This window comes from Castor canadensis, chromosome 1 (assembly GCF_047511655.1).
Source record: "Castor canadensis chromosome 1, mCasCan1.hap1v2, whole genome shotgun sequence".
NCBI lineage: Eukaryota > Metazoa > Chordata > Mammalia > Rodentia > Castoridae > Castor > Castor canadensis.
The window spans coordinates 190,185,588-190,257,676 of NC_133386.1; the positions used below are offsets into that span (position 1 = coordinate 190,185,588).

General features: G+C 36.6%; 1 protein-coding gene and 3 pseudogenes across 1 annotated transcript; 2 read left to right on the forward strand and 2 right to left on the reverse strand.

The window, feature by feature from the left end:
• Positions 1 to 7,544: 7,544 nt before the first annotated feature.
• Positions 7,545 to 8,441, forward strand: LOC109678888 (olfactory receptor 4A5-like; annotated as a pseudogene).
• Positions 8,442 to 18,733: 10,292 nt separating this feature from the next.
• On the forward strand, positions 18,734 to 19,666 carry LOC109678887 (olfactory receptor 4B1-like; annotated as a pseudogene).
• Positions 19,667 to 27,538: 7,872 nt separating this feature from the next.
• LOC109678882 (olfactory receptor 4B13-like) lies at positions 27,539 to 28,708 on the reverse strand. The gene has a single exon (XM_020154284.2). The coding sequence runs from the start codon at positions 28,706 to 28,708 to the stop codon at positions 27,776 to 27,778; it is 933 nt and encodes a 310-aa protein (XP_020009873.1). The 3' UTR covers positions 27,539 to 27,775.
• Positions 28,709 to 38,465: 9,757 nt separating this feature from the next.
• On the reverse strand, positions 38,466 to 39,379 carry LOC109678884 (olfactory receptor 4B13-like; annotated as a pseudogene).
• Between the last annotated feature and the right edge of the window lie 32,710 nt (positions 39,380 to 72,089).

Sequence of the window (72,089 nt, forward strand, 5' to 3'; positions counted from 1 at the left end):
TTAAAGACCCAAAAAACTCTACTCAGAAGCTTCTAGACATCATCAATAGCTATAGCAAGGTAGCAGGATATAAAATCAACATAGAAAAATCATTAGCATTTCTATACACTAACAATGAGCAAACGGAAAAAGAATGTATGAAAACAATTCCATTTACAATAGCCTCAAAAAAAATCAAATACCTAGGTGTAAACCTAACAAAAGATGTGAAAGACCTCTACAAGGAAAACTATACACTTCTGAAGAAAGAGATTGAGGAAGACTATAGAAAGTGGAGAGATCTCCCATGCTCATGGATTGGTAGAATCAACAGAGTAAAAATGTCAATACTCCCCAAAGTAATCTGCATGTTTAATGCAATTCCCATCAAAATTCCAATGACATTCATTAAAGAGATTGAAAAATCTACTGTTAAATTTATATGGAAACACAAGAGGCCACGAATAGCCAAGGCAATACTCAGTCAAAAGAACAATGCAGGAGGTATCACAATACCTGACTTCAAACTATATTACAAAGCAATAACAATAAAAACAGCATGGTACTGGCACAAAAACAGACATGAAGACCAGTGGAACAGAATAGAGCATCCAGATATGAAGCCACACAACTATGAGCAACTTATCTTTGACAAAGGAGCTAAAAATATACAATGGAGAAATAGCAGCCTCTTCAACAAAAACTGCTGGGAAAACTGGTTAGCAGTCTGCAAAAAACTGAAACTAGATCCATGTATATCACCCTATACCAAGATTAACTCAAAATGGATCAAGGATCTTAATATCAGACCCCAAACTCTTAAGTTGATACAAGAAAGAGTAGGAAATACTCTGGAGTTAGTAGGTATAGGTAAGAACTTTCTCAATGAAACCCAGCAGCACAGGAACTAAGATATACCATAGATAAATGGGACCTCATAAAACTAAAAAGCTTCTGTTGACCAAAAGAAATGGTCTCTAAACTGAAGAGAACACCCACAGAGTGGGAGAAAATATTTGCCAATTATACATCAGACAAAGGACTGATAACCAGAATATACAGGGAACTTAAAAAACTAAATTCTCCAAAAACTAATGAACCAATAAAGAAATGGGCATGTGAACTAAACAGAACTTTCTCAAAAGAAGAAATTCAAATGGCCAGAAAACACATGAAAAAATGCTCACCATCTCTAGCAATAAAGGAAATGCAAATTAAAACCACACTAAGATTCCACCTCACCCCTGTTAGAATAGCCATCATCAGCAACACCACCAACAACAGGTGTTGGCGAGGATGCGGGGAAAAAGGAACCCCCTTACACTGTTGGTGGGAATGTAGACTAGTACAACCACTCTGGAAAAAAATTTGGAGGCTACTTAAAAAGCTAGACATCGATCTACCATTTGATCCAGCAATACCACTCTTGGGGATATACCCAAAAGACTTTTACTCCAGAGGCACCTGCACATCCATGTTTATTGTGGCACTATTCACAATAGCCAAGTTATGGAGACAGCCAAGATGCCCCACCACTGATGAATGGATTAAGAAAATGTGGTATCTATACACAATGGAATTTTATGCAGCCATGAAGAAGAACGAAATGTTATCATTGGCTGGTAAATGGATGGAATTGGAGAACATCATTCTGAGTGAGGTTAGCCTGGCTCAAAAAACCAAAAAGCGTATGTTCTCCCTCATATGTGGACATTAGATGAAGGGCAAACACAACAAGGGGATTGGACTATGAGCACATGATAAAAGCGAGAGCACACAAGGGAGGGGTGAGGATAGGTAAGACACCTAAAAAACTAGCTAGCATTTGTTGCCCTGAACACAGAGAAACTAAAGCAGATACCTTAAAGCAACTGAGGCCAATAGGAAAAGGGGAACAAGTACTAGAGAAAAGGTTAGATCAAAAAGAATTAACCTAGAAGGTAACACCCACGCACAGGAAATCAATGTGAGTCAATGCCCTGTATAGCTATCCTTATCTCAACCAGGAAAACCCCTTGTTCCTTCCTATTATTGCTTATACTCTCTCTACAACAAAATTAGAAATAAGGGCAAAATAGTTTCTGCTGGGTATTGAGGGGGGGGGAGCAGGAGGGGGCGGAGTGGGTGGTAAGGGAGGGGTTGGGGGCAGGGGGGAGAAATGAACCAAGCCTTGTATGCACATATGAATAATAAAAGAAAAATGAAAAAAAAATAAAAAAAAAAAGTGCAGAACTGTGATTGTCTATTCAAATAGTAGAAAATCAACTACAATAGTCACACCAGGTCCAAGTTTTCTGCCTCAGATCTTCTTGGGCATTGTCTCTCGCATGTTTGGGATGTCTTTTCCTGTGATGTGGTTAAGTAAGGGGATGAGAGCTGCTCTGTCTGCCTGGTGCATTTAGGTATTAGTTCGGTTACTTAAATATTTTGTAATTTGCAACTCATTGTTTGTTACTCATTTTATTTTTGAATTTCTCTTTTCACATTGTGGTTTTTTCATATCACTAGGCATTCAGCAATTCATTCTTGCAGGATTCATAGCTGTAACTTCTAGAGATTGTTTAAGGCAAGAAAACAGTTAAAGAGAGAATACTTCATTTGAATTTATTCCAAATATTCTAACAAGCTAATTCATTAAAACCTAGTGATGATGTAAATATATCATGGAGTTTCAGAATACAAAAATGGAGGAATTGTTATCCTAATAAATGAGCCAAAAATTTCTGACAAACTCATATATTGCCCAAGCTTCAATATGTCTTAAGCTGGTACTTAGTGCTTAGTGTGTCGTGTTTTCTCAGTGTATTCATTACTTATAAAAGTATGTGAGAGGTCTCAGTGTCATGGAGTAAGATTGGAGAGATTTAAGGGACATGTTTTTCATTAGGAATGAAGAAGTCTTATGTAGGAACATGCTATTTGAATGGCTGAAAGACTGAAGATTTCAGTTTCTAATTGTTAGAAACATTCATCCTCATCTTTTCTAGAATTGAATCCCTGTTTTGTCATGGAAAAGGTACAATGTTTAATGTCTATACATATGAATTCATTACATGTACTTAAAGCAAAGCCCTTATTATGGTTTCATCTCAACTGATTGAATATAGAAAAAACACAATAGTAAATATTATTATTAATATTTTTGTTTCCTTGTATCATTAAATAATGGGTTTGTCCTATTTAATTTCTGCTAGTTACATCAATTTTTACATAGACATTAAAATGTACCATCTAAGTTTTTCTATGAATACATTTTCTTAGCAGATGAGAATATTCAAGCACCTTTTAAAGAAGACATTGACATCATATTTACTTATTTTATTTTTTAAATTCATTTATTCACATGTGCATGCATTGTTTGGGCCATTTCTCCCTCCTGCCTCCCACCCCTTGCCTCTTCCCCCACCTCCTCTTGCTTCCAGGCAGACCTGTTTTGCTCTTATCTATAATTTTGTTGAAGAGAAAACATAGGCAATAGTAAGAAAGACAAAGCGTTTTTGCTAGTAGAGATAATGATAGCTATACAGAGAGATTCCTAGCATTGCTTCCATGTACTAACGTGTTACAACCTAAGTTGATTCATCTCTAACCGAACTTTTCACTAGTTCCTGTCCCCTTCTCATATTGACCTCTGTCACTTTAATGTTTCTGTATTAGTTCTTCTTCAGTGGGGACATCAAACACTTTCATGTTTTGGGTTTCCCACCTATCCCCATACCTCCCGTATATGCTCTCCCCTTATCATGTGACCCAAGTCCAACAACATTGCTGTATTTGTGCTAGATCTACAGTCTGCATATGAGGGAGAACATATGATTTTTGGTCTTCTGAGCCTGGCTAATGTCACTCAGAAAGATGTTCTCCAGTTCCATCCATTTATTTGCAAATGATAAGATTTCATTCTTCTTCATGACTGAGTAAAATTCCATTGTGCATAAATACCACATTTTCTTAATCCATTCATCAGTAGTGGGGCATCTTGGCTGTTCCCATAACTTGGCAATTGTGAATAGCACTGCATGGGTGTGCATATGGCTCTGGAGATATTTAAATGTCTTTATATTTTAGTTATTCACTTGGATAGTCTTAATGCTTCTCTGAAAGACTGAGATAATAGGAAGCCCATGTGGACATATGATTCTTTTAGCAACTTGCCACAACTTCTAGGTCTGCTGATCAGCCATATGTTACCAGGTGTTCTATGAAGACTCATGGGAATATGAGCTACCAATAGTCACACTCAGTAACAGAAACATTAATTTTCTGTAATAGGATATAATTGAAACAATGAGTGTGAAACAAGAGAGAAGGTATATTAGTTGAATAATCCTTGAAATACTGAAATACAGCTAATAAATAAAGGTCATGTTGTCTCCTCCACAGTATCTGAACTTGGAAACTTTGTTGACAAATCCCAGAATTTCATTAGAATATGCAAATTATATTTTTAGTACTATAACTTGATAGTATTTATTCCATTTCTCCAAATAACAAATGATAAATATAATATGAATAACAAGTAAGCCAATGGATTTATTTATTTATTTAATGAGATAGTATCTTTTACATGATATGTTAACAAAGAAATATAATTAGTTTTATGTATATTATAATTAGTAAATTTATAATTACATATTATCCCAAGTTTCTCACAGTGTAAAAGGGCAAAGAAAGGTTGATATGGCTTTTATGTGTGTACCCTTAAAATTACCCCAGGAAACACCTAAGGAAATCTATCATCAAGGAAGCAACTTTTTCAGTCTTCTTAGTTTTATTATTTTCATATTATAAAGTACTTCATTGGTAATTTTGAAATTATAGACTAATGTTTTAAAAACCAGGTTCTTAAAACCTGTATTAGCTTATATTCTAGAAAAAGGCTGGCTTAATAGTTTAAGTGGAACATGACATTAGTGAGGTTTTATAGCATCAATTCTTTGATAAATTACAGTAGAGTTTACATTAGTGTGGCGTAGTATAAGTAATCTATTTTTACTCTATTTTGTAAATTATTAAAATGACAAATAGAAGACTTGTCCTGATGAAAACTAGAATTGAGGACTGATGAGAATAAAGGCATTACATATGCAAAAATAAGACAGGAAAGAGACAGAATTTGATACAAAATATTTTATATTGTTCTGTTCTACAAAATTGTGGAGTGAATAAGTCTATAGCTTCAAGAATGAAAACTACAAATCTTCTGAGTCAGATCAAATCATTTCTGCAAATGAGACAGGTAGATGTCTTATCTTAACTAGCCTCCCAGGAAAGCTCAGGCTCTCTGCACATGTCCTTCTCTACCATCAAGTTCATATGAATGGTTTATTATTACTTGCTTCGAGGCAAAATACATCCCTTCACTGGTAAACATTACTAGTCATTAACAAAATAAATTAAATTAAATAATTAGTAAAACATATAATTTTATATTATGTATAAAGAGGTGTTCATCACTGATAGATAAAATACTTTTTGTATCCTGGATTAATTTTCCAGTTATTACTGCATTGACAGTGATCCTCATGATTGGTTCTGATCAATGCTAAGGTGAGTCACATAAGAAGGTTAATAACAGCTATCATTTGTTTGCATTTCATAAAATGTCAAGTAGTGTTATATAAAGTATACATGCCACAACAACAAAATAGCCGTAAGAGGTAGATGATGTAGATTGTCATCATGATAAAGATGATGACATGGAGGTACCAGAAAGTTTACTAAGATGGTCAAGGTCATATTGATAACATGGGAATAAAACTTTGATTGCACAGAAGCCATGTGGTTCCAGAGCTCACATTGTTCACTCCTGTACCACCCTCAAGTATGCCTAGGATCCAATCTAGGTTCACACTGAATGAAAAACTGAGAGTCATTATTTGGCTGCAGTAGTTACAACATTTCCTTTACCACTGGACAGCACCTTTCAAGAAACAGTAATAAACTGGGAAAGTGTTGTTTGATAATGCAAGTGTGAAAAAAGAAAAAAATGTTAACAAAAAAGAAAGAGATAGGGCTGCATTTATAGTGTTGCAGATAGTTGGACTGAAAAGGATTTTAAAGTAATCTGGTTTACTACTATAATCTACAATGTGAATACTTAGACTTATCTGTAATTACACTTAGAAAATGACTCAAATTCATGTTTTCTCATGCTGAGTGTGGTCATCTCCCTTGAAAGTGTTTCTTTTGAGATCTGGACACTAAAGTTCTGTGCTGAGCATTCCCCGTACCTAGCAAGTGTTACATACAAAATTATCTAGCATTGTTCTCTACTTCTTTTTCAGCCTTCTATTTTATCTCATTCACTGCATAGCTTACCTAAGAGTTCCAAAAAGTACACTAACTGCTTATGCTACAGTTGGAGAGAGTCATGGGTTATTTCAGATTAGTTAAAATGTTTGCTAAAAATAATGATAGTGAATCTAAATGTGTTGTATTGGCTAGGATGGAATGGACAGAATTATGTCTCCTGAAAATCCTGAAAATGCTGATAGTCAGAGTTAAATGCAGTATTTGGTATGGTCACAAATGTGCTAAATAACATTGGAGTTATTTGATGCAGGTCAAAATCTAAGATTTTGAGATTTCATGAAAGATATATAAAGATTGCAAATCCATTGAGACCTGGAAAACAGACCTCTAATAATGTAATATCACAGCACTGAAATTGGTGATCCTGGACAGATGCTATTTTGTGATTACAAGATGATAGCTCCTGGGCAGTGCTGTTTTATGATTAATCTCCTCAAATACACCAACTTGTAAGACTGTCTCTATGTCAGTTGAGATATTTAGGGTTTATTGACAAAAACATATAATAGATTTCATAAAAAGAGAAACCATGTCCTTATGTTTGCTGAAGTCTGGGCCAAAAATTATATTTTAAACAAGTAGTTTAAATGTATGAATTACTGAGATGCCTCTGTTGCTCTTCTTTATAAAGATCCACTGAGAAGCCAGGTGCCAGTGGCTCACACCTGTAATCCTAGCCACTCAGGAGGAAGAGATCAGAAGGATTGCAACTCAAGCCAGCCTGCAAAATAGTTTGTGAGACCTTTTCTCAAAAACACCTTGCACAAAAAGGGTTCGCAGAGTGGTTCAAGTAGTAGAGTGCCCGTGTTCAAATCCCATTACCCCCTCCCAAAGACAGACCCACTGATGTTTAGAATGAATCTTGCACTTTTAGGCTAAAGGAATCATACAATTAAAAAAAGAATTCAAGGAAGAAGTTGAATAACAAAGACTAATTGAGGATGAAAATTTGATCAAACTACATTATATGCACATATGGAAATATCATGATGAAATACCTTTTGTGTAATTAATACATGCTAATAAAAGAACCATCCCATAGGAAATAGAATTTTCCACAAATGGGTCTATGGCTCATTGCAAGAACTCAGTAGATGTTGACTTAATGTTCACTGTGGGTGCACAATGCAGGAGATATAATAAAGGTGTTATCCATGACATAAGGTATGATAGTCCAGTTCACAGTTTCATGGCAAGACTTGTTATCCTCAGTTCTCATGTGTGAGAAAAGCCTTATAGAAGAGCAGATGATGACACAGAGTAACAATGCCACAGAATTTATCTTGCTGGGCCTCACTCAGGATTATCACGTGCGAAAAGCATTATTCTTTTTATTTTTACTTACCTACATTGTAACGCTGGTAGGTAACCTGGTCATTGTGGTGACTGTCATAGCCAGCCCCTCCTTGGGCTCTCCAATGTACTCTTTCCTTGCCTCTCTTTTACTTTTGGATACTATTTATTCCACTGTTATCTCACTCAAGTTGATTATAGACTTGCTCTATAATAAAAAGACTATTTCTTTCCTAAAATGCATGGGCCAGCTATTTATAGCACACTTTTTTGGTAGTTCTGAGGTGTTCCTTCTGGTGGCAATGGCCTATGATCGTTTTGTGACCATCTGTAAGCCACTGTACTATGTGACCATCATGAATAGATGAGTTTCTATCCTTTGGTTGTTGGTGGCCTGTGCTGGTTGTTTTATACACTCTTTTGTTCCAATTGTCTTTGTGTACAGTCTGCCTAACTGTAGTCACAATGTCACTGACCACTTCTTCTGTGACATGTACCCATTGCTGGAACTTGCATGCATAGACACCTACTTCATTGGCCTTACTGTGATTGGCAATGGTGGACTAATCTACTTGGTGGTCTTTGTCATTCTCCTAATCTATGGAATTATCCTAAAGTCTCTTAAAACTCATAGTCAGGAAGGGAGGCACAAATCCCTGTCAACCTGCAGCTCACACATCACAGTGGTTGTCTGCTTTTTTGCTCCCTGTATTTTCATGCATTTTAGACCTGTTTCCAACTTGCCTATTGATAAATATGTGACTGTTTTTTATACAGCTGTTACTCCCTTGTTAAATCCTTTAATATAAACCTTGAGAAACTCAGAGATGAAAAACTCTGGTATAATTTATTAACTGCAGTTAGAATACCTCGCTGAACAGAATAATAATTCTAAAGCAACAAAAGAAGGTAGAAATTCTAACCAGAAATGATGTAGACTCCTCAATGTATTTGGTTAGGATGCTTCTCTCTATTCAAGGAAATCAGAGGAGGAGAAAAGCAGTCATAGTTTTAGATGAGAATCACTCTAATAGAGAATTTTTGGAAAATAAATAGCAGGCATTGGGTTTTGTCCTATTACAACTACAGATGGAATTAAGCTTGCCTTGTAAGTTTCTCTTTCTTGTTTAAAATTGAGATGAAATTTGAAAAAAGTGGTTTATTCTTTCCAACTGAAGTAAAACAGAACAATTCTTTAAAAATGTTATTAGGATCAATTCACCCTAAACCCCCTCCTGGCCCAACATTAAGCAATTGCAAGATGTTTAATTATTCTAAGTCATATAGGTATATGAAGTTTATCAGCCAAATTCCTTCACATTAAACTCCTTTCACCCTTCCCTCTCCCACAAATTACCCCCTCCACACACATTACCAGTTTTATAGCCCTGTCCTCTGTTATTAATTTATAAGTAAATGTTCAAAGGAGTTTCCCGATGTGTTCCTGCTGTAATTATACTTCACTCTGTCTTATTCAACCCTTACATTATTCTCCCTTACCCATTCCCTTCACACCCCCCTTTTACAACAGTTTTCAATACATATCATAATATCTTTGACCTTCACATATGTTATATTTTACAATATTTTTGATGCTGCTTTTCTTTTCCATTGTGTGTATAATATTCATCATAAAGATCTTTCACATTTTTGGTTTTAGTTTATATTTTGTTTTTTGGGCTAATTAATTATATACTTTTGATGTCATATTTTTCAAATAATTGTGGTTTAGTACTCATGTATGTTCAAACCTGAACTTAACTCCCTTAGTTAATGTGAGAGACTTTCAGTTAACTCTTGGATTTGCTGAATTAAATAACATCATCTTCATCAAAGTATTGTTTGTAATAATTAATTTCTAATATTTTGTGACATATATCTACTTGTTATATTATAATATTATTTAAAATTGGAAAACATGAAATAATAATTGGACACAGGAACACTAATTTATTCTTACCTTTCATGGGGATGCCTGTGGTATTTCCCTACAAAAATGTGTTCCTCAAAAATAGTCATCTCAACCTGCATGTCAGTGTCATGACAAGAAACCAGCACCTTTCAAAGGGACAATCAAAAAATATTTCCATTTCCCTATTGAGCAATCACTATCACTGAGTGTATTTATAAAATTATTGCTTCTATGTTGATGCCTTTAAGCTATACTATGAGAAATTTAGAGATTGCACATGCCAAGAAGAAGCTCTGCCACTGAAAACTCATAAATATTAAGTAAGTGAATCACCCACAGTGAGAAGAGTCATTTGGCCATTGGGCACAGGTCATTTGCACCAGGAAATCTTCTCAAATCTGAATGCTATCATCCCTTCATTTCAACACTTTGTTAAGTATGAATGAAATACCAACTATAATGTTTGTACGGTTACTTACAGCTTCTCTTCTATAACGTAAGCTCTATTACATACTGTTCATTGTTACAGCTAGAAAAGTGCAGTGTATGGATGGTATAGAGTCAATAAATAATATGTAATAAATTATTGAATGAAATTGTACCTAAATTGACTTAAAATATTTTATTTTTTAAATTGTTTGAGTTTATTAGATTTAAGGTTAATTTTAATAAGAATTTGAGGTAAATTATTTAAATTGATGCATTTATTTTTATTGCTTACTTTGACTTTCTTTTAAATATTATATTCATTATCAAAACTTTTAATTTTTGTATTACACTAGTTAAATATGTCCTACTTTGTAGGTTATTGCTTCTATTTTATTACAGCTGCATTACTTAGGAACTTTTAGTATATTATTCTTACATTTCAGATTACAAAATAAAAAGTATGTTGATGAAAACAGAATCCATACAAAATGGTAAAATTATAGGAAAAAGTCTTCTTGTGCCTCACCACAGTCTCCCAGTCATATACCAGATGCAGATGCCTATTACATTTCTAATATTCATCAGGCATTTATTCCTGACCAACACAAGCATACTTCTATGCACCTGAGTGGCTATATTTCTTATTTTAATTCATTTATTCATATATGCATACATTGTTTGGGCCATTTCTCTCCCCTGCTCCCAGCCCCCTCCTTCTATCCCCTACCCTTTGCTTCCAGGCAGAACCTATTCTGCCCTTTTTTCCAATTTTGTTGAAGAGAAGACAAAGCATTTTTGCTAGTTGAGAAAAGGATGGCTATATGGAGAGATTCCTAGCACTGCTTCCATGTACAAATGTGTTGCAACTCAAATTGATTCATCTCTACCTGATCTTTTCTCTAGTTCTTGATCACCTTCCCATATTGACCTCTGTCATTTTAAGGTCTCTGTATTAGCTCCTCTGCAGTGGGGACATCAAACACTTTCCTGTTTTGAGTTTCCTACCTGTCCCCATACTTCCCGTATGTGCTCTCCTCTTAGAGTGTGACCCAAGTCCAAAAGCACTGCTGTATTTGCCCTAGATCTAAAGTCTGCATATGAGGGAGAACATAGGATTTCTGGTTTTCTGAGCCTGGCTAACCTCAGTCAGGATGATGTTCTCCAGTTCCATCCATTTACTTATGAATGACAAGATTTCATCCTTCTTCATGGCTGAGTAAAACTCCATTGTGTGTAAGTGCCACATTTTCTTAATCCATTCATCAGTAGTGGGGCATCTTGGGTATTTCCATAACTTGGCTATTGTGAATATAGCCAATAAACATGGGTGTGCAGGTGCCTCTGGAGTAACTTGAGTTGCATTCCTTTGGGTATATCCCCAGGAGAGGGATTGTTGGATCATATGGCAGATCTATGTTTAGATTTTTAAGAAGCCTCCATATTGTTTTCCAGAGTGGTTGCACTAGCTTGCATTCCCACCAGCAGTGTACAAGGGTTCCTTTTCCCCCAGATCCTCGCCAACACCTATTGTTGGTGGTGTTTTTTGATGATAGCTATTTTAACATGGGTGAGGTAGAATCTTAGTGTGGTTTTGATTTGTATTTTTTTATGCCTAGAGATGGTGAGCATTTTTTCATGTGTTTTTTTGCCATTTGAATTTCTTCTTTTGAGAAAGTTTTGTTGAATTCAGTTGCACATTTCTTCTTTATTGGTTCATTGATTTTGGAAGAGTTTAGTTTTTGAAGTGCCCTGTATATTCTGGTTATCAGTCCTTTGTCTGATGTATATCTGGCAAATATTTTCTCCCATTCTGTGGGTGGTCTCTACAGTTTTGAGACCATTTCTTTTATTGTGCAGAAGCTTTTTAATTTTATTTAGTCCCATTTGTCCATCCTTTTTCTTAGTTGCTGAGCTGCTGGGGTTCTATTGAGGAAGTCCTTCCTTATAACTATTACTTCCAGAGTATTTTCTGCTCTTTCCTGTACTAACTTCAGAGTTTCAGGTCTGATATTAAGGTCCTTGATTCAGTTTGAGTTGATACTAGCATAGGGTGATAAACATAGATCTAGTTTCAGTTTTCTGCAGATGGATGAGTGGCTATAGTTCTGTGTATAAAAGTTTGTAATTATTCCTCAGCATCCTGAAGATCTTTATATAACACCTCACATAATTGTATCTCTTCTTAGTTTTTTCTTTACAAAAGAGCTTTCCATACAATTTCTCATTTCTGACCTTCTCAAGGTATATATTAAAGGTTTCACCATGGGAGTAATAACTGTATAAAAAAAGGCCTTTTGCTTGTCAAATTTATTTCTAGGAATTTTATTTTTTTAAGGCTATTGTAAATAGGAGTTTTTCTAAATTCCTTCTCAGTCTGTTCATTGTTGTTATATAGGAAAGCTACTTATTTTTATATATCAATTTTGTGATCTGTTACTTTACTGCAAATATTTCTGATGCCTAAGAGCTGTTTGGTGGAGTTTTGGAAGTACATCTCACCTGCAAATGGGGATAGTTTGACTTCTTCATTCTGTTTCCTGTTACTTCTTCCCTCAGTCTTATTTTTCTAGCTAGGATCACAAAGCATTGTGAGGACAGTTGAAATGCTTATCTTATTACTCACTTTAGAGGAAATTGTTTCAGTTTGTCCTTATTTAGTATAATGTTGGCTATAGATTTGTCATATATAGCCTTTATTATGTTGAGGTACCAACCTTCTAGTCCTAGTTTCATCAAGCTTTGATCAAGAAAGGATGCTGAATTTTGTCAAAGGCTTTTTCTTCATCTGTTGAGATAATCATGTGATCTTTTCCTTGCTTATGTTTATATGGTACATTATATTTATGGATATGTATATGTTGAACTATCCCAGCATCCTTGGAATGAAACTGGCTTTAGTATGGTTTTTAATCTTTTTGATGTGTTACTGAATTCAGTTTGTCAGTACTTTATTTTTAATATTTGCATCTAAGATCATTAAAGAGATTGGCCTAAAATTCTTTTTTTTTGTTAGGTCCTTGTCTAGTTATAGTATTGGTGTGGCACTAACTTAATAGAATGAATTTGGTAGTGAGGTTCCTTCCCTTTCTATTTCATGGGAAAAGTTTGTGGAGTGTTGGTTGTAGTTCTTTTTAGAGGTCTTATAAAATTCAACAATGAATCAATCAGGTTCTGGGCTTTCATTTTGGGAGATTGCTGTTTCAATTTCATTTCTTATCTATTTGGATTGTTTATATTTTCCTGGTTCAATTTTGGTTGGTTACATTCATCTGGAAATTTATCCATTTCTTCTAGATTTTTCAGCTTATTTGAATCTAGGTTTTTAATTATTAATTATTCTTTGGATTTCATTGTTATTTATTGCAATATCTGCTTTTAATCTCTAATTTCATTAATTGCATCTTTCTCATCTCTTTGTAGTTAGACTGGCTAAGGGTTTATCAACCATATTTACCTTTTTGAGGAACCAACCTTTTGTTTTGTTGATTCTTTCTGTAGTTTATTTGGTCTTTATTATGTTTATTTCAGTCTTTATTATTTCTCTCTTTCTTTTGGTTTTAGTTTGTTCTTGTTTTGCTAGGAGTTTGAGATATAGCATTAGGTAATTTATTTGGAATCTCTTTGCTTTCAATAAAGGCATTTATAGTTATGAACTTTCTTCTTAGCACTGCCTGTGCAGTATCCCATAGGTTCTCATAGGTTGTGTTTTCGTTTTGCTTTCATTCCAGGAATTTTTTAACTTCCTTCCTTATTCCTCAGTAATGAACTAGTCATTCTGTAATGTGTTGTTCAGTATCCATGTATTTAAGTATTTTCTTAAGTTTCATTTGTTGTTCAGTTCTAGATTTCTTCCATTGTGGTCAGACAGGATGTAAAGATTTTTAATAAACTGAAAGTGGGTCATCTCAGAAAGGGACATTGGATGATAGCTGATGAAACTATTCCAGGAATGGGGTAGATGATAATAAAAAGAATGGTGGTAATAAAAAGATGGTTATAAAAATATATAATTCAAGTATTATATATTTGATACACTGTAAGAACTTCTATAAATGCCACAATGTACCTCCATCCAGCACAATAAAAATAGAGTAATTGAGAATGACAGCCACATTTTCTTTGTGATTCATTCTCAAGTGAACAGATGTGTAGATAAAAAATGATAGTATTTTTCTCATATTATGGACATATAGAGAAATATGTCAAAGGATACAAAATGTGATATAATACAAATAAGTCAAGAGATTGAATATATAGCTTGAGACTTATAGTTAAGATATTGTATTCCATATTGAAAATTTGCTACAAGAGTGGATTCTAGGCACCCCTATTACAAAAAATCTAGTTATGGGAGGCAATGGATATGTTAATTTCATTCATTACACTAATCCTTTCACTGCATACATGAATGACAAAACAGAATTTTGTAAGCTTTTTATGTATAAGTATACATATAATAAAAATAATATTTTTTCTTAAATGTTTGAAAGTTGCTAACATGATGACCTTTATCTCTAGAGGTGTCAATGAAAATTCCTAAGCCCGAGGATACTCTCTGAGATCAAAATGATAGGACTAGCAAAATAATAAATAAATAAATAAATATATATATATAAATTTATTACATCATTTATACTTTTCCTCAGTAATACCCTTTACCTTAAAGAAGATCTAATTCAGGATGCCCTGGAACAATTCTTCCATCTTTCCTAGTCTTCACCCTTTTGAAGAGGGACAGAGAATAATTTTGTAGAACGTTGTTAAACTTGGGTTTTCCTTGTGCTTTTGAATGATCAAAATCAGATAATATGTTTTTGGTAGGAATACCAGAGTACTAATGTAATATTGCATGGCTTCCCAGTACACAATATCACAAGATCACAGCATCGTTTGTCTTATTCCTCATGATGTTCACTTCGGTCAATTTTTATAAGGGGAACATAAAGATACATTTCCCTTGGTAAGTAATAAATATCTTGTTAGGAGCTACTTTGAGACAATTAAAAATATTTTTCATCGGAATAGTTTTTAATCACAGCATTTTATTCTCTCAGGTGAACTTTTCTCAGTGCATATGATTCAAATTAACAATCCACATCAAAGAACTTCATATTCTTTAACAAAGTAAATTTACTTCAATAAGTCAGACTACAAGTGAATCACAAGTGTGCCTGGGGTGGATTTGTGCTTTCAAAAGCTTATTTAGAGGTTAGCTTTTACAGATATGATCTATGTATTGGCAACCCCTTTTTAAACAAATGAACTGTAACAACCACTCTTTCAGTCACAATTTTGAGGTTTTCTTTCAGGTTTGTGGGGTATTAAATATGTACAGTCTGTCCACAATCCACAACCTTGCATTCCAGAAAATTTGTGTACCTATTAATTGATGGATGTGTGGGGTGTTTCCATATTTGGTATTACTAATAATGTGTCAGTAGAGTCCAGATATTTCTACAACATGGTTATTCCATTTCTTTTAGATATATTTTTAGAGAGAAATAGAATTCCTTTGTCCTAGCCTTTGGACATGTACAAATGGATATACTTAATGAATGACATATAATGGTGAGATAAAGCATATTAAATTAACCCAATCCAAAACATTAAATGATGGAGATTATCATTCCATAACATCAGCAGAAAAAGTTCTTTAAGAAGGTTTGAGATCTCCTTTCTAGGAACAAGGAACATTACAAAGGACAATTAGCCATAACTACTTGTACTTTTACAGAGATTTGTACTGATATAATCTTTATAATCTACTTGGAGCTCCACTAAGCCTGTGATGCAAGTCACAAATGAAAACTAATGTGAATTTTCCTAATGAATGCTGATGGTCAGGAATTCTCATATACATTTTGGTCATATGTAGTCATCTTTGAAGAAATGTCTATATAGGTAAACCACCCATTTGTAATTAGATTATTTTGGATTTTGGGTTTTGTTGTTTTTACTTTTCTGATCATATTACTAGAATTACTTATATATTTTGAATTTCAACCTTATTCAAGTTTTAGGTTTCCTTCCCTTTCCCTATTCTTCCTGCATGTGTTCTCCATTTAGTGTGTGACCCAAGTCCAATAATATTACTGCATTTGTTTTAGATCTATAACCCACATATGAGGGAGAACATGTGATTTTTGGCTTTCTGAGTCTGGTTAATTTTGCTTAAGATGATGTTCTCCATGGCTGCATAAAATTCCATTGTGTATAGATACCATTTTCTTAATCCATTCGTCAGTGGTGGGGCATCCTGGCTGTTTCCATAGCTTGGCTATTGTGAATAATGCTGCAATAAACATGGGTGTACAGGTGCCTTTGTAATAACCTGAGTCACATTCCTTTGGATATAGCCGTAGGACTGGTATTGCTGGATTGTATGGCATTTCTATTTTTAATTTTTTAAGAGCCTACATATTGATTTTCAAAGTAGTTGTACTAGCTTACATTCCTACCAGCAGTGTATGAGGGTTCCTTTTTCCCCTATATCCTTGCCAGCATTTATTGTTGTTGGTGTTCTTGGTGCTAGCTATTCAAACAGGAGTGAGGTAGAATCTTAGTGTGGTTTTACTTTGCATTTCCTTTATGGCCTCCAAGGATGGTGAGCATTTTTTCGTGTGTTTTTTAACCATTTAGAATTCTTTGAAAGAGTTCTGTTTAGTTCAGTTGCCTACTTCTTTATTGGTTCACTGATTTTTGGGGAGTTTAGTTTTTTGAGCTCCCCGTATATTCTGGTTATTAGTCTTTTGATGTATAGCTAGCAAATATTTTCTCCCACTGTGTGGGTGGTATCTTCAATTTAGAGACCATTTCTTTTTTTGTGCAGAAGCTTTTTAATTTCATGTAGTCCCATTTGCCCATCCTTTCTCTTAGTTGCTGGACTGCTGGGGTTCTATTAAAGAAGTCCTTGCCTATACCTCTTGCTTTCAGAGTATTCCCTGCTCCTTTCTGTATTAACTGCAAGGTTTCTGGACTGATATTAAGTTTCTTAATCCACTTTAAGTTGATACTAGTATAGGGTGATAAACATGGATTTAGTTTCAGTTTTTTGCAGACGGATAACCAGTTTTCCCAGCAACATTTATTGAAGAGGCTGTCTTTTCTCCATCATATGTTTTTGGTGCCTTTGTCAAAAATAAGGTGGACATAGTTGTGTGGATTCATATCTAGGTCCTGTATTCTGTTACAATGGTCTTCATGTCTGTTTTTGTGCCAGTACCATGCTGTTTTTAATGCTAGTGTTTTGTAATTTAGTTTGAAGTCAGGTATTATGATACTTCCAGCCTTGCTCTTTTTGCTGAGTATTGCCTTGGCTATTCATGGCCTCTTGTGTTTCCATATAAATTTAATGGTAGATTTTTCAATCTCTGTGATGAATGTCATTGGGATTTTGATGGGAATTGCATTAAACATGTAGATTGCTTTTGGTAGTATAGACATTTTTACTATGTTGATTCTACCAATCCATGAGCACAGGAGATCTTTTCATCTTCTGTAGTCTTCTTCGATCTCTTTCTTCAGTGGTTTGTAGTTCTCCATGTAGAGGTCATTTACATCCTTTGTTAAATTTACTCCTAGGTATTTGATTTTTTTTGAGGTTATTGTAAATGAAATTCTTCCCCCATATTCTTTCTCAATGTGTTCATTGTTGGTGTATGGAAAGACTACCAATTTTTGTAAGCTGATTTTGTATCCTCCAACATTGCTAAAGCTGTTTATGGTATTTAGGAGTTTTGGGGTGCAGTTTTTTAGGTCTTTAGGTGTAGGATCATGTCATCTGCAAATAGGGTTACTTTGACTATTTATTTACCTATATGTATTCTTTTTATTTCTTCTTCTTTCATTAAATCTCTGGCTAGGAATTCCAGGATTATGCTGAATAGAAGTGGGGAGAATGGGCACCCTTGTCTCATTCTTGACTAGGGGAAATAGTTTTAGTTTTTCTCCATTAAGTATGACTATGGCTATAGGTTTGTCATATACAGCCTTTGTAATGTTGAGGTACATTTCTTTTATTCCTAGTTTTCTTAGAGCTTTCATCATGAAGTGGTGTTGAATCTTATGAAAGGCTTTTTCTGCATCTATTGAGATGATCAAGTGGTTTTTGTCTTTGCTTCTATAAATGTGCTGTATTACATTTATTGATTTGTATATGTTGAACCACCCCAGGTAGTTGCAGTTTGATTCTGATTGATGCTTTGTCTTCTGCTTGTTGGGAGAGAAAAAAAGAGAGAGAGAGAGAAATGGCCAGGGGCTTTTTCCCCAGGGCAGGACATGCCTTGATGGCTGTGCTTTGCAGGATTTTCATGGATGTTAGGTACAATTAAAGGCTGATTTAAGGGTCAGTCTTTGAATTTTATGTACACCTGACAGGATGGTGGTTAGTATTTGGCTAGAAACAATCAGAATTTTCCAAGTGTAATTCTGATATCTCAAGGTGGTTTCTGGAGTCACAGAGTTTAGGATTTCTGATTCTCTACCCTAACCACTATCTTGGATCCTCTCTAGAAAGATTTCTATGCTGAAAGTCATTAGAAAGACTGATCCTGAGTCACAAATTTCACATGATTATAGGAAAATAACCATTTTTTGTGCAATTTCATTTTCTAGCAACAAAAATAAATTAAAAGAGCAAAGTGTTAAAATGCTAATATTTAATTTTGAATGAGTACATATTGGACAAGTGAATGATTAACAAGTAATATAGTCTCTCTGGAGTTGAGTGAAGTAGATAAATTGATGCTTCAATGTTTTATTTCAGGAATCTCATTATCTGCTGTCTAGCACATCTGAATTGAATATATGGCCACTACAAATAATGTGACTGAGTTAATTATTGTTGGCCTTTTCCAGGTCCCAGAGGTGCAGAGAGTGTGCTTTGTGTTATTTCTTTGTGTGTACCTGTCACAGTGGTAGGCAATAGCTTCATTGTTGTGACGGTCAGTGTCAGTAAAAGTATGGATTCCCCTATGTACATCTTCCTCAGCTACCTGTCCCTGGTGGACATTCGTTACTCTTCTACTGTTTCCCCTAAACTCATCACTGACTTTCTTGCCAAGATTAAGACCATCTCGCTGAAGGGCTGTCTGATTCAAATATTCTTCTTCCATTTCTTTGGGGTCACTGAGACCCTTTTGCTTGTGGTGATGGCCTATGACCGGTATGTGGCCATCTGCAAGTCTCTTCATTACATGAACATAATGAGCCATCAACTGTGTCATTTACTGGTGACTGGTTCCTGGCTGGGGGGCTTTTTTCACTCCATAATTCAGGTGCTTATGACCATCCAGCTGCCCTTCTGTGGTCCCAATGTGATTGATCACTATTTCTGTGATCTACAGCCATTATTCAAGCTTGCCTGTACTGACACCTTTGTAGAGAGGGTTATTGTATTGGCCAATATTGGCTTAACTGGTTTGTGCTCTTTTCTTATCTTGGTCTCCTCATATATTGTAATCTTAGTCAACTTGAAGAACCATTGTGCAGAGGGAAGATGCAAAGCCCTCTCCACTTGTGCTTCTCACATCACAGTGTTCATCTTGTTTTTTGGACCTGTCATCTTTCTCTACTTACGGCCATCATCCACCTACACTGAAGATAAACTGGTAGCTGTGTTCTACACAGTCATGACTCCTATGCTGAACCCCATCATCTACACACTCAGAAATGCAGAGGTGAAAATTGCCATGAGGAGACTGTGGGGCAAAAAGAACTCAAGAATGGAGTGAAAGGAGAGCTGAGGGATGGAACTGATTTAAAGAAATCTAGTCTGTTTTGAAGTGGACTTTGTTTTTTTGTGAGATATTCAAGAAATATCAGCAGCAAATGTAAGGGTAATATGCACCTCTCTGATTTTCCTTAGTAACTAAAGATTCCATAGTATCCTCATATAATGTCCACGAAAAGTTGTCATATATTCCCAGTGAACTTCATTTGCTGTATTATTTCCACTGTAATCATAGGTTTGGGTAATTTGAAGGCCCATACAAAGTAAGAATGCAGAGACATTTAAAGAGTTGTATTTTTTGCTGACAAATAGTAGTTATACTTCATTATAGTATGATATTTTAATTCATTTTATAAGGTGGAATTACCAGTTGAGCAAAATTGGCTTATCTGTTACTCGGACATTTTGCATCTCTCTGTGATGGAAAATTCAACATCCTCTTACTAGCTATCTTGAGACATTTAAGTTAATTATTGTCAACTCATAGTTATCCAGCTATACTACAGAACATTAAGAGCTATTTTTAAACCCTACTAATCCAAGTTTAGAAAGAACATTTCTGATAAATGTTTTATAGTTCAAAGATATTCTTCTCCCTTTTTTCTTAGTCTCTGCTTTACTTGAACTCTCTCAGGATAGCAATTTATATTTCATTTAAAAAGACAACCAACCTGCAGAATTATCAAGGGATATTTGAGAATCAGTTTGTTGATCTGATTATCTCTCTTGTATTATAAAAAAAATGTGTCAATGAAAATTTTACCCAGGAAATTTTCTATTTTTCTCATTGGTTGTTATATTCTTATACCATAGACCACATGATTATGGTCACCAGAAAAGTCCCTGGATCAATTTGAGTTTTTGTGACATGTTGGTATAAAAGATTGCTACCATGATATATTTGATATATTGTAAAAACTTTCATAAATGCCACAATGTACCCCTAGTACACCAATAAAAAATAAATTATATCATCTAATAATGATTTAAAATATTGTCTTTTTTTGTACTTCTTCATTTATTCACATATGCATACATTGTTTGTGCCATTTCTCTCCCTGACCCTCCCTTGCCTCCTCCCTCTACCACCCCAACCCCCCTCACTTCCAGGCAGAACCTGTTCTTCCCTTTTCTCCAATTTTAGTGAAGAGAAGACATAAGCAATAATAAGAAAAAGTGTTTTTGCTAGTTGACATAAGGATAGCTATGCTGAGAGATTCCTAACATTGCTTTTATGCCCAAGTGTGTTACAACCCAAGTTGATTCATCTCTACCTGACCTTTTCACTAGTTCCTGATCCCCTTCCCATACTGACCTCTGTCACTTTAAAGGTTTCTGTATTAGCTCCTCTATGGTGGAGACATCAGACACTTTCATGTTTTGGGTATCCTACCTATCCTCATACATCCTGTATGTGCACTCCCCTTGGCAGGTGACCCAAGTCCAACAACATTACTGCATTTGCCCTAGATCTAAAGTCCACATATGAGGGAGAACATATGAATTTTGCCCTTCTAAGCCTGGCTAACCTCGCTCAGAATGATGATCTCCAGTTCCATCCATTTACCTGGAAATAATATTTCATTCTTCTTCAGAGTTGAATAAAATTCCATTGTGTGTAAGTACCACATTTTCTTCCTCCATTCATCTCTAGTGGGGAATCTTGGCTATTTCCATAACTTGGCTATTCTGAAAAGTGCTGCTATTCACAAAAAAAAAAAAAAGGATGAAGGTTCCTTTTTCCCCACACCCTCACCAACACTTGTTGGTGGTGGTGTTTTTGATGATGGCTATTCTAACAGGGGTGAGGTGGAAACTTTCTGTGGTTTTGATTTGCATTTCATTTTTGGCTAGAGATAATGAGCATTTTTTCATGTGTTTTTTGGCTATTTGAATTTTATCTTTTCAGAAAGATCTGTTTAGTTCAGTTGCCCATTTCTTTATTGGTTCACTGATTTGAGGAGAGTTTAGTTTTTTAAGTTCCCTGTATATTCTGGTTATCAGTCCTTTGTCTGATGGATATCTGGCAAATATTTTCTCCCACTCTGTAGGTGGTCTCTTGTTGTGCAGAAGCTTTTTAATTTTATGTAGTCCCATTTGTCCATCCATTCTCTTAGTTGCTGAGCTGCTGGAGTTCTATTGAGGAAGTCCTTGCCTATACCTATTACTTCCAGAGTATTCCCTACTCTTTCCTGTACTAACTTCAGACTTTCAGGTCTGATATTAAGGTCCTTGATCTATTTTTAGTTTAAACTAGTACAGGGTGATAAATATGGTTCTAGTTTCAGTTTTTTGCAGATGGATAACCATTTTTCCCAGCAACATTTGTTGAAGAAGCTGTCTTTCTCTATCATTTATTTTTGGCGACTTTGTCAAAAATAAGGTGGGCATAGTTGTGTGTATTCAACTCCGGGTCCTCTGTTCTGTTCCACTGGTCTTCATGTCTGCTTTTGTGCAAGTACAATGGTGTTTTTATTGCTACTGCTTTGTAAAATTGTTTGAATTGGGTGTTGTGATACCTCCAGCATTACTCTTTATGCTGAGTATTGCCTTGGTGGTCTCTTTTGTTTCCAAATGAATTTTAGGGTAGATTTTTCAATCTCTGTGATGAATGTCATTGGGATTTTGATGGGAATTGCATCAAATATGTAGATTGCAAATATGTAGATGGATTGATTCTACAATCCATCAGCACCAGAGATCTTTCCACCTTCTGTAGTCTTCCTCCATCTCTGTCTTCAGGGATTTATAGAGGTCATTCACATCCTTTGTATAGTTTAATCTTAGGTATTTGAGTTTTTTGAGGCTAATGTAAATGGATTTGTTTTCATATATTCTTTCACAGTTTGTTAGTTATTGGTGTATAGAAAAGCTAATGATTTTTGTAAGTTGATTTTGTATCCTGCCACCTTGTTGTAGATGTTATGGTGTTTAGGTGTTTTGGGGTAGAGTTTTTTAGGTCTTTAAGGTATAGGATTATATCATCTCTAAATAGGGGTATTTTGACAGTTTCTTTACCTATTTGTATTCCTTTTTCTTCTTCTTGCCTAATTGCTCTGGCTAGGAATTCCAGTACTATGTTGAATAGGAGTGGAGATAGTGGGCACCCTTGTCTCATTCCTGATTTTAGGGGAAATGGTTTCAGATTTTCACCATTAAGTATGATGTTGGCAATAGGTTTGTCCTACATAGGCTTTACAATGTTGATGTACTTTCCTTCTATTCCTAGTTTTCTTAGAGCTTTTATCATGAACTGGTGTTGGATCTTGTAGAATGCTTTTTCTGCATCTATTGAGATGATCAAGTGGTTTTTGTCTTTGCTTCTATTAATGTGCTGCATTACATTTATAGATTTCCATATGTTGAACCACCCCTGCATCCCTGAGATGAAGCTGACTTTTTCATGGTGAATGATCTTTCTGATTTGTTGTTGGATTCAGTTTGCCATTATTTTACTGAGGATTTTTGAATTGTTGTTCATTAAGGAGATAGGCCTATCATTCTCCTTTTTGGAAGTGTCTTTGTCTCCTTTGGAGGTGTTTTGGGATGAGTGTAATACTGGCTTCATAAAATGAGTTAGGCAGTGTTCCTTCCCTTTCTATTTCATGGAGCAGTTTAAGGAGGGTTGGTATTAGTTCTTCTTTAAAGGTCTGATAGAATTCATCAGGTCCTGGACTTTTCTTTTTTGGGAGACTCTTTATTGCTGCTTCAATTTCATTTTGTGTTATAGATCTATTTAGGTGATTAATATCCTCTTCATTCAACTTTGGATGGTCATAAGTATCTAGAAATCTGTCCACTTCTTCAAGATTTTCAAAATTGCTAGAATACATGTTGTCAAAGTAGTCTCTGATTATTTCCTGGATTTTGTGGCATTTATTGTCATCTCCCTTTTTGCTGATGAGGTTTTTTTCTCTCCTCATTTTAGTCAAATTTGCCAGGGTCTGTCAATCTTATTTATTTTTTCAAAGAATCAGCTTTTTGTTTGTTGATTCTTTGTATGTTTTTTGTTTTTGTTGTTTCTATTTCATTGATTTCAGCCCTTATTTTTATTATTTCTCTCTTTCTGCTTGTTTTGGGATTTGCTTGTTCTTCTTCTTCTAGGATTTTGAGACTTAGCATTAGGACATTGATTTGAGATCTTTTGTCATTCTAATATATGCAGTCATAGAGATAAACTTTCTTCTTAGGACTGCCTTTGCTGTGTCCCATAGGTTTTGGTAGGTCATGATTTCATTTTCATTAACATCCAGGAACCTTTTAATTTCCTCTTAATTTCTTCAATAACCCATTGATCATTGAGCAATGTGTTGTTTTGCTTCCAATTGTTTCCATGTTTTTACTGTTGTTTTTGTTGTTGAGTTCTATTTTTAATGCATTGTGATTAGATAGAATGCATGGGATTATTTCTATTTTCTTATATTTGCTGAGGCTTGCTTTGTGCCCTAAGATGTGATCAATTTTGGAGAAGGTTCCATGGGCTTCTGAGAAGAATGTATATTGTGCAGAAATTGGATGAAATAATCTATAGACATCAGCTAGGTACATTTGATCTGTGGTGTGATTTAGTTCTAGAATTTCTTTATTGATTTTTTGTTTGGATGACCTATCTATTGGTGATGGGGGAGTATTAAAGTCTCCCACTACCACTGTGTTGGGGTCTACATATGTTTTAGGTTCTTCAGAGTTGTTTGAGGAAATGGGTGCATTGACATTGGGTGCATATAGGTTGATAATTGTTATTTCCTTTTGGAGTATTTATTAGAATGGAGTGTTCTTTATTTCATTTGATCAATGTAAGTTTGAAGTCTACTTTGTCTGAGATAAGTATTTCTACTCCTGCCTGTTTTGGGGGGCCATTGGCTTGGTAAATCTTCATCCAGTCTTTCACCTAAGCCAGTGCTTATTTCTATCAATGAGATGGGTCTCCCATAAGCTACAGATTGTTGGATCTTCCTTTTAATCCACTTTGCCAAATGGTGTCTTTTGATGGGGGAATTAAGTCCATTAACATTCAGTGTTAGCATTGATAGGTATGTGGTGATTCCTGTCATTTAGTTGTTTTTGTTGTTTAAGAGTTTGATTGTGTGCAGCTGAGCCAATGTTACTCTCTTCTTTATTGTCTTTTCTTCTCCTGTGGTTTGGTACTGCTTGTCCTTTCATGGTTTTGCTTGCTTTCATTTTTTGTGTGCAGGATTCCTTGAAGAATCTTTTAGTGGTGGCTTGATGGTCATATATTGTGTTAGTTTCTGCTTATCATGAAAGACTTTAATTGCTCCATCTATTTTGAATGATAGTTTGGCTGGGTAGAATATCCTAGGGTTGAAGTTATTTTCATTCAGTGCCCAGAAGACCTCATTCCATGCTCTTCTTGGTATTAAGGTTTCTGTTTAGAAATCTGCTGTGATTTTTATGGAATTACCTTCGTATGTTATTTGTTTTTTCTCTCTTAAATCATTCAATATTCTTTCTGTGTTCTCCGTGCTTGTTGTTTTAAAGATAATATGTTGTGCAGTAGTTCTATTTTGGTCAAGTCTGTTTGGTGTCCTGGAGGTTTTCTGTACCTGTAACTTTTTCTAGATTTGGGAAATTTTCTGTTATTATTTTATTGAATATGTTACAGATTCCTTTTGCTTATACTTCTTCTCCTTTTCAATGCCCATGATTCTCAGGTTTGGTCATTTGATGGAGTTGGTGAGTTCTTGCATACTCCTTTCACAGGTCTTGAGTTGTTTGACTAATAGAGCCTCAGTTTTTCCTTGAATTTCCATTTCATCTTCAAGTTCTGAGATTCTGTCTTCTGCTTGTTCTAGTCTGATGGAGTGGCCTCAGTGGCCTTCTATTGTGTTTTATACTTCTGTTTATGTATTATCAAATTTAATATTGAAAATAATCTTATGAAGTTTAAACTTGAGTTAGTCTTATTAAATTTAGGCAAAAGCAGTTTTTCAGAGAAGTTAAGCAACCTTACTACAACAACCTAAGGAATTTCAGAACTTGAGCTCTTAAAATTTTAACGGGAAGAGATAGGTGCCCACAATGAATGTGTTCAAGAAGAATCTATGAGAGTTGACTTAGCAAACATTGCACACAGGCCTCAAGGGTTGTTTATTCAACAAGTATTTATGAAACATCTACTACATGCATGGTATTCACAGCTGCAAAGAAGAGTAACAAAGAATAGTCCTGCCCTTGACAGCTTACAGTCTAATGAGAAACATATATAAATAATTATAAGAGATAATAGGGCGATGATGTCATAAATGTAAAATAATAATGGAAAGGAGACCCCATTCTACCCAAGGAGGAAGATAGTCAGTAAAGGCCTTATAAGGGAAGCAATTTTCACCTTGATCTTAAGAACTTAAAGTATTTTTCCATCTCAAAAAGAAAGGTAATCATTCCAGACACAATAGCACAATAGGCACATTTCCTCTGGATTAATGATAGCTACTGTGACAAGGTTAGTGGAGACACCAAAGAAAATAAGGAAGATTTATGGTGTACTTACAAACACCATTCACCTAAATATTGGTCAATACAGACAGGAGAAACAGAAAATCTTTAAGGCATATAGCATCCCCAACATGCTCCATTCCAACTCCTCCAGGAAAGCTACAGACACTAGTTCACCTAATCTTCACAAAAGGTGGACAAATTCAGTCCATTGGGTTTGTAATTTCAAAACTGAAACAGGCTAATTTTATTATGTTCTCTAAATTTCTCACAATGCTATGGAACTACAGTTTTATGTGGAGATTCTGAGTGGTGAAATAACAACATAGACACAACTCTCAGCTCACTTCAAGAGAAATACAGACATTAATGGAATAAGCATGATATGATCTATACTTTTACTTCTACATGAGACTAAAAATTATTTCCTTTTTGTGAAAAATGTTTAGATAAACCCAAAGACTATTTTTTGTGCCAACATGTCAGAAGATGTAGAGAATTTTCTGATGATCAGAATCATATGGTCTATGGTACAAGATTCCAAGAGTCAATCAGAAGAATAGAGATTGAAGTGAGGGGGGTTGTGGGGAACAAGGGAGAGGTTGGGGGTGGGGGACAGAAATGGCCCAAACAATATATGCACATATGAATAAACGAATAAATTTTAAAAATTAAAAAAAGAACAATAGAAAAATTCAACAGAATTTTTAAACCTTTTGAAATCACTGTACAAAGAGGAATAATGTAGAAAGGAGAAAAATGTAGGAGATTAACCAGTTCAGGATATAATACATATATATATGGAAATGTCATAATGAAACTCCCTGTATAGCTATCTTAAACAAAACAAATGTCTTTTTTCAAAAATAAACAATAAGAAAGTAAAACAGGCCCTGTCTGGGGATTGGTAGCCATGAGAGTGGGAGGATATAAGGAAAGGATAGAGGGTGACTTTGGTGGAAATTTATGTACTCAAGTATGAAAATGGAAAAACGAGATCTGTCAAAACCATTCAAAAAGGGGCAGTGGTTTGGTGAAGGAGAATGATGGAGGGGTGCATTTAACTAAGATATACTTTAAGCACTTTTGTAAATGTCACAATGTACAACAATAATAATGTAATAAAAATTTTAAAATAAATCAAAATAAAGAAATTCAAAGACAGATATAAACATTGCAAGAGAAAATCAGATTGGTATCCTCACCGGCAAATATCCCATGATAATTCCTTTATTTGGTTTCCTTTTTAAATGAAATATAGGTTGTTACCATAACTGTTTGAACTCAGGAACAAGGAAAGAAGGAAGGATGGAAGGGAGGGAGAAAAAGAGGAACATACAAAGGACAATAGGTGATTTTTGTCTTCAAAACACTTGTCAAAATATTCTTGTTTACATTTACACTTGGTTTGATCCTTCCAATTACTCACACCAGTGATCCTGGTTAGTCTCATAGAAGAATTCAGTTCTATAACATTCAGCACAACTATCTGACATCTGTCCTTGGAATATTACACCAAGATACCAAGGAGTCATGGTTACTAAGGCAAATCATAAGTCAGAAACATAAATTCTTTAAATTTGTTGCTAATGTTATTACCAATCCTAATCAAAGCAAAACTTATTTCAACAACACATATTAAACAAACATACATATTTTTATCACTTTTCCATCACTGAGTTCTGCTTTTTGACCCACAACTTCCTCATGACATTTTTCACCTCTGCATTTCTGTGAGTATAGATAATGGGGCTCAGCATGGGGGTGATGACTGTGTAAAGCACAGCAACAAGTTTGTCCACAGTGAAGGTGGAGGAAGGTCTCATGTAGATGAAGGTGGCTGGTCCAAAGAACAAAATGACCACTGTGATGTGAGAGGCACAGGTAGACAGGGCCTTGCGCCTCCCCTCTGCAGAATGGTTTCTCAAACTGAACAGGATGATGACATAGGAGGAGACCAAGAGGAGGAGGGAGAAGATAGAAATTAGCCCACTGTTGACCAACACAATAACCCCCTCCACTAAAGTGTCAGTGCAAGCAAGCTTGAATAATGGATGGAGGTCACAGAAATAATGGTCAATTACATTGGGACCACAGAAGGGCAAGGGAATGGTAATAAGAACCTGAATTATGGAGTGAAAAAAGCCCCCCAGCCAAGAACCAGCCACCAGCATGTGACACCATTGGTGATTCATAATGTTCATATAATGAAGAGACTTGCAGATGGCCACATAGTGGTCATAAGCCATCACCATAAGCAAAAGGATCTTAGCAGCTCCAACGAAATGAGAGAAGAATATCTGAGCCAGACAGCCCTTTAAAGAGATGGTTTTAATCTTGACAAGTAAGTCAGTGATGAATTTAGGGACAATAGTAGAGGAGTAACAGACCTCCACCAAGGACAGGTAGCTGAGGAAGATATACATGGGGGAATGCAGACTCTTCCTGACACTGACAGTCACAACAATGAGACCATTGTCCACCAGTGTAGCCAGGTACACTGGAAAAAAGACCACAAAGCACACTATTTGCACCTCTGGATCCTGGAAAAGGCCAGTGAAAATTAACTCAGTCACATTGTTAGTAGTGGCCATGGAGTCAATTCAGGTGTGCTAGACATCAGATAGTGAGAATCCTGCAATAAAACAATGATTTTTCACTTATTCACCACATGGAAAGCACTATAGAGAGCAGAAACCAATTTATAACACATTTACTACTCAATTTTTTTCGAATGTGTTCTTATTCAATATTAAATATTAGCAATATAAGACTTCATATTATTTTTAGTTCCTGAAAATGGAAATTTAGAGACATGATTATTTACCCATAATTGCACAAAAACAGTAAATTCTAAGACTCTGAATATTCTTGATAACTTTCTGTCCATGGATCTTTTTAATTCACTATGAGTATTCTGAATTTGGAAAACTATTCACATAAATACCCTGTGCTAGTATTATCTTCACTGCATTTTGTTAGTTCTTTCTCTTGGGGAAATCCCTTTGACACACTTCTACTACTGTTTACTTCTTCTGTGCTACAGGGAATGTCTTAGTCCATTTTCCATTACTTTACCTGAAGACCACAGACTGGTCATTTATAAGGAATAGCATATCGTACTAAAGGCTGGTAGCTCCAAAAGCTTGATTCAGGTCCCTGTTCAGTAGTCCTTCCTGAACTTGGCATGGCAAAAGATACTGCATGGTAAGAGAGACCAAGCATGCCAAGGAGACATCCCATTTATAACCATGCTGTAACCTTCTATAACCCTCATCTCCAAATACCATAAATTTTCCACCATGAATTACATGGTATCCAGCAAAATCACACCAGGTTATATTCTCACTGGAAATCCTCCTCTATCCCAACATCAATTTTTTTTTACAAAATCAGAGAACAGAAAAGCAGAATAGGTCCTATCTAGGAGAGTTGGTATCAGTGGGATTAGGGAGGATGTGGGGAAAAGGTGTGAGAGAATGATTATGATGCAAATACTGCATACACATGTATGTAAGTGAGACCTGTTGAAACTATTCCAGGAATGAGGGGGGAGGGGATAAAGGAGAATGATGGAGGGGGTAATTCAACTATGTACTTCTGCAAGTGTCACAATGTACTCCCAGAACAATAATAAAGTAAATAAATACATAAATAAAGCACAGTATTTCCCTTAGCCAAAATATCCTCTCTTTATTCTCTCAAATCCTACTTATTTTCCAAGTACAATCCTAGTCTTGTTTGTTCAATGAGTCTTATCTTCTCTACTACAAGCACTGTAAAAATACTTCTTCAACATTCACAGAATAAATTCTAATATTCTTAGGAGTTCAAAGTCCTTCTTAAATGGCTCTTATCCTGCCTTTGTACCCTTATACTCATTTTCCAAATAAACACTACATAGTGATTTCCTAACATGTTATCCATTCTTCTCTGTTAAATATTCCATCTTTCTACACTGCACAAAGAACCTCACTACTACAAGAATAAAATACTCTCACCTTCTGTTCCTATGACATATTGTCACACATATTTCATAATACTTAACAGGTTATTCAGTAATTGTGGTGCATGTGTTTTATCTTCCACAAAAAATATACTATTCCAGATTTCAAAATTGTTAATATTTTCTTAATCATTATTATTTTCCTTTTAATACAGTCATAGTTAGCATTTCAATAGTATTTATTGTACATCACATACTTTATAATAACTCTGTATGCATTAATTCATTCATTTTTGATGAGAAATTTGTCAATGTATCTAATTATTATCATCCCTTTTGTACATAAAAAGAAACAGATAAGTCAATTAACTTACCAAAGATTACATAGTAGTAGAGCCAGGATTAAAAATGAGGCAGCTTAACCACAGACTCTGTGCCCATTATTCAAAACAGTACACCAGTAGCAGCTTTAGTGTATGCACATATACATAAATGAAGAGTTCAAGTTAAATATGACATTTTGTAAAAAGTTGAAATTATATTTAGTTGCTTACATAACCTCTGATCTGTGCTTTACTCAATCTATTTTCAACCCATTCATTAACAAAATATACTGGAACCAATCTGAGACTTCACTCAGAGGTTGATTAATTGTGTAAGATCCAGTGTTTCTTGGTTCCATCCTCAACAGGAGAAATATATGATAGCTTTCCTCTTTGAAAACTACTTTGCAATGTCATCCCTGTCTTTTCTGAGTTTATTCCTCTGTCCTTTTCTGCAAATCCCAATTACCAAATCCCACTATAGATCCCACTTAATTGGTGAGAAATACAATCCACTCTCTACCCACAATGTGTCCTTAAAAAGAAGCATAAAAAGATAAGGGGACCAGCATATAAGGGCAACAATCAATATGTGAGCATGTAGAGTTTACAATGAGTAAAGCCCTGGACTTCGGGTCAGAGTATCACAATAGAATGCAAAGAATAGCAACTAAAGAAAAATATGAGAAAGGTGCACATGCCAATGTGCCTTACCTGAGAGTGAAGTAATAAAATATCCTTGCCACTCATGGACTCCCACTTGGTGAGTCCCAAATGGTAATTCAAGGAATTCAAATTCTGGGAAAGACTTACACAATAAAAATTCCTTAAATTCATTCCTCCACCCCAAAAATGATTCAAACAATCACCTCATTTCACAAATGAGCCTTTGTGACCATAAGAGAAAAATTAAGTTCCCAACATCATCTGTCTGCTTAGAAACTTTGCCTCTTACTTTTCTATTCATGTCTCCTACCTTATGTCAGAAGAGCTGCTATGTTCTTGCTCTGCCTTGGAATAATAAATAGAACAAAAAAGATTTCAAATACAATTGATATGTCCCCAATTCAGCATGAAGTTAGCCACTCAGTCATAGTAAACTACTACTCAAGAACATATTCAGGTTTGTGAGAACTAGGCTGGAAAGAACTACTGGATTCTTCCCTTTAAATCCTAGTCCTTGAGCGAATTCACTACATTACTACTGAAGACCCCAGGGAACCAAGTCCAGCTCACACTCATCTAAGGAACTCTTAAGAGGAGAGCTATAAGATTATAGGGAACTATTATTGTAATTCCTTATGCTTATAATGAGGTACCAGAGGTAGATATTAATTGGCTCCCCAAAACCATACTCTAATAATTTGTTGCTCAGAAATCAGTGCTCTTTCAAATATCAGGCTGTCTTTATGATATGTGGTAGTTGTTGCTACTGCAAGTCAAGGGCTGGTTTTGTCCCAACAGACAAATCACCAATGGCCCTGAGAGCATTTACAAAACAAAGTAGATGTCTAAGACAAATAACCAACAAAGGAAAATTCAGGACATCTTATGAGAATTAGTGCTTGGGTTTGTAATATTCAAGAAATAAACAAAATCCATAAACAGAGCAAAGTCAGAGATTACAAGATCCTGTTTTGGATGTAGCTATCCTACCATACACACAAAGTCCAAAGGTTGTGATTAAATGCTGAGATCCTTGAACTATTCATAATAAATTACCAACACACTATAATCAAGGGACTAAATTCCTCCATGGAATTCCTTTTCCTTATAGTGAAACTTTGTCAAATAAACTATGACTGGGGAAAAGCTTCAAAATCTGTTTCAATTTAATTATTTTATGGTCATTTCCAAATTGTTTTTGTACCCAATAAGAAGAAGATACAAATACAAAGTTAATCCTAACATATGAATAGGGCTTTTGCCTAGACTTGCCTACTGAAAGTACTTACCAGAGTGAACAAAGTAAAAAATACCCTTCATTCAAGAGTTGACTTTCTGACTATAGCCATGCCATTTCCACTTCTATATAAAAATGAGTTAGCCTAGACTATATTCATTACATGTTTCAATTCCAACATGTATTCATGTGTAATATTCATGTAGAATGTTATTTAGTCTATTCATAACTTTGTTTCTTAGTCAGTGATGATTGTGGTCACAATTATGGAAAATGACAAGAATTTCCTGTGGGAGATATGCATTCATCTATCCACTCATTCATCCACACATTCATCTATCCACTGAGTCCCTTGCAGTGCTAGGAACTGTTCTAGGTATTAGAGACTAAACAGTGAAAAACAAAGTCTCTCAACTCATGAAGATCACATCCTTCATATCTCCCACAGGACATCTCATAATGGAAATATGACCGAAAATAAACAAATGAGATTATGTGTGCAATTTACACTGTAATAAGCCCTATGAATAAGAGAAGAAACACTTAAGAATGGCAGGAAGTGCTGGTGGGCATTATTTCATAGGTGGTAACAAGAAAAGGTCATCTCCAGTCAAGAAATTAGGGTATTGACCTACAGGAATGCAACACAGGTTACTCCAGAGGCATCTGCACACCCATGTTTATTGCTTATTGCATCTATTCACAACAGCCAAGTTATGGAAACAGCCAAGATAGTGGGGAAACAGCCCCACTACTGACAAATGGGTTAAGAAAATGTGGTATTTATGCACAATGGAATTCTACTTAATCATGAAGAATGAAATCTTATCATTAGCAAGTAAATGGTTGAAACTGGAGAACCATTCTCAGCGAGGTTACCCAGGCTCAGAAGACCAAAAAGCGTATGTTCTCCCTCATAAGTGGACTTTAGATCTAGGGCAAATACAGCAATATGATTGGACTTGGGTCACATGATAAGGTGAGAGCACACACGGTAGGTATGGGGATAGGTAACAAACCCAAAAATCATGATAGTATTTGAAATCCTCACTGCAGAGGAACTAATACAGAAACTTTAAAGCAACAGATGTCAATGTGAGAAGGGGATCAGGAGCTAGAGATGAATCAACTTAGAATGTAACACGTTTATACATGGAAGCAATGCTAGGAATCTCCCTGTATAGCTATCCTTATCTCAACTAGCAAAAATGTTTTGTCTTTCTTATTGTTTATACGCTCTCCTCAACAAAATTAGAGATAGGGACAGAACAGATTCTGCCTAAAAGCAAGGGGGGTGGGGGAAAAAATGGAAAAGGAGGGGAGAGGGGGAGAAGGGGAAGAAATGGCCCAAACAATGTATGCACATATGAATAAATGAGAAAAAAAAGAAATTAGGGTATTGAGCCAGGGTGGTAACAATGAAGAATTTAAGAAGTGATCAGATTATGAGTACATTCTGAAGATAGAACTACAAGATTTGCTGGTGTTTTGACTAAGAAAGAGGAAGAAAATTTTGAGAATACCTCCAAGTTTTTTTTTTTTTGATTAATCAGTCAGGCCAGACTTTCTTTATCCTCACATAGGCATAACTATAGTGAAAGTGTGGAGCAGGGAAGATCAGAACTTTAATTTGGGATGTGTTAAATGAAGTTATGTTTCAAATTTCCCAGCCAAGTTGTTGACTAGATAGGTGAATACACATAACAAAGTTCATGGATGAGGCCCAAGTTAGAGGTATATATGTCTGAGAGTCATCGATGCATGAATACTTTTGAGAGCTACAACGAGGTGTCTTCACAAACTGAGAATTACAACAGGGGGTTGTGAATAAAGTTCTATGCTTACTGGCTTAGAATGTGAAGAAATGAGAAGGAAACAGAAAAGGAAGCTGAGAAAGAGTGGCTAATGGAAAAGCAACCAGAGAGAAAGGTGTCATGGAAATGAAGGGAAGTTATTGTTTAAAGAGGGAATATTTAGTTGTACCCAGTGCTACAAAAGGTCCTTCAACAAAGTGGTTAATCATGACACAAGAAATTGCACAGGCCTTAAAAGTCTATTCTTTAAGTAAGGGTGGAGAGATCAGGGAGGAGGACTGACTGGGCATGGCACATGGCTGCTGCCGGTGCCTCTTCTCCCAACCACCTGTGATGTGGCTTTGGGTGATGAGCAAGCAACCATTTGAGGATGAGCAGAAGAGCTGGTTAATGAGATCCTGCAATCAGAGTCAGTCATCCATAAAGTCACTGGGATACTGGACAGGAGGAATGTACTCCTGACCCTGATTGTTAACTACATGTTTGAAGCAGAAGTAAACACTAGAAAATCCTTATACATATGAGTTAGTTTCATGGCCACTAATGGCATTTGTATACTTAAGTTTAGATTTTGGTTATTTAAAATTCACTTCAATGAAAAATCATTTCTCAATGACATTAGATATATTTCAAGTGCCCAGTAGCCATGAGGCTCAAGCTATTATGTATTAGCACAGATGAAAAACATCTCCATTATCAGAAAAACTTCTATTGGCAACCTTGACCTAAACTATAAAAGCTTCAAAAAACAGGTTAAATGCCTTGTAACCTACATAAAGTGACACTCTCAGTCTTGTGTGCCATTGCATTCCTTGTACTTAGATCTAAGCCAGATTGTAAGTTATGTTCAGTCACATTGAATAAATTCTTGTTTATTTTATTTTAAGTAAATTCTCAAATGAAGCCTGAAGCCTTCAAAATGGTGATTAAATAATCTCTGTTATAATTTGACTCTGTGGTAGAACCCACCATTATAAATCATGTTTAAGAAAAACTTTTAATCACATGGAAAATTATACAAAAATCCCAAGATTACATGCCATACTTACATCACTTCTCCCCTTCCTCCTTAGAGATAGAGCAGAAACCTGATTCTTACAGCAATACATTTCACATAGAATCAAATATTAGAGTCTCCAGCCTGCTTTACAATTGAGAGTGGCCTTGTGGTTGTTAGCAAATAAGATAAAAACAAAAGTACTAAGTGGCCCCTTAGAAGAATTGCCAAAAATCCAAAGCAATCAACTTATCTTCCTTTTTCTATTTCTTGCCCCCTGAAATATAAATAAAATTCTGTAGCTGAGAAGTCTCTCAAAGACTAAAATGGTAAAATTAGACTATTAGTGATTCTGTGAATTAGAAACACATTTAAATATTTCATAACATTCTCTGACACTTAAAAATGGGGAAATAACCTGCTTTCCTTTAATTTCTGTGTTCTTTGAAGTGAGATCAGATCAAAATGAGTAATTAGCTTTAAACAGACCCACCACATCTCAGCCCTCAGAAAGTGAGGTAATCCCTGAGAATTTTGACAGTTCAGATAGAGTACATGTTACCAACCTGTGCAGTTCTCCATTACTCAGAAGTCATTGATAATGTTCTGTCCATAGCCTACAGTAAGGAAATCAAATCTATACATGAGTAAGGGACCCTATCATGGTCAGAATCCTAACATCCTAGCCTGCTTTAATGCATGCAAGGTATCCAGAGAAGGCAGGGTAGCTCCACTGTGTTTAGGTTTGGATATAAAATATCTTACCAAAACATAAAAGCATCCAGAATAAAAAATAATGGGGAGACTATGTTACAGTCAATATGATTTAACAAACAATTAACTGAATCCCTATGACAAGCAAGGTACTATTATGCACTTGAAAGGAATTCAATAAAAAAGCATGTTTACTGTCCCTCCAAGAAGTCTCAAAGGGGAAAAATTGCCAACTAGCACTTGAAAACTTTAAGGCAGAATCAGGACCTATGCTGAATAAATATACAGGACAGAAAAACAGAGTTAGAAGTTATACACACATCACACTGAGTAATATATATGACCAATACGATATTGATGGTGGGCAGGAGTGGTGATTAATATTTATTGAGAGCCCTGTTCTCTGAACCATTTTCTTTCCACAAATATTTACTCATGTATTATCTGATTTGATATTCAAAATAATCATATGACTTTCACTCAAGTGATAGTTTTATTAAATTTAGGCAAAAATAATTATTTTGGGAAGTTAGGTAACTTGGATCTTGGATTGTGGTTGACAGGCAATTTTAACAACCTAAGGAATATCAGAGCTTGAGCTCTTAAAATTTTATGAAGAAGAGATGAAGAACCAACAATGAAAGTGTTCAAGAAGAATCTATGAGTTGATTTAGCAAGAATTTCACCCAGGTCTCAAGGGTTGTTTATTCAACATGTACTTATGAAGCATCGATGACATGCATCATATACAGAGCTGCAGGAAGAGGGGAAAACAGATAGCCCTGCCCTCAAGAGCTTACAGTCTAATGAGAAAAACATGTAAATAATTACAGTGAATGTGATAGGGTAATGATGTCATAAGTGTAAAATGACTATGGAAAAAAAACCTGATTCTATCCAAGGAGGAGGAAGGTCAGAAAAAAACTTCTAAGAGCAGTAATCTTCACCTAGATTGTAAGGACAAGCATTTTGCCATTTCAAAAAGAAAGGTAATGTCCTTCCTGACACAACAAGCACATTTCCTCTGGGATTAACAATAGCTACTGATGGATATGATTAATGGACACTCCAAATAAAATGAGGAAGATTTATGGTGCAGTTACAAACACTATTCAACTAAATATTGAGCCAATACTTACAGAAGAAGGAGACAATCTTCAAGGCATATAGCACACCTAACATGCTCCATACCATCCCCTACAGGAAAACTACAGACACTAGTTCACCTAATCTTCAAGAAAGGTGGACAAATTCAATGCATTGGGTTTATTCAAAGCCAAAGGAGTCAACTTGAATGATATTCTCTAAACTGTTCACAATGCTGGGGACTACAGGGTTATGTGGAGATTCTGAAAGGTGAAATAACAATGAAGACACAGACTCTCTAATCTCACTTTACCAGAAATACTCACAGACATTTAAAGGAATGAATGTTTGGCATACTAACTTGAAATAGATCCATACATGGATTGGTAGCAGAAATATGTAGCTGAATTATTACCATGTCTTCATTTTCAAGTTAGGACAAATGGGCATTTTCTAACATTCTGTATTTTTACTTCTGAATGAGATTAAAATGATTCCTTTTTTTGAAAATGTCTGATCTTATCTTTCCCTACTGTTGGGTAGAATCTTTGTCATTTTGATATTAGTTTCATTTACGAATGTTGGGCACCGTAAGGGGGACTCTAAGACCAAAGACCATCTTTTGTGCCAACATATCACAAGAACTGAAATTGTACAAGTACTTTCCTGATCATCAGTATCAGATGGTCTATGGTACAAGATTCCAAGAGTCAATCAGAATAGAGAAACTCAAAGACACACTTTTATACACTAGAAGAGAAAAATCAGATTGGTATCCTCATCACCAAATATCTCATGATAATTCCTTCACTTGGTTTCTGTTCTAAATGAAATAGGTGTTGTTACCATGAGGATTGTTGAACAAAGGGAGAAATAAGAAGGGAAAAAACAAAGGAAGGAGGGGGAGAAGCAAGGATAAAGGGAAGGAAAGAGGGAGGAAGAAAGGGAGGGAGGAATAGAAAGGAGAGACAGAAGGACAGGAAATTATTTTAACTTACAAAAATTGTCAAAATGTTCTCTGTTCAGGGATGCAGGAAACTAAAGGAAAAAGTTCCAAATGTTCTGTAACACAGTAACATGACTCCAGGTGACAGAAATTAAGTAATATTTCATAACAACTACATGGGACCTGTTGAATGTATTCAATACAAGAAATCATAAATGTTAGGAGGGAGGGAGGGAGGAAAGGAGGGACGAAGGAAGGCAGGGAGAAGGGAAGCAGAGGAGGAAGGAAGGGAGGGAGGGGGAAGCAGGGGAGGAAGAAGGGAGTAAGGTAATTTTATCTTTCAAAACATTTGTCAAAAATTTCTCGCTTGCATTTACACTTGGTTTGAACTATCCAATTATTCATACACATACATGTGATCCTGGTGATTATCATGAAATAAATCAGTTCTACAATATTCAACAAGGATATGTGACATCTGTACACCAGGATACCAAGGAGTCATTGTTACGAAGGCAAATCACAAGTCAGAAACAATAAGTCATTATACATGTTCTTCTTACAAATACCAAGGAAAGTAAAATCTATGTCAAGAACACACAATAATCAGACAAACGTATTTTTAACATTTTCCCATCACTGAGCTCTCCCTTTTGCCCCACAACTTCCTCATGGCATTTTTCACCTCTGCATTTCTGAAAGTATAGATTATGGGGTTCAGCATGGGGGTGATGACTGTGTAAAACACAGCAACAAGTTTGCCCACAGTGAAGGTGGAGGAAGGTCTCATGTAGATGAAGGTGGCAGGTCCAAAGAACAAGATGACCACTGTGATGTGAGAGGCACAGGTAGACAGGGCCTTGCGCCTCCCCTCTGCAAAATGGTTTCTCAAGCTGAACAGGATGATGACATAGGAGGAGACCAAGAGGAGGAGGGAGAAGATAGAAATTAGCCCACTGTTGACCAACACAATAACCCCCTCCACAAAAGTGTCGGTGCAAGCAACCTTGAATAATGGATGGAGGTCGCAGAAGTAATGGTCAATTACATTGGAGCCACAGAAGGGCAAGGGAATGGTGATGAGAACCTGAATTATGGAGTGAACAAAGCCCCCCAGCCAAGAACCAGCCACCAGCATGTGACACCATTGGTGACTCATATAATGTTCATATAATGAAGGGGCTTGCAGATGGCCACATAGCGGTCATAGGCCATCACCACAAGCAAAAGGATGAAGAATATCTGAGCCAGACAGCCCTTTAGAAAGATGGTTTTAATCTTGACAAGTAAGTCAGTGATGAATTTAGGGACAATAGTAGAGGAGTAACAGACCTCCACCAAGGACAGGTAGCTGAGGAAGGTATACATAGGGGAATGCAGATTCTTACTGACACTGACTGTTACAAAAATGAGGCCATTGGCCTCCACTGTGGCCAGGTACACAGGAAGGAAGAACATGAAGCACACTCTCTACACCTCTGGATCCTGAAACAGGCCAGTGAAAATTAACTCAGTCATATTATTTGCAGTGGCCATGGATTAATTCACGTGTGCTGGGTGTCAAGTAGTGGGAATCCTGCAATAAAACAATGATTTTAGCACAATCCATTTCATGGAAAGCACTCTAGAGAGCAGAAACCAATTTATAATGCATTTACCACTGCATCTTTTGTTTAGTCAATGTGTTTTTACTCAGCACTAAATATTACCAACATGAGACCTTACATTATCTTATTACCAGAAAATAGAAGATCAGAGAAATGGTTATTTTCCCATAATCACACAAAAAGTGGTAAATTCTGGGTCTATGATCCAGCCTTGCTAACTTTCAGACCTGGATCTTTCTAATTCACCATGGGTATTCTGAATTTGGGATATAATTCACCTAAATGCCCTACCTTGGTATTACCTTCACTGCATTTTGGTAGCTCTTCTTCTTGGGAATCCCTTTTGAACCCTTCTACTTTTGGTTCTTTGGGTCCTTTTTCTGTGCCTCAGAGAATGTCTTAGTTCATTTTCCATTACTCTACCTGAATACCACAGACTAATCATTTTTAAGGAATAACATATGGCACAGGAGACTGGAAGCTCCAAAAACATAATGTAGGCCTTTGCAGCAGTCCTGCTCAGTCATGAAGTGAAAGAAGACATCACCTGGTGAGACCGAATAAGCATGCCAGAGACCTCTCTTTTACAATCACACTGTTTACTTAATACAGGAATAAATTAAGCCATTCATGACGTAAAAGCCCTATGATTCAATCGCCTTCAAGAACCATAAGCTTGCCTAACGTGAATTACATGATATTCAGCTAAACTATACTAGAGAATATTCTCTGGCAATTCTCACCTCTCCCAAGGTCCTCTATGCTGTCTTCTTTCCTCATTTACTCCGTTCTCATTTTACACCAGTCTGCAACTTCAAGGAGTATACTTCTATGACAAATGCTTTCACACTCCAGATAAGTTAAACTGACTGGTTTTTCTCCACCATTCCACAATTATTTTCAAACCTTCCAACACCAAACTACTAGAAGAACCCAAAGATCTGGCCAGCTGCTTGTTTTGGTTCCAGATTGTTTACCAACAAACACTATCAAAAGGATAGTGGAGAATTTTCTCTAGATGACTTCCCTGAAGCAAATCTGTACTGAGAATGTGTTATATATCTAGATACCAACCAGATTACACAGAAGACACATAGGTGACACCACTGACCTCTAGCTAACATGTAATTCAAAATAATATTCACTAGATAAAGGTGTCCTGGTTGAAATTTTTTCACCACATATTACACGTGATAAATAAGGAAGAAAAATATGAACACTTTCATTCCCTGCTATAAAATTTAGCCTCACTTCGGGGGGGGGGTTTCCCCTTTTCTCTTATTTCACACTGAAAATTTTTTGTAATTTTATTTTTGGTTTGGAAAGGGTCTCAGTATGTAATCCCAGCTAGTCTCAACTCCTAGAGACTGAAGCTCAGGCTGGCCTTGAATCCAGGGAGCCTTCTGTCTCAGTCTCCCCAGTGTCAGCATTACAGGTGGAGGCTTTCTTTTTCTTTTTTTTGGAGGTACTGGGGTTTGAACTCAGGGCCTCATGCTTGCTAGGCAGGCACTCTACCACTTGAACTACTCTGCCAGCCCTAGTGTCAGCATTACAAGTGTACACCACCACACCTGGCTCTTAAGTGCTTTTGAAGGACTAAATGCAAACAAAAAGGAATAGAGTCCACATAAAACACAGGTCAGTGAGGGAAATAGAAATAATCAATATATGTCAGAACTCCTCAGATGAGTATGCATGCAGAAATTGATAATGAAATAAAATCACTGAACCTTAAATTTTGAGAGATGAGTATAGGGTAGCATGCAAAGCAGTAAACAAGGAGATGCTGGCATCTCAACAATTCAGAGACTATGTTTGATCCTTCACTTTTCACTCCCTGTTGAAGTCCATTGTGTAGTTGGATGCTAAGAAAACCCTGTATTTCTCAAATAAATTCTATGTTGTCTACACTAATTTGAATGGGTTCTTGTTTCTGGCAAGCAAACTCCCTAAAATGGAAACCCAGGAGAAAAAAATGCAACCACACTGCAAACCAAAAGGAACAACAAATAAGTTCAAATGGAATCAGAAGTTGTAAACCACAATTGAAAAATACCAAATATAGAGACCGGGACTATAGATCATGGATAGAGTGCTTACTTAAGATGCACAAGCACTGGATTGATCACCAGCACCACAAATTTTTTAAAAAAAGAAAGAAGAGAAAGTAATGAGAGAGCGAGGAGGGGGATAAAGATCCTGAATATACAATAAGAAAGAAAATTATTTCAAATACAATGCACTTAAAATGTGAAATACTCACAAAGAGAAAATCATAAACTCTACTAAAGATGATAAAGGAATATATGTTTTAATGGAAAACCATGCTTTTACCAACAAAATAATGTACAAAATCACCTTTTTAACTCAAGATGACAAATCATGTTTTAGTTCTCCATAAATTTCAAATCTCCTAAATTAATCTAAAAAATATACATCCCCAGCTAAAATCCAATTAATTTTTCTTCATAATTTCACCAAATTATTTGAAAATTCATATGTAAGAAAAATATTCTTCAAATGTGTTTAACAGCTTTATTTTTAAATTTTATTCATTAAATGTGTTTAACAGCTTTAAACACGCTATTTTTAAAAAATGATTAATGCTAGGCATGGGTTCACATGCCTATAATCCCAGCACTCAGAAGGCAGAGGCAGGAAGATCATGTGTTCCAGATCAGCCTGTGCTACATTAGCAAGTTCATATCCCACCTGAGCTGGTCTTATGTGCATAGTGATCTCTTGTCTCAAAATGGTAAATAGTTGGGGTTGTGTCTCAGTGGTCAAGCACTTTTCTAGAATGTGCAAAACCTTAAATTTTATCCCCAGCACTTCAAGAAAGGAAAAATTAATAATGTGAGTTTGTCCTTCAAATATTGATTTTTGGTGGCTTAAATGATGAATGATATTGGATGAGGAAAAGATAATTAGATAAATTTCAGAAATTAACAAAATTATGTGTAAAAATTTATCAAAAGAAAGTAGAGGGCTCGTAGAGTGGCTCAGGTGGTACAGTACCTGCCTAGCAAGCTTGAGGCCCTGAGTTCAATCCCCAGACCACACACAAAAAAAATCTGAAGAAAGTAGAAATAAGGTATTAACAATTATTACAAATTTTGAGGGGAGAAAACTAAATTTGATGACCAGTATTTCACTTCCATGAAAAGAAATTCTGAATTAAACATTTAGTAGTAAAAAATAAAATTATTGAAGACCTCAAGATCCCAGTGTTTTAAAAGAACTTTCAAATCTGTTTTTAAAAATAATACTTCTATCTTAGTTGAAAATCAACAAATGATATAAACAGGCAATACACAAAAAAAAACAGTTAAAAAGATCAATATACATATGAAAAGACATTAAGCTTTATAATAACCAAGTAAATGTCATAAAACATAAGAAATATTGTTTTTACTGTAAGTGAAGGATTGGTACTTGGAGAGTTACTGAGGGCAACAGAGTCACAACGGTTCGTATTAGAATTAGAGTTAGTCCCATACTCTGTTGTAGAAGTGAAGATCAGTACAAGCGTTTTAAGAAGCAAATTGATGGTTATATCAAATTTATACAGTCCTCTACCTCTAATAATATATTCCAAGTTGATGGTTAAGTATTGCGTGGAACAAGCGCACACTGGCTTCAGACACATCTCTTTCCAACTCCACACTCAGGTTGGGAGCATGAAGTCACTCCAAGTGGGAATATTTACACATTGGAGATCATCAAACATTACAAATCAGAGCTTTTTATTAAGAAGATTCGGTTGTTAATCATTTGTCAGTGCATGACTTAGTAGATGCTACTGGGAGAACCTTTGTTCCCCACTCCTGATATCTCCTCTTATGTGGCGGGTCCTGCCGACCTATAACACTCCCAGCCAGCCCCAGCCCACCAAGGGGGAAGTGGAGTGAAATTGGAAGGAAAGATTAGAAATGCACAGGTGGGCCATTTTTCTCTCTTCCTTCCCTTGAGGTAAAATGTGCAGAGAGCACATTTCCTATTTTGCCTCAGGAGCGACTCTATCACTGTGGAGTAAGGACAGCGAACTCCGTGAAGCAGGCCAATTCTTCAGTGACTGGGTATATGTATTTGCCTGATTGTGAGGTGGGTTTTATGAATTTCCCCATGTAACAGACAGAAGCCACCTTCTCCATTACCATATTTATCAGTAATTGAGGCAGTTTTTTTAAAAGGCAAAATTTTGTCCCCATTCAAATGTCTTCATTCCCAATTAGTTCAACAATTTGAAATAATAACCAAGAAAATCATGAATTCCTGTACATAATGACTTCTGTAGTCTGAGTCCCCTCAACCATTCACACTTTTACCCACTAAACTTCTGCTTAAGTGGGGATCCTCTCACAATTCCACAAGCCCACCCTTCTCACTTGAATCACAGAATTTCCTTTAACCAAAATGACCTCCCCTTGATCCTTCGAATCCTACTTATTTTCCAAGCCCAGCTCCAAGCCTGTTTGTTCAATAAGACTTGCCTTAATTACTCCAACTTACATGTCTTCTCTATTCTGCACATTGAAAAAAGATAAATTAGTCATTTTTCCTAAAAGCAAATCTGATTATGGCACATTTCTACCTAAAATATAAACTTTCCCATTACACACAGCATCAATTCTAATATTCTTAGAGGGAGTTTGAGGTCCTTCTTCAACTGGTCTTGTCTTGCAATTGTACCTTTATTGTCATTTTTTAAATGAACACTATCTCTAGATAGTTTTCCTAACAGAAGATGTTCTCTCTTCCTTCTCTGTTTAACATCCCTTCTTTGTTTAGTATTCTTTTATCTACATTTCACAAAGAACCTCACTACTATCCCAGCACTGGTTGCTCATGCCTGTAATCCTAACTACTTGGGAAGCTGAATTCAGGAAGATTTGAGGCCAGCTCAGGAAAATAGGTGAAGAGACCCCCATCTTCAAAACAACCAGACCAAAATGGACTAGAGGTATAGCCCAACTGGTAGAGCACCTGTGTTGCAAGCATGAAGTCCTGAGTTCAAATCCCCCAGTCCCACTACAAAAAAAAAAGAACCTCGATACTACAAAAATAAAATACTCTCATCTCTGTGTTTCAATGATATATTATCATATATTTTTCAAAATAATAGAATATTTTATAATTGTAGTGTTTGTGTAAGATCTTCTACAAACAACATATTCCAGATTTCAAAATATTGTTTTTAATTGTTATTATTTGCATTTTAGTACATAGCAGTAGCTAGCATTTCAATAGTACTTATTGTATTCTGAAAACTTTATAAGCATTGTATTACATTAATCAATTCAATTTTGATCAAAAACATGTAAAATGTATTTAATTATTATCATTCCTTTTTACATATGAAGAAACAGAAAGGGAAGTGAAACAACTTAGCTGTTATTACACAACAATAGAGTCAAGATTTGAAACCAAACAGCTTATCCACAGACTATATGCTCTTTGCCCAAAACAGTACGCCATTAGTAGCTGTAGAGTATGCACCTAATACATAAATGAAGAGTTCAAACTAAATACAACCTTTGGTAAGAGAATGAAGTTATATTCACTTGCTTCAATAACACTTACCGCTTATCTCAATCTATTTTTGACCCATTAAAGAAATAAAATGTAGTGGAACCAATCTGATATATCACACAGAGATAGGAAAATTGTATAGGGTCCAGTTTTTGCAGGCTTCACCCTGTAAAAATTTCTTTGAAAATTATTTTTTCCATAGTGTCATTGCTATCTTTTATGTATCTATTCCTATCTATTCCTCTATCTTTTATCTATCTATACCCCAACTCACCAAGTCCCACAAATAAATCCCACATAGCTGGTGAGAAATACCACCTCTCTAAACCACAAAGCTGCCTCAGCCAGAAGCATGGAAAGACAAGGTAACCAGTGTATAAGAGAATCAGCACGTGAGCACATGGAGTCTACATTAAGTAAAGCATTGAAATTCAGACCAGAACACAACAGTAGAATACAGACCGTAGCTAGAAAAAAATATGAGATGAGTGAATGTGCCAGTGTTCCTTACCTGAGAATGAAGTAATGAAATCTCTATGTCAATCATGGGCTCCCACTTGGTGAGTCCCAAAAGGTGACTCACTGAATTCAAACATTGGGAAGGACTTGCAAAAACATCAAATTTACTACTTCAATTCATTTCTCCACCCAGAAATGATTAAAATAATCACTTCATTGCACAAATAAGCCCTTATGATTCTAAGAGAAAAACATAGTCCCTAAGAACCTATACTTGCTCAAAAAACTCACACCTTACTTATATTCATGACACCTACCTTACGCTGCTAGGCTGTTAGTCTGCTTTAGAACAAGAAACTGGACCAACAGGATTTCAAATACACTTGATGTGTCACCAATTCAGCATGAAGTTAGCCACTCAGCTAGAATAGACCACTCCTTTAGAACTTGTTCTGGCTTGTGAAAACTTGGCTGGAAAGAAGCACTACATAACTCCCTTTCAATTCTAGTCATTGAGCAAATTCACTGACATTACCACACAGCAGATTTCTCATTAAAAACCCCAATGTACCAAGTACAGGTCACACTCATGTGAGCTCACCTTAAGAGGAGAGCTAAAAGACATTAAGGAAATATCATAACCCGTTGTGCTCATAATGAGGTGAGAGAGATTGAGAGATGTTAATTGGTTCCCCAAAACCACACTCTAATAGTTTGTTTCACAGAAATCAGTGCTCTTTCAAATATTAAGCTGTCTTTGGTGATAAGGGTTGGTTGTTTCTACTATAATTCAAGGTCCAGTTTTTTTCTTCACAGACAAATCACCAATGGCCCTGAGAGCATTTACAAAACAAAGTAGATATCTAAGACAAATAACCAATAAAGAAAAGTTCAGGACATCTGTATGAGAATTAATGTTGGAATTTGTGATATTCAAGAAATAAAGTCTGTAAGCACAGCAAAGTCAGATTAAGATCCTGTATGGATTTGATATCCTGCCACACACATAAAGTCCAAAGGTTGTTATTAAATGCTGAGATCCTTCAACTATTCATATAATAAATTAACCAACACAACAATACTCAAGGGACAAAATTTCATATGGAATTCTTTTTCTGTACAGTGGAACACTTTGCCAAATAAACTATTACTGCAGGAAAGTTTCAAAATTTGTTTCAATTACATTAATGTCATTTCAAAATTTTTTTGCACCGAATAAGAAGGAGATGTATTAAAGAAGTTAAAACCAAGGCATAAAGAGGGCCTTTGCCTACTAAAAAATAAATACAAAAAGAATAAACAACAACAACAAAAAAACCCTGGGCACTAGCTTGGGTTTAATAGTTGACTATCTGACTATAGCCATGCTCTTCACCTCTTTGCTTCCTGTTCTTACCTTTACACTTCTATATAAAAATGAGAATTAGCCTATATTATCTTAATTTCATGTTCCAGTTACAACATTTATATATTCATGCATGTTTAGGTGGAGGTCATTTAGTCTCCCTGTGACTCTGTTTTCTGTCAGTGATGATAGTGGTCACAATCATGGAATATGACAACAATTTCCTCTGGAAGATATGTCATTCATCCATTCATTTATTCTAAAAACAGTATATTGAGTCCTGTGAAGTGCCAGAACTGTTCTAGGCATTAGAGCTTAGGTTGTATAAAATAAAGTCCTTAGACTCACGAAGGTTGAAACATTTCATAGCCTCTCTAGGACATAATGGAGAAAGAGACAATAAATAGATGAAACCAGATAAGCAACTCACACTGTAATGAGCCCTATGAAGAGTACAACATCCATAACAATTAAAGGAAATGCTGTTGGTTATTACTTCATATTAGGTATTTTATTGTTGTTCAGAGGGTACATTGTGACATTTACAAAATTCTTACAATACATAATAGTTGAAATCACCTCTCCATCATTCTCTTTTATCCCTCACTCCTCCCATTCCTGGATTAGTTTCAACTTGTCTCATTTTTCCATTTACACACACGTGCACACAGTATTTGCACCATATTCACCCTCCTACACCCTTTCCCCACATCCTCTTCCCTCACACTGGTACCAACCCCCCCATACAGGACCTGTTCTGTCCTCCTGTTCTCTGATCTTGTAAAAAAAAAAGACTTTATTTTATTTAAGATAACTATACAGGAAGTTTTCTTGTGACATTTCTGCATACATATGAATTACAACCTGAATTTGTTCATCTCTATTTTTTCCTTTCTACCTTTTTCCCTTTGTTATGGTAATTTCAACAAGTTCAAAAATTCTATATTCATTCTTATTCTTGAATAGAAAATATTTCAGCCATATACACCATCTTAACCTCCTGCCTTTATCCTTTCCTTCTCATATGTGACCTCCCCTTGGCTTGGCCTGTTTTTCCTAACATTGCTTTTATTTGTATTAGATCTAAATTCCACATACAGAAAACATACAGACTTTGACTTTCTGAACATTGCTAACTTCATTTACAATGATATTCTCCAGCTCCATCTATTTACCTACAAATGACATAATTTCATTTTTCTTTATGATTAAATAAATTTCCATTGTATATAAAGTCCATCATTTTTACATTTACATTTGTATACTTGTTTGGGACACACACAACCCCCCCCATCCTACTTCCAGGCAGAACCTGTCCTGCCCTCCTGTTCTCTGATTTTGTTGAAGAGGAAACCTGAGAGATAATAAGAAAGACATAGAGTTCTTGGTGGTTTAAGATAAAGATAGCAACACAGAGATATTCTTAGCATTGCTTCCAAGCACATGTGTATTACAACCCACATTGGTTCATCTCTACCAGACCTCTTCACTACCACATTTTCTCAATCCATTGTGGGGCATCTTGGCTGATTCCATAGCTTAGCTATTGTGAATAATGCTGCAATAGACATGGGTATGCAAGTGCCTTTATTGAAACCTAATTTACATTCCTCCAGGTATACTAAAAGTGGTATTGCTGTATCATATGGTAGTTCTATTTTTATTTTTTGAGAAGCCTCCATACTGTTTTCCATAAAATTTACATTCTCACCAACAGTGTATAAGGGTCCCTTTTCCCCACATCCTCACCAAAATTTGTTGTTTGTGTTCTAGATGGCACCCATTCTAATAAGAGTGAGGTAGAATATTAACATGGTTTTGATTTGTGATTCCTTTATGCCGGGAATGTTGACCATTTCTTCATATGGTTTTTGGCCATTTTGACTTCTCCCTTTGAATAGGCTCTGTTGAGTTCATTTGCCCATTTCTTCATTGGGTCATTGATTTTTGGGGGAAAGTTTAGTTTTTTGAGCTCCCTGTATCATATTAGCATCAAAGAAAGACTATCTCCAGTCAAGAAATGATTGTTCTGGAACAGGATGGTAGCAGTGAAGAATTTAGGCTATGAACATATTCTGAAGGTAAAACTAACAAGATTTACTGATGTTTTGACTATTCCTATTCCCTTCACTTTCTCACCTCATCTTGTGCTACAATCGATTGTTCTCCCACACAACTATTATTCTGCACCTTTCTTAAAATTTTTATTGTATTATTATTCATATGTGCATACAATGCTTGGGCCATTTCTCCCCCCTGCCCCCACCCTCTCCCTTACCACCAACTATGCCCACTCCCTCTCCCCCCCACCCCCTCGATACCTGGCAGAAACTATTTTGCCCTTATCTCTAATTTTGTGGAAGAGAGACTATAAGCAATAATAAGAAGGAACAAGTATTTTTGCTAGTTAAGATAAGGATAGCTATACAGGGAATTGACACACATTAATTTCCTGTGCATATGTGTTACCTTCTAGGTTAATTCTTTTTGATCTAACCTTTTCTCTAGTTCCTGGTCCCCTTCTCCTATTGGCCTCAGTTGCTTTTAAGGTATCTGCTTTAGTTTCTCTGTGCTGAGGGCAACAAAGGCTAGATAATTTTGTAAGTGTCTTACCTATCCTTACACATCTCCCTTGTATGCTCTTGCTTTTATCATGTGCTCAAAGTCCAATCACCTTGTTGTGTTTGCGCTTGATCTAATGTCCGCATATGAAGGAGAACATATGATTTTTGGTCTTTTGGGCCAGGATAACCTCACTCAGAATTATGTTCTGCAGTTCCATCCATTTGCCAGCAAAGGATAACTTTTCATTCTTCTTCATGGCTTAAAATTCCATTAAACATGGCATAAAATTCCACTGTGTATAGATACCACATTTTCTTGATCAATTCATCAGTAGTGGGGCATCTTGGCTATTTCCATAACTTGACAATTGTGAATAGTGCTGCAAAAAACATGGCTGTGCAGGTGCCTCTGGAGTAACCTGTGTCACATTGTTTTGGGTGTATCCCCAAGAGACATATTGCTGGATCATATGGTAGATCAATGTCTAACTTTTTAAGTAGCCTCCAAATTTTTTTTCAGAGTGGTTGTGCTAGTTTACATTCCCAACAACAGTGTAAGAGGGTTCCTTTTTCCCCACGTAATCACCAACAACTGTTGATGGTGGTGTTGCTAATGATGGCTATTCTAACAGGGGTGAGGTGGAATCTTAGTGTGGTTTTACTTTTCATTTCCTTTATGGCTAGAGATGGTGAGCATTTTTTCATGTGTTTTTTGGACATTTGAATTTCTTCTTTTGAGAAACTTCTGTTTAGTTCACTTGCCCATTTCTGTATTGGTTCATTAGTTTTGGGAGAATTTAGTTTTTTAAGTTCCCTATATATTCTGGATATCAGTCCTTTGTCTGATGTGTAGCTGGCAAATATTTTCTCCCACTCTGTGGGGGTTCTCTTCAGTTTAGAGACCATTTCTTTAGATGAACAGAAGCTTTTTAGTTTTATGAAGTCCCATTTATATATGATATCTCTTAGTTGCTGGGCTGCTTGGGTTCCATTGAGAAAGTTCTTATCTAAACCTACAAATTCCAGAGTATTTCCTACTCTTTCCTGTATCAACTTTAGAGTTTGGGGTCTGATATTAAGATCCTTCATCCAATTTGAGTTAATATTGGTATAAGGTGATATACATGGATCTAGTTTTAGTATTGTGCAGACTGCTAACCAGTTTTCCCAGCAGTTTTGGTTGAAGGGGCTGTCTTTTCTCCATCATATATTTTTAGCACCTTTGTCAAAGATAACTTTGTTATAGTTGTGTGGCTTCATATCTGGGTCCTGTATTATGTTCCACTGTTCTTTATGTCTGTTTTTGTGACAGCACTATGTTGTTTTTATTGTTATTGCATTGTAATATAGTTTGAAGTTGGGTATCGTGATACCTCTAGCATTGTTCTTTTGACTGAGTATTGCCTTGGCCATTTGTGGCCTCTTGTGTTTCCATATAAATTTAATCGTAGATTTTTCAATGTCTTTAATGAATATCATTGGAATTTTAATGGGAATTGCATTAAACATGTACATTACTTTTGGGAGTATAGACATCTTTATTCTGTTGATTTTATCAATCCATGATCATGGAAGTTATCTCCACTTTCTATATTCTTCCTCAATCTCTTTCTTCAGAATGTATAGTTTTCCTTGTGGAGGTTGTTCATATGTTTTGTTAGCTTTGCACCTAGGTATTTCATTTTTTTTGAGGTTATTGTGAATGGAATTGTTCTCATATATTCTTTTTCAGTTTGTTCATTATTAGTGTGTAGAAATGCTAATGATTTTTCTATGTTAATTTTATATTCTGCTATCTTGCTGTAGCTATTGATGATTTTGATGTTGAGAAGCTTCTGAGTAGAGTTTTTTCGGTCTTTAATGTATAGGATCATGTCATCTGCAAATAGTTTCTTTACCTATTTGTATTCATTTTATTCCTTCTTCTTGCCTAATTGCTCTGGCTAGGAATTCCAGTACTATGTTGAATAGGAGTAGAGATAGTGGGCATCGTTGTCCAGTTCCTCATTTTAGATGTAATGGTTTCAGTTTTTCTCCATTAAGTATAATGCTGGCTATAGGTTTGTCATACATAGCTTTTATTATGTTGAGGTACTTTCATTCTATTCTTGTTTTCTTAGTGCTTTTATCATGAAATGGTGTTGGATCTTATCAAAGGCTTTTTCTGCATATATTGAGATGATCAAGTGGTTTTTGTCTTTGCTTCTGTTAATGTGGTTTATTACGTTTATTGATTTTCATATGTTGAACCACCCCGGCATTCCTAGGATGTAACCTACTTGGTCGTGGTGAATAATCCTTTTGATGTGTGGTTGAATTCGGTTTACCGTTATTTTGTTGAGGAATTTTGCATCAATGTTCATTAAGGAGATTGGCCTATAGTTCTCCTTTTTGGAAGTGTCTTTGCCTGGTTTTGGGATAAGTGTATTACTGGCTTCATAAAATGTGTTAGGCAGTTTTTCCTCTCTTTCTATTTCAATGAACAGTAGAAGGAGGGTTGGTAGCACTTCTTCTTTAAAGGTCTGATAGAATTCATAAGAATCCATCAGGTCCTGGCCTTTTCTTTTCAGGGAGACTCTTGATAGCTGCTTCAATTTCATTTTGTGTTATAGATCTATTCAAGTGATTAATTTCCTCTTGGTTCACTTTTGGATGATCATGTGTATCTAGAAATCTGTCCATTTCTTTAAGATTTTGAATTTATTTGAATATAGGTTCTCAAAGTAGTCTCTGATGATTTCCTAAACTTCCATGGTGTTTATTGTTATCTCCCCTTTTGCAATCCTGATTCTACCAATTTGGGTTTTTTCTCTCCTTATTTTAGTCAGGTTTGCCACGGGTCTGTTGATCTTGTTTATGTTTTCAAAGAACAAACTTTTCGTTTCATTAATTCTTTGTATGGTTTTTTTGGTTTCTATTTCATTGATTTCAGCTCTTATTTTTATTATTTCTCTTTCTATTTGTCGTGGGATTTGCTTTCTCTAGATTTGGGAAATTTTCTGTTATTATTTTGTTGAATATATTACGCATACCCTTTGCTTGCACCTCTTCTCCTTCTTCGATGCCCATGATTCTCAAGTTTGGTCTTTTGATGGAGTTGGTGAGTTCTTGTATTTTCTTTTCACAGGTCTTGAGTTGTTTAATTAATAGTTCTTCAGTTTTTCCTATAATTACCATTTCATCTTCTAGTTCTGAGATTCTGTCTTCTGTTTGTTCTATTCTGCTGGACTGGCCTTCCATTTTGTTTTGCAATTCTGTTTCATCTTTTTTATGAGGTTTTCCATATCCTGGGTCATTTCCTGTTTAATGTTGTCTATTTCTGTCCTGAGTTCCTTTATCTCTTTATTAATTGTTTTCTGTTTCACTTTGGTGTTTATACAGTGCTTCTATGGTTTCCTTTATTTCTTCTTTTGTTTTTTCAAATTCTCTATTTTTGTTGTCTTGGAATTTCTTGAGGGTCTCCTGTACATTTTGGTTGACCATATCCAGTATCATCTCTATAAAATTCTCATTGAGTACTTGTAGTATGTCTTCTTTTAAATTATTCTTGTGGGCCTTATTGGGTTCTTTGGCATAGTTTATCTTCATTTTGTTGGTTTCTGAGTCTGAGTATCTGTTTTTTCATTTCTCTTTGGTTCCTGTACTAACTTTTTGCTGTGGGGAAACTGCTTTCCCTGTTTTTTTCTGTCTTCCTGTCATTGCCTTTAGTGTTGTTATTGTGCCTGTACTGTGTGCAATTAAGTATTTTGTGTCTTGTAATAATAGCACTAGTGATATTTACAATGGAAGGGTGAGAAGGGATGGAAAGCAAAGAAGTTAAAGGAAAAGGGAAAAACAATCAAGTAGAAAAAAAACAAAACAAAGAAACAAACAAAAAAAAGTTTCGAAGATATAAGCAGGGAGAGACAGTATACTAATCAACTATAAGCTGAAAAGACATTAGAGAGACAGAGAGAAGATTGAAAATAAAAAATAAAAAGAGTAAAGATAAGAATAAAAATAAAAAATAAGTAAATGAAAGAAATAAATATATATACTTAAAATCAAACAAAATAATAAATAATAAAGAAAGACAAAAACCTCCAACTTCAAATGCAATGAAGTTTCTGTCTTAATAATTTTGGTGTTTGTCCCTCAGCCTCCAATCCTGAAGATGGTGCCTCAGATGTTGTTCTGTAGTTGTCTCATCAAAGGAGAGACATAAAGTAGAACAAAACTGCACACACAAAAAAAACTCACCAAGTGTCCCAAGTTCAAATGCAATACAGTTTCAGTAGGTTTTTCAGCATGCAGGTGTATTTCGGTTGTTTTCTCATCAAAGGTAGGGAGAGAGAAAAAAAATAATCTGGAGACATGTCTGTGAATGGCTATTTGCGGCTGTGGCTTGCCGGTCTATGGCTGTCAGCCTGCTGTTGCTGGAAGCTTTATTTATGCAGATCTCTGGGGTGAGCTTAACACTCACCTGGCCCCCACAGGCTTTGTTTACTCAGAGTTCTCCTGTTCACAAGCCACTGCTAGAAGCTTTCCCCTTTCCAAGCACACTGGGGGAGGTGACTCTGTACCTGGTTTCTCAGGCCTGCATGTTTGTTTACTGTTCATGTGGAAAGTGGGTCTTCCCCCCTCTCCTGTGGAGTTTTCCTCCCATTGCCACTTTTTACAACCTTTTCCGCTCCTGATTGCTGGGTGTGTGCTGCTGCTCCTGCTGGCTGGAGTGTTTGTTTACAGTTCACGTGGGAAGTGGGTCTTCCCCCCTCTCCTGTGGAGTTTTCCTCCCTCTACCACTATCACAAGCTTTCCTGCTTCTGGTTGCTGGGTATGCCCCTGTTCCCACCGGAGGATCTCCAGCCAGGCCCGGCTTGTTTATTTACAGTTCCAGGAAGGGTTCCCCTTCCCCCCTTCAGAGCTCAGGGTGCCCCACCCTCTTTGCCACATGTCTTTATTGTTCTTATTGCTTATTACTCAGTTTCTCTTTTTTCCCCAGGTGGGGGCTGGTCTGTCCAGGGGTCTCTGCTGATCTGGCCCAGGGTTGTGTGTGGAAGTACCTTGTACTGCTTAGCTCACCTTGTCCACATCTTTCCAAGCCATCTGGGCATGGGTGTCTGGTGGTCCGGGGGCCCTCTTGGTTTCTCTGTTTAACATGAAGTGGAGATGCTCTGCGCAAGCTGGAGGTGTGGAGGGGTCAAAGTTTTGCCTCTTCTCAGTTGCCTTGCCTGCCAGGTGTGTCTCCAGCATTTCTCTGCCTGTTGTTTCTTTTCTCCTCAGGTCCTATTCTGCACCTTTTCATACATTCTCTCCTCTTCCTCCTGACTTCACCAACCTCTTCTCACTTTCCCTTACTCTTCACCTGACTACTGCACACACACATACACCATCTGCTGATTAGTCTACTGCACCAATCCTACACACTCTTGTCCCTCTGCAATCCCTGACACAAGAAACCTCCACTACAGCATCTGAACTACATACTAACACACATAAGGGCCTTATACCCACAGCCTCCACACGTCTTCCCTCCTCACCCCTTCACTCCTTTTGCACCCCTTCTACCATCACCTTTTCAAATTACCTGAGTATTTATCTCTATCCAAACAACCATTGCCCACCCCCAATTCCCACTGCTTATAGATATTATCACCAAGGGGTTCTCTATATAATAAGTAAACAATTAGTCTGGCATTGAACTTATCAATTGATTAAGTTCCATTAATTTATTGCTAATTTACACTTCTAGGTCAGGGACAGAAATAGTACATCAACTTAGCTAATGGCTAAGCTAGTCACAACCCTGAAATTAAGTCCAGGAAAAGATAACAGGTGAGTAAAATCCCCAACTAGCCAATCAATAACATAGGAGAACAGTACAAAGAAGAAACATGAGAAGGAGAAGAAGGCAAGGCAATTCCATCTCTCAAAAGACCAACAATTCAATAGAGGATTTACTGGGAAATGAAGAATATGAATATTCAGTTCTTGACCCCAACAGAACAATGATAAATATGACCAAGGATATCAATGATGTCCATAAAAAATTTCTCAAAGAGGAAATCATGAATGATCTCATTGATATACTCACGCAGAAGCCACAAAAGACAGTTAAACAGAATGCACAGAATGAACTCAAAGAATATCAAGACACCACAATTAAAACACTTGAGAGGACAAAGAAACAACCAAATGAACTCAGTGAGGACTTCAACAAACACCAAAGTGAAACAAAGGAGACTTTTAAAAAAGAGATATATGAATTAAGGATAACAACACAAAATATAAAAGTCGAGATGAACAAAGATATGGAAACCTCAGGAAAAAATCAAACAAAAATTCTGGAAATAAAAAGTTCCTGAAACTAAATAAAAAATACAGCAGATAGTGAGTCCAGGAGACTAGAACAAGTGGAAGACTGAATCTCAAGGTTTGAAGAAATTAGATCTTAAAGAAAAACAAAAGAACACTGAGACAAAAGACTCAAAGAATATAAAGGAATACACAAGAACTCAGCAACACCATAAAAAGACCAAACCCGTGAATCACAGACATTGAAGGAGAAGAAGTGCATGCCAAAGGAATCTGTAATATATTCAACAAAATAATAACAGAAAACTTTTCGCATCTCAAAAAAGATTTGCTAATTCAGGTACAGGAAGCCTCCAGGACAACAAACAGACTTGACAAAAATACAACCTCCTCACAGCATAATATTGTTAAAACAACTAGCACAGAGAATAAACAAAGAATATTGAAGGCTGTAAGAGAGAAAAAACAAATAAAATATAAAAGTAAACCCATCAATAGAACAGCAGACTTCTAAACAGAAACCTTAAAAGCAAGAAGGGCATAAAGTGAGGTATTTTGAGCGCTGAAAGAAAACAATTTCAGTCCTAAGATACTCTACCCAGCAAAATTATCATTTAAAATTGATAGGGTAGGAATTCCAAGATGGCAGCTAAAGGTAGGAAGCAGAAAGCAACCCTCCTATAGTGAAATCTTGGAGAGACGCTGCAGACACACTTTGCAGGCATAATCACCGAGAAAAGGCATAACTTTGACCCCTCCAAATCTCCAGCCGGTGCAGAGAATCTCCACTTCACGTTAAACAGAGAAACGAGGAGGGCCCCCGGGGTCGCCAGTGGCCGGCACCCATACGGCTTGGGAAGATGCGGACCAGGTGAGCTTCGCGGTACTGCGGTACCCCACAGACAAGCCTGGGCCAGAGCAGCCTAGCCCCCTGGACAGACTGACCTCCACCCGGAAAAAAAAAAAGAGAAACTGAGTAATAAGCAATGAGAACAGTTAAGACACGCTGGAAAGAGGGTGGGGCGCCCTGAGCGCTGAAGATTGGGGGAAGGGAATCCTTCCCGGGACTGTAAATAAACAAGCCAGGCGGGCCGGAGAGCCTCTGGCGGGAGCGGGGCGCGCGCCCAGCAACCAGGAGTGGGGAAGCTTGTGAGAGGAGGGAAGACCCACTTCCCACGTGAACTGTAAACAAACATGGCGGCCAGCAGGAGCAGCAGTCCCGCCCAGTAAGCAGGAGCAGGAAAGTTTCTGAAAGTGGCAGTGGGAGGAAAACTTCAGAGGAGGGGGGGAAGACCCACCTCCCACATGAACTGTAAATAAACACACAGGCCTGACAACGCAGGTGCAGTGTCACCTTTCCCAGTGCTTCGAAAGGGGAAAGCCTGTAGCAGAGGCTCCCGCGCAAGAGAACTCTGAGCAAACAAAGCCTGTGGACCAGGTGAGTGCTAAGTTCACCCCAGAGATCTGCATAAATAACACAGCCAGCTACAGGCTGAGAGCACCAGGCAGGCAAGCCACAGTTGCAGATACCACTCTCAGAACTGTCTCCAGATGCTTTTTTTTCTTTTTCTCCCTACCTTTGATGAGAGAACAACTGAATTACACCTGCAAGCATAAAAACTTACTGAAACTGTATTGCATTGGAACTGGGGACACTTGGTGGGGCTTTTTTTTTTTCTTGTGTGTGTGTGTGAAGTTCTGTTCTACTTTATGCATCCCCTTTGATGAGACAACTACAGAACAACATCTGAGGCACCAACTCACAGACTGGAGATTGAGACAGACATCCAAATTATTAAGACTGAAATTGCATTGCATATAAACTTGGAAGTTTTTTGTTTTTTGTTTTTTTAATTTTCTATTGTCCATTTTATTTTAATTCATTTTTATATATAGATATTACTTTCATTTACTAATTTTTTATTTTTTTTATCTTTGATTTTCAATCCTCTCTCTGTCTCTCTATTGTCTGTTCAGCTTACCGTCGATTAGTACACTAACACTCCCTGTTTATACCTTTGAAACTCTCTTGTCTGATACGTTGTTCTGATTACTCCCTCCTGTCTGTATATTTGTTTTCCCCTTTTATTTAACTTCTTGCTTTCCATCTCAGCTCACTCTTCCATTCTCAATATTACCATTGTTATTATTACAAGCTAGAAAATACTTAATTACACACAGTACAGGGACAGTAACAACACCAAGGACAATGATGGGAAGACAGAAAAAACAGGGAAACCAGTTTCCCCATAGCAAAAAATTAGTACAGGAACCAGAGGGGAATGAAGAGAACAGAAACTCAGATCCAGACTCCAACAAAATGAAGATAAACTATGCCAAAGGACCCAATGAAGCCCACAAGAATAATTTAAAAGAAGAAATACTACAAGTACTCAATGAGAATTTTATAGAGATGATACTGGATAGGGTCAACCAAAATGTACAGGAGACACTCAAGAAATTCCAAGACAATAAAAATAGAGAATTTGAAAAAGCAAAAGAAGAAATAAAGGAAACCATAGAAGCACTGTATAAACACCAAAGTGAAAGAGAGAACACAATGAATAAATGGATAAATGAACTCAGGACAAAAATAGACAACAATAAAGAAGAAAACTGCCAGGATATGGAAAACCTCAGAAAAAAGAACGAAACAGAACTCCAAAACAAAACGGAAGGCCAATCCAGCAGAATAGAACAAACAGAAGACAGAATCTCAGAACTTGAAGATGAAATGGTAATTAAAGGACAAACCGAAGAACTATTAATTAAACAACTCAAGACCTGTGAAAAGAAAATGCAAGAACTCACTGACTCATCAAAAGACCAAACTTGAGAATCCTGGGCATCGAAGAAGGAGAAGAGGTGCAAGTGAAGGGAATGCGTAATCTATTCAACAAAATAATAATGGAAAATTTCCCAAATCTAGAGAAAGATATTCCCATACAGATGCAAGAGGCCTCCAGGACACCAAACAGACCAGATCAAAATAGAACTACTCCACGACATATCATCATTAAAACAAGTTCAGAAACTAAGGAAAGAATATTGAAGGCTGTAAGAGAGAAAAAAAAAAGTAACATACAAAGGTAAACCCATCAAAATCAGAGCAGACTTCTCAACAGAAACATTAAAAGCAAGAAGAGCGTGGGGTGAGATCTTCCGGGCACTGAATGAAAATAACTTCAACTCCAGGATACTCTACCCAGCAAAGCTATCATTCAAAATAGATGGAGCAATAAAAGTCTTCCATGATAAGCAGAAACTAAAACAATATGTGACCACAAAGCCACCAATACAAAAGATTCTGCAAGGGATCCTGCACACAGAAAGTGACACCCAACTTAACCATGAAAAGGCAGGCAGCACCAAACCACAGGATAAGAAAAAGCAAGACAGTAGAGAGTAACATCAAGTTAGGTACACACAATCAAACCTTCAAACAACTAAGACAACTAAATGACAGGAATCACCACATACCTATCAGTACTAACGCTTAATGTTAATGGACTTAATTCACCCATCAAAAGACACCGTTTGACAAAATGGATTAAAAAAGAAGATCCAACAATTTGTTGCTTACAGGAGACTCATCTCACCGACAGAAATAAGCATATGCTTAGGATAAAAGGCTGGAAGAAGATTTACCAAGCCAATGGCCCCCGAAAACAAGCAGGAGTAGCAATACTTATCTCTGACAAAGTAGACTTCAATCCTACATTGATCAAACGAGATAAAGAAGGACATTCCATACTAATAAAAGGGGAAATAGACCAAAAGGAAATAATAATCATCAATCTGTATGCACCCAATGTCAACGCACCTGATTTCATCAAACATACCCTGAAAGACCTAAAAGCATATATAAACGCCAACACAATGGTTGTGGGAGACTTTAACACTCCATTATCATCAATAGATAGGTCATCCAAACAAAAACTCAATAAAGAAATCCAAGATCTAAAATATGCAATAGATCAAGTGGACCTAATAGATGTCTACAGAACATTTCATCCAACTTCTACACAATATACATTCTTCTCAGCAGCCCATGGAACCTTCTCCAAAATAGATCATATCCTAGGGCACAAAGCAAGCCTCAGCAAATATAAGAAAATAGAAATAATACCGTGCATACTATCTGACCACAATACAGTAAAAGTAGAACTCAACAACAAAAGTAAAGACAAAAAACATGCAAAGAGCTGGAAACTAAATAACTCATTACCTAATGAAGAGTGGATCATCGATGCAATAAAAGAGGAAATTAAAAAGTTCCTGAGAGTCAATGAAAATGAAAACACAACATACCGGGACCTATGGGACACAGCTAAGGCAGTCTTGAGAGGAAAGTTTATAGCCATGAGTGCATATATTAAAAAGATTGAAAGATCCCAAATCAATGACCTAATGATACATCTCAAACTCCTAGAAAAACAAGAACAAGCAAATCCCAAAACAAATAGAAGGAAAGAAATAATAAAAATAAGAGCTGAAATCAACGAAATAGAAACCAAAAAACCATACAAAGAATTAATGAAACAAAAAGTTGGTTCTTTGAAAAAATAAACAAGATCGATAGACCCCTGGCAAACCTGACTAAAATGAGGAGAGAAAAAACCCAAATTAGTAGAATTAGGAATGCAAAAGGGGAGATCACAACAAACACCATGGAAGTCCAGGAAATCATCAGAGACTACTTTGAGAACCTATATTCAAATAAATTTGAAAATCTAAAGGAAATGGACAGATTTCTAGATACATATGATCATCCAAAACTGAACCAAGAGGAAATTAATCACCTTAATAGACCTGTAACACAAAATGAAATTGAAGCAGCAATCAAGAGTCTCCCCAAAAAGAAAAGTCCAGGACCTGATGGATTCTCTGCTGAATTCTATCAGACCTTTAAAGAAGAACTGATACCAACCCTCCTTAAACGGTTCCATGAAATAGAAAGGGAAGGAAAACTGCCAAACACATTTTATGAAGCCAGTATTACACTTATCCCAAAACCAGGCAAAGACACCTCCAAAAAGGAGAACTATAGGCCAATCTCCTGAATGAACATTGATGCAAAAATCCTCAACAAAATAATGGCAAAACGAATTCAACAACACATCAAAACGATTATTCACCACGACCAAGTAGGCTTCATCCCAGGGATGCAGGGGTGGTTCAACATACGAAAATCAATAAACGTAATAAACCACATTAACAGAAGCAAAGACAAAAACCACTTGATCATCTCAATAGATGCAGAAAAAGCCTTTGATAAGATCCAACATCATTTCATGATAAAGGCTCTAAGAAAACTAGGAATAGAAGGAAAGTTCCTCAACATTATAAAAGCTATATATGACAAACCTACAGTCAGCATTATACTTAATGGAGAAAAATTGAAACCATTCCCTCTAAAATCAGGAACCAGACAAGGATGCCCACTATCTCCACTCCTATTCAACATAGTACTGGAATTCCTAGCCAGAGCAATTAGGCAAGAAGAAGGAATAAAAGGAATACAAATAGGTAAAGAAACTGTCAAAATATCCCTATTTGCAGACGACATGATCCTATACCTTAAAGACCCAAAAAACTCTACTCAGAAGCTTCTAGACATCATCAATAGCTATAGCAAGGTAGCAGGATATAAAATCAACATAGAAAAATCATTAACATTTCTATACACTAACAATGAGCAAACGGAAAAAGAATGTATGAAAACAATTCCATTTACAATAGCCTCAAAAAAAATCAAATACCTAGGTGTAAACCTAACAAAAGATGTGAAAGACCTCTACAAGGAAAACTATACACTTCTGAAGAAAGAGATTGAGGAAGACTATAGAAAGTGGAGAGATCTCCCATGCTCATGGATTGGTAGAATCAACAGAGTAAAAATGTCAATACTCCCCAAAGTAATCTGCATGTTTAATGCAATTCCCATCAAAATTCCAATGACATTCATTAAAGAGATTGAAAAATCTACTGTTAAATTTATATGGAAACACAAGAGGCCACGAATAGCCAAGGCAGTACTCAGTCAAAAGAACAATGCTGGAGGTATCATGATACCTGACTTCAAACTATATTACAAAGCAATAACAATAAAAACAGCATGGTACTGGCACAAAAACAGACATGAAGACCAGTGGAACAGAATAGAGGATCCAGATATGAAGCCACACAACTATGAGCAACTTATCTTTGACAAAGGAGCTAAAAATATACGATGGAGAAATAGCAGCCTCTTCAACAAAAACTGCTGGGAAAACTGGTTAGCAGTCTGCAAAAAACTGAAACTAGATCCATGTATATCACCCTGTACCAAGATTAACTCAAAATGGATCAAGGATCTTAATATCAGACCCCAAACTCTTAAGTTGATACAAGAAAGACTAGGAAATACTCTGGAGTTAGTAGGTATAGGTAAGAACTTTCTCAATGAAACCCCAGCAGCACAGCAACTAAGAGATAGCATAGATAAATGGAACCTCATTAAAGTAAAAAGCTTCTGTTCATCAAAAGAAATGGTCTCTAAACTGAAGAGAACACCCACAGAGTGGGAGAAAATATTTGCCAACTATACATCAGACAAAGGACTGATAACCAGAATATACAGGGAACTTAAAAAACTAAATTTTCCCAAAACTAATGAACCAATAAAGAAATGGGCATGTGAACTAAACAGAACTTTCTCAAAAGAAGAAATTCAAATGGCCAGAAAACACATGAAAAAATGCTCACCATCTCTAGCAATAAAGGAAATGCAAATTAAAACCACACTAAGATTCCACCTCACCCCTGTTAGAATAGCCATCATCAGCAACACCACCAACAACAGGTGTTGGCGAGGATGCGGGGGAAAAGGAACCCTCTTACACTATTGGTGGGAATGTAAACTAGTACAACCACTCTGGAAAAAAATTTGGAGGCTACTTAAAAAGCTGGACATCGATCTACCATTTGATCCAGCAATACCACTCTTGGGGATATACCCAAAAGACTGTTACTCCAGAGGCACCTGCACATCCATGTTTATTGTGGCACTATTCACAATAGCCAAGTTATGGAAACAGCCAAGATGCCCCACCACTGACGAATGGATTAAGAAAATGTGGTATCTATACACAATGGAATTTTATGCAGCCATGAAGAAGAACAAAATATTATCATTCGCTGGTAAATGGATGGAATTGGAGAACATCATTCTGAGTGAGGTCAGCCTGGCTCAAAAAACCAAAAATCGTATGTTCTCCCTCATATGTGGACATTAGATCAAGGGCAAACACAACAAGGGGATTCTACTATGAGCACATGATAAAAGCTAGAGCACACAAGGGAGGGGTGAGAATAGGTAAGACACCTAAAAAACTAGCTAGCATTTGTTGCCCTGAACACAGAGAAACTAAAGCAGATACCTTAAAGCAACTGAGGCCAATAGGAAAAGGGGAACAGGTACTAGAGAAAAGGTTAGATCAAAAAGAATTAACCTAGAAGGTAACACCCACGCACAGGAAATCAATGTGAGTCAATGCCCTGTATAGCTATCCTTATCTCAACCAGGAAAACCCCTTGTTCCTTCCTATTATTGCTTATACTCTCTCTACAACAAAATTAGAAATAAGGTCAAAATAGTTTCTGCTGGGTATTGGGGGGGGAGCGGGTGGTAAGGGAGGGGGTGGGGGTAGGGGGGAGAAATGAACCAAGCCTTGTATGCACATATGAATAATAAAAGAAAAATGAAAAAAAAATAAAAAAAATAAAATTGATAGTGTAGTAAAAGTAATCCATGATAAAAAGAAACTAAAACAATATATGACCACCAATCCCCCACTACAGAAGATTCTGAGAGGAATCCTACACACAGAAGACAAAAACAAACATAAGCATGAAAGGACAGGGAGTATTAAACCTCATAGGAAGTACAGAGAAGTACTCAGAGAGTAGCATTGAATTGACTGCATGTATTCAAATCCTTAAACAACAAAAACAACTAAATGGTAGGAATCACCACATACCTCCCAATATTAACACTGAATGTTAATGGAATCAACAATCCCATCAAAAGCCACCATTTGGCAAACTATTAAAAAGAAAACCCCAGTCACCACTCCAGAGGAATTAATACAGAAACCTTAAAGCAACAAAAGTTATCATGATAAGGGTATCAGTAACCAGGGTAAGGATCAATTAGAGATAAATCAACATGGGACATAACATGTGTACATGAAAGCAATGCTAGGAATATTTCTGTATAGCTATCCTCAACTCACCTAGCAAAAACACTTTTTCTTCCTTATTAGGCTTGTCTCTTTTCTTCAACAAAACCAGTGATAAAGGCAGAACAGGACCTGCCTGGAACTGAGGGGGGAAGAAGAAAGAGGGTGGCGGAGGGGGCAGGGGGGAGAAATTACCCAAATAATGTATGCACATGTGAATAAAATAATAATAATGATAATAATAATAAAAGAATAGTAACAGGAAGTACCATGTACAGTTGTTTGAGGATAAAATAAAAAAAAATGCATATAGCTCACTGGCTTGTCACATCATATGGCAAATGATAAGAGATCAACGTATGTTTCAAGACAACAGAAAGCCATTTCTAAAAGTGGATTTCAAACTAAAATTCCTCAAGAGAGACAAAGAAGGTCACATCATACTATTAAAAGAAGAAATACATCAGGGCAAAATAACAATTGTAACTTATATGTGACTGATGTCAGTGCATCCAATTTCATTAACATACACTTAAGAACTTAAAATCACATGTAGACCCCAAGACAGTGGTAATGGGAGACTTTATTGCCCCTCTATCACCAATACATAGCTCATCCAGAAAAAAATCAATAATGAAATCCAGAAATAAATGACACCATAGATCTAATGGAAATGAGTGATGTCTACAGAGTATTCCATCCTGCAATGGCACAATATGTATTCTTCTCAGCAGACCATAGAACTTTCTCCAAAATACACCATAGCCTAGGGCACAAAGCAAGTCTCAATAAATATAAGAAAATTGAAATAAACCCCTGCATATTATTTGAGCCACAATGCAATAAAACTAGAACTCAATGATAAAAGCAGCAGCAGAAAATACACAAACAATTGGAGGCTGAACAAGACATTTCTCAATGATCATAGAAGAAATAGGAAGGAAATCAAAAAATTCTAAAATTTATGAAAACAAAAATACAACCTATCAGAACGTATGAGATACAGCAAAGGCAGACCTAAAAAGAAAGTCTATAGGTATGAGTGCATATATTAAAAACACAGAAAGACCACAAATAAATTACTTAATGTTACATCTCAAACAACTAGAGAAACAAGAGCAAGCAAAACCCCAAAGTAGCAGGAGAGAAATAATAAAAATAAGTGTTGAAATAAATGAAATAGAAACACTGCCACACAAAAAAATACAAAGAATCAACAAAATAAAAAGCTGGTTCTTTGAAAAAAAAAGAAGCAAGATTGACAAGCCCCTGGCAAATCTGACTAAAATGGGGACAAAAAACCCAAATTAATACAATCAGAAACAAAAGAAGGGGGGGGTAACAAGAAACACCAAGGAAATCCAGGGAATCATGAGGGACTACTTTGAAAAACTATGTTCAAATAAATTGGAAAATCTAAAAGAAATTAACAATCTTCTAGATACATATGACAACCCAAAATTGAACCAAGATGATATAAATGAACAAAATGGATTTATAGCACTCAGTGAAATTGAAGCACCAATAAAGAGTCTCCCCAAAAAAGTCCAGGACCTGATGGATTCTCTGCTGAATTCTACCAGACCTTTAAAGAAGAACTAATACCAACAATCCGTAAATTATTCCACCAAGTAGAAAGAGAAGGAACACTGCCTAACTCACATTATTAGCCAGTATTACACTCATCCCAAAACAACACAAGGACACATTTATAAAAGAGAACTACAGGCCAATCTCCTTAATGAACATACATGCAAATATGCTCATTAAAATAATGGCAAACCGATTTCAACAACATATTGGAAAGATCATTCACCGTGATCAAGTCAGCTTCATTCCAGGGACACAGGGATAGTTGAACATATCCAAATCTTTGAATGTAATACAGCACATTAATAGGAGCAAAGACAAAAAACAAATAATCATCTCCATAGATGCAGAAAACCCTTTTATAAAACCGAACACCATTTCATGATAAGAGCTCTGATTAAACTGGTAATAGAAGCAATGAACCTCAACATTATAAATGCTATGTATGACAAACCTATGGCCAACATCATACTTAATGGGGAAACACTGAAACCATTTCCCCTAAAGTCATGAAGGAGAAAAGTGTGCTCACTCTCTCCACTCATATTCAACATGGACTTGGAATACCTCACCAGAGCAATAAGGCAGGAAGAATAAATAAAGGGAACACAAAATTTACAAGTAGGTAAAGAAGTAGTCAAACTATACCTATTTGCACACGCCATGAGCTTATATCTAAAAGACCTGAAAAAACTTTGCCATAAAACTCCTAGACAACATGAACAGCTTCATCAAAGTAGCAGGGTACAAAATTGATTTGCAAAAACCAGTAGCCTTTCTATACACCAACAATAAACAGGTTGAGAAACAATATAGGAAAACAATTCCACTTATAATAAAGTAAAAAAAATTAAATACCTAGGAATAAACTTAAGGATGTGAATGATCTCTACAAGAAAAATTACAAATGATTGAAGAAATAAATCAAAGAAGACTACAGAACATAGAAAGATCTTCCATGCTCATAGATTAGCAGAATCAACGTAGTAAAAATAGCTATATTACCAACAACAATCTACATGCTCAATGCAACTCACATCAAAAACCCAATGACATTCATCATAGAGATTGAAAAATCAACTCTAGAGCTCATTTGAAAACACAAAAGACAATGAATGGCCAAGGCAATGCTGACAGCAAGGCTAGAGGTATCACAATACCCAACTTCAAACTATACTACAGAGCCATAGTAATAAAAATATTGTGTTACTGGCACAAACACAGATACGAAGACCAGTGGAAGAATAGAGGACCCAGATATGAATCCACACAACTATGCTCACCTAATTTTAGACAAAGGCACCAAAAACATACAATGCAGAAAAGACAGCCTTTTCAACAAATGTTGCTGAGAATAGAGGATATCTGCTGCAGAAAACTGAAACTATTTCCATATTTCTCACCCCAAACAAGTGTCAACTCAAAGTGGATTGAGAACCTTTATATCACAGGATCCAAGATGGCAACTAGGGTGCAAAACAGAAAGCGTGAGCTCCGTGACTCCAAAACCATGCTGAGATTTTGGAGCTACACTTGGCAGAAATAAAGCACCAAGGAGAACCAAACTTTGACACCCTGAACCCCTAGCCCACAGAAAGATTCTCCATGCCACATTAAACTGAGAAAACAGGTGGGCTGCTCCACCGCCACCAGCTCCACTGCTGCCACCAGCTCCAAACCTGCCTGGGAGAAATTCAGCAGGCCAAACAGGTGAGTGCCAAGTATTACACAGTATTCCCCCAGCCACCCAGGGATGAACCCCTGGGCAGAATAATTGCAAAAAAAAACCTGAACATTAAATGATGAACTGAAAACTAGCACATAGCAGAAGGAGCAGGATTGCTGAAAGAGCACCAGAGAAGGGGAGGAGGGGCAAGGAGCTAATCTCTACATGAACTATCAGTAAAAAAAAATGGCTGGAAAGGCAGGAAGGCCAACAGCAGGTGGGTGATAAGCCATTCCCAAAGCAGGGCAGGTAGCAGACCTTATCTCCTGAGCAACACCCAAAGTCAAACGGCTCTGCAAAATTGAAAAACAAACAGTGAACCATCACAACATGCTGACAGCAAGGGGATGGCTAATGGATCACTAACCCTACCCCAGAAAAGGGGGAAAGGCAAAGAAACAAGATCCCAGTAAACAAGCACACTGAAAAGCCACCTCCAAAGCAGGACAGCTGGTGGAACCTGAGGACAGTGTGCAAACTTAAACTGTCACACATTACTGAGGGAGGAGCTGACCAAGCAGCTGCTGCTGAAAGACAGAAGAAAAAAACACTACCCACAAGCCAACCACCTGGAGCTTCTTCTCTCCATTTGTGAAGGAGTAACACAAGAACTTAAACTAAGACTGAAATACTATTGTTCCAGAACTTGGAGGGGTTTTGTTTGTTTGTTTTTCTTTCTTGTTTGTTTGTTCATCTCTCCCCATTGATTTCTCTGGGTTTGTTGTTGCTGTTGTTGTTAGTTTTACTATTGTGGATTTTTCTATTTTTACTTTTAACCTATTATTTTTTCTTTTTTTCTATTCTCTTTCTATACTATTAAATTACCCACCATCATCTGCTCATCCCTACTCTCACCCCCTTCACTCTCAATCCTTCTCCTGTGTTAAAACCCATTGCTCCCATATCCAACAACTTGTTCTGCCCCCTCTCACCCACTCTCCTCCTGCAGCCCTCACCTTCCCCTCCCATTCTCCCCTAACCTGTCACAAGACTACCCCACCTTCCTTCATACTCATCACCCACTGAACAACCTACTATAACACAACACCAAAGCCCTGGAATCATGAACACAAACACCCTCTTCTACAGCAATAGAAATATACAAAAACACACACAAGAACCACAAAAAAAGCAGCCCCCATAGTGCTTCCCCCACTCATCCATGCCACTTCCCATCTCCACCTTTAGTTCCACCCTATCCAGCTCCCTAAATTTCTATAGCTAACATACAAAGGTTAACCCTGCAACTCCCACTGCTTATTACCACCAGGGGATGATCTATATAACACAAAAAGACTGGTGGGATATTAAACTTGTGAACTTGTTAATACAAATAGCGCCCAGACCAGGGACAGAAATAGCACACACACACTTAGCTAAAAACCCAAGACAGACACAAAACAAAAAAGAAATCAAGTAACTGAAACTACCAACTAGCCTATCAAGAACATAGATGCACAGTACCAAGTGGAGCAATCAGAAGAAGGAAAAGGGACAGAAAACATTCTCCCCACCCAAAATAATATAATACAAGATTCAGAGGGAAATAAAGAAAATCTATACCCAGTTGCTGACTACAACAAAACAAAGATAAATGACAGCAAGGAACCCAACTATATCCACAAGAACATCCCCAAAGAAGAAATCCTGCAAGTTACCACTGAGAAATTCATGGACATGATATTAGACACGGTTAACCAAAACATACAACAGTCACTCAAGAAATTTCAAGACACCAAAAATAAAGAATAAAAGGAGACACAGAAACAAATACAGGAACTCACAGGAGCCCAAATTAAACAACTGAAACAGAAAACACTACAAGTAGAGAGATAAGTGATTTAAAGATGAAAAAAAGACAATTTTAAAGGAGAAGTGATGGGGAAAACGTCAGAAAAAAAGAATGAAACAGAAACACAAAACACAGTGGAAGGCCATTCCAGTACACTAGAACATATGGAAGACAGAATCTCAGAACTTAAAGATGAAATGGTAATAAAGGAAAAATGACAGAGCTATTAGTCAAACAACTCAAACCCTGCAAAGGGAATATGCAAGAATTCTCCAACTCCCTCAAAATACCAAAACTGACAATCATGGCCATTAAAGAAGGAGAAGAAGTCCAAGAAAAAGGAATTTGAAATATGTTCAACAAAACAATAACAGAAAGTTTCCCAAGTCTACATAAAGTATGCCCATTTAGGTACAGGAAACCTCCAGGACACCAAAGAGACATGACAAAAATGAGCTTCACCACAACATATTATCATTAAAACAACAAGCACAGAGAATAAAGAAGGAATGTTGAAGGCTGCAAGAGAGAAAAAATAAATAACACACAAAGGTAAAACCATCAAAATCACTACAGATTTCCCTGGAAACCTTAAAAACAAGAAGGACATGAAGTGAGGTATTCCAGGTACTGAATGAAAATAACTTCAACCCTACGATACTTTACTCAGCAAAACTAGCATTCAAAATAGATGGAGCAATAAAAGACTTCCATGAAAAGCAGAAACTAAAAAAATATGAACACCAAGCCAACACTACAATGATTCAATAAGGAATTCTGAATACAGAAAATGAAAGCAACAAAACCATGAGGGAACAGGCAGTACCAAACCACAAGAGAACAAAAGACAAGGAATTAGAGAGTATCATTGATTCATCTCCACAGAATCAAACCTTGAAACAAGAAAAACAACTAAATGATAGGAATCACCACATACCTATCAAAATAATACTAAATGTCAATGGACTTAACTCCACCATAAAAAGACACCATTTGCCAAACTGGATTAAAAAGAAAGATTCAATAATCTGTTGTGTATAAGAGACCTATCTCATAGACAGAAACAAGCACTGCCTTAGGGTGAAAGGCTGGAAGAAGATTTACCAAGCCAATGGCTCCCAAAAACAGGCAGGAGTAGCAATACTTATTTCGGACAAAGTAGACTTCAAACTTACTTTGATCAAATGAGACAGAGAAAGACACTCCATTCTAATAAAAGGGGAAATACACCAAAAAGAAATAATTATTGAGGGATTCCAAGATGGCAGCTAGAGGGAGAAAGCAGAAAGCGAGCCTCCTATAGTAAAATCTTGGAGAGACGCTGGAGACACACTATGCAGGCATAATCACTGAGAAGAGGCATAATTTTGACCCCTCCACACCTCCAGCCGGCACAGAGAATCTCCACTTCACATTAAATGGAGAAACCAGGAGGGCCCCTGGGCTGCCAGTCGCCGGCGCCCAGAAGGCTTGGGAAGATGCAGACCAGGTGAGCTTTGCGGTACTGCAGTACTCCCATAGACAAGCCTGGGCCCAAGCAGCATAGCCCCCTGGACAGACCGACCCCCACCTGGGGAAAAAAGAGAAACTGAGTAATAAGCAATAAGAGCAATAAAGACACGTGAGAAAGAGGGTGGGGTACCCTGAGCACTGAAGATTGGAGGAAGGGAATCCTTCCCGGGACTGTAAATAAACAAGCCGGATGGGAAGGAGAGGCTCTGGTGGGAGCAGGGGTGTGCCCAGCAACCAGGAGTGGGAAAGCTTGTGAGAGTGGCAGAGGGAGGAAAATTCCACAGGAGAGGAGGGATGACCCACTTCCCACGTGAACTGTAAACAAACATGGTGGCTGGCAGGAGCAGCAGCACCACCCAGTAATTAGGAGCAAGAAAGCTTGTGAAAGTGGCGGTGGGAGGAAAACTGCACAGGAGAGGGGGGAAGATCCACCTCCCACATGAAGTGTAAATAAACACACAGGCCTGAGAACGAGGGTGCAATGTCACCTTTCCCAGTACTTGGAAAGGGGAAAGCTTGTAGCAAAGGTTCACAGGAAAACTCTGAGTAAACAATGCCTGCAGGGCCATGTGAGTGCTAAGCTCACCCCAGAGATCTGCATAAATAATGTCTCCAGCAACAGCAGGCTGACAGCAGTGGGCAGGCAAGCCACAGCTGCAGATACCATTCGCAGAACTGTCTCCAGACTCTTTTTTTTTTCATTGTCTCCCTATCTTTGATCAGAGAACAACTGAATTACACCTGTAAGATGAAAAACTTACTGAAACTGTATTGCATTTGAACTTGGGACACTTGGTGGGGTTTTGCTTTGAGCATGTGTGTGTAGTTTTGTTCTACTTTATGCATCCCCTTTGATGAGACAACTACAGAACAACATCTGAGGCACCATCTGCAGGATTGGAGATTGAGATTGACACCCAAATTATTAAGACTGAATCTTCATTGCATTTGAACTTGGAGGTTTTTTGGTTATTTGGTTTTTTTAATTTTCTATTTTTTCATTTTATTTTAAGACATTTTTATATATAGATTTTTCTTTCATTTAATCATGTTTATTTTTATTCTTATCTTTTTTTTATTTTTGATTTTCAATCTTCTCTCTGTCTCTCTAATGTCTGTTCAGCTTACTGTCGATTAGTACACTAAAGGTCTCTGTTTATACCTTTGAAACCTTCTTGTCTGATACCTTGTTCTGTTTTCTTCTTCCAGTCTGTGTATTTGTTTTTCCTATTTCTTTAATTTCTTGCTTTCCATCTCAGCTCACTCTTCCATTCTAAATATTACCATTGTTATTATTACAAGATAGAAAATACTTAATTACACACAGTACAGGGACATAAACAACACCAAAGACAATGACAGGAAGACAGAAAAAACAGGGAAACCAGTTTCCCCACAGCAAAATATTAGTACAGGAACCAGAGGGGAATGAAGAAAACAGGTACTCAGATCCAGACTCCAACAAAATGAAGATAAACTATGCTAAAGGACCCAATGAAGCCCACAAGAATAATTTAAAAGAAGACATACTACAGGTACTCAATGAGAATTTTATACAGATGATACTGGATAGGGTCAACCAAAATGTACAAGAGACACTCAA

What these genes read in the sequence shown, in the direction of transcription:
- LOC109678882 (XM_020154284.2), bottom strand. Translation starts at nt 28,708, where the DNA reads ATGGCCACTACTAACAATGTGACTGAGTTAATTTTCACTGGCCTTTTC.